This window comes from Sceloporus occidentalis, unplaced genomic scaffold (genome assembly GCF_023333645.1).
Source record: "Sceloporus occidentalis isolate IW3139 unplaced genomic scaffold, rSceOcc1.0.p SCAF_1, whole genome shotgun sequence".
In the NCBI taxonomy this organism is placed as follows: domain Eukaryota; kingdom Metazoa; phylum Chordata; class Lepidosauria; order Squamata; family Phrynosomatidae; genus Sceloporus; species Sceloporus occidentalis.
Window position 1 is genome coordinate 183497836 of NW_028316981.1, and position 54229 is coordinate 183552064.

At 44.4% G+C, this 54229-nt stretch overlaps 1 protein-coding gene across 3 annotated transcripts; it reads left to right on the plus strand.

The window, feature by feature from the left end:
• The first annotated feature begins 541 nt into the window (after positions 1 to 541).
• On the plus strand, positions 542 to 45581 carry LOC149323000 (sodium- and chloride-dependent creatine transporter 1-like). Of its 3 annotated transcripts, none has more exons than XM_089486004.1 (13): positions 542 to 1469; positions 11137 to 11268; positions 12959 to 13211; positions 13371 to 13503; positions 20944 to 21078; positions 22066 to 22169; positions 26489 to 26613; positions 31325 to 31437; positions 31582 to 31719; positions 36416 to 36518; positions 38973 to 39073; positions 40758 to 40983; positions 42829 to 45581. In XM_089486004.1, exons 1-13 carry the CDS (start codon positions 1091 to 1093, stop codon positions 43095 to 43097), a joined length of 2211 nt encoding a protein of 736 aa, XP_089342130.1. In that variant the 5' UTR covers positions 542 to 1090; the 3' UTR covers positions 43098 to 45581. The 3 variants fall into 3 exon arrangements, with proteins under 3 accessions (XP_089342130.1, XP_089342136.1, XP_089342143.1); XM_089486010.1 differs by having other exon boundaries at positions 543 to 1469; positions 40758 to 40928; positions 42829 to 43067; XM_089486017.1 differs by having other exon boundaries at positions 1386 to 1469; positions 11217 to 11268.
• The last annotated feature ends 8648 nt before the right edge of the window (positions 45582 to 54229 follow it).

A 54229-nucleotide genomic window follows, 5' to 3' on the forward strand; every position in this document is an offset into this window, starting at 1 on the left:
TCATACATACACAGGGCTCCATGGGTCCAGGAGGTGGACTCAAAGGAAAGCGGACAAAAGCAAGAACATTTTCTTCTCATTTGTATTGATGCATTTTAATATTTTTATAAGGAAGGAAAGAAGGATGGCAGGAAAGAGAGTGAGAAGGAAGGAAGGAAAGAGAGAGGGGGAAGGGACGGAGGGAGGAGGGAAATAAAGATGGAGGGAAAGAAGGAAGGAAGCAGAGGGAAGGAGAGGAGGGAAAGAAAGGGAAGGAAGGAAAGGAAGGAGGGAAGAAGGAAAGACGGAAAGAAAGAGGAAGAGAGAGAAGGAAGGAGGGGGGAAGGAAGGAAAGAGGGAGGGGGAAGGGAGGGAGGGAGGAAGGGAACAGGTGCAGTGGGGGGCGGAGGAGCGTGAGCGCCCTCCCCTTCTCTTTGGGGCGGGAGGAGGGAGGAGGGGGCGTCGGCGTGACGTCAGTCGGGCTCCTCCTCCGAGGGGCGTGGCCTGAGCATCCCCTGCTGCTGCTGCTGCTGCTGCTGCTGCCTGTCTCCTTCTTCTTCCCTTTCTGCCAGACCTCGAGGAGAGGCGCTGCGATCTGGGCGGCGGAGGAGGAGGAGGAGGAGGAGGGTGGTCTTCGGGGGCTGCGCTGCGGAGGGCCAGGCGAAGGAGGGCCCCTTCTCCTTCTGCTTCTTCTTCTCCGGGGGATCCTCCAGCGCCTGCCTCCAGGGGCCTGCGGGGGTCTCCCCCTCCCCTGCAGCCTCCCTCCCTCCTGGGCTTCTGCTGCTGCTGAGCCCCTTCCCCCCTCAGAGCCCCCTTCTTTTCCCCCTCCTGGGCCCCCATTGACCCCATGAGGTTTTTCAGGCTGACCTTCAAGTGCTTCGTGGATTGCTTCTGATTCCCCCCCCCCAGAAAAAGCCCACCCCACTCTCGACCCCCCTAGACGCCCCCTTCCCCTCCCACCCACCCCACCGAAAAGACTCCTTGGTCCCCTTTGGGGGGCTCCCACCTCCCTCCCTGCCCCCCATATTTCCCTCCCCCTCTCCCTCCCAGAAGCATCGCCCCGATCCACTGAGAGGGGGGTGGTCCAGATCTAGGGGTGCCCCCCAGCTTCATGGCCAAGGGGGCTTCTGCTTCCTCTTCTTCATCCTCCTCCTCCTCTTCATCTTCCTCGGAGGGAGGAGGCCACACTGGGAGCATCATCTACAGCGTCTCCTCTTTGGGGGACCCTCCAGAGAAAAAGAGGGGGTGCCCCACCGATCCCCCCACAGCAGCCATCCTCATGTGCCAAGGGCCCCCCAATACGAAAGGAGGAGGAGGAGGGGAGGCCCCGGGGGTGATGATGGACCCCCCAGGCCCGGCCCTGGCTTTGCCTCCCCCGCAGAGGGAGACCTGGACCCGGCAGATGGACTTCATCATGTCCTGCGTGGGCTTCGCCGTGGGGCTGGGCAACGTCTGGCGCTTCCCTTACCTCTGCTACAAGAACGGAGGAGGTGAGCAGCAGCAGGAGGAGGAGGACCACCCCCCCACAGTGAGGGAGGGGGCTGGTCTTGGGGGAAGGGGATCCACGCGAGAAAGTGGGGGGTGCAAGGCAGGGGATCGGGCCACTGGGGAGCTGGGCTTGCAAGCAGGACCAAGGGGGGAGAGGGGCTTTGGGGGGAGAGAGTGGTATTTGGGGGGCCTCACCTCCTTGGAAGAGGGATCCAGGGGTCAACCTTGTCCTGACCAGAGCAGATGGAGAGGGAGATCTGGAGGGGGCACTTGGGGGAGGATAAAGTGATATTGGGGGTCTTCCCTTCCTTGGAAGAGGGATCCAGGGTTCAGCCTGTTCCTGCCCAGACCAGGTGGAGAGGGAGAACTGGGGAGGGGGGACTTCAGGGTCAGAGAGTGGTATTTGGGGGGTCTTCCCCTCCTTGGAATAGGGATACAGAGTTCAGCCTGTTCCTGCCCAGACCAGGTGGGGGATAGAGTGAGATTTGGGGGTCTTCCCTTCCTTAGAAGAACAATCTAGAGTTCAACCTAGTCCTGCCCAGAGCAGATGAAGAGGGAGATCTGTGGAGTGGGGGGACTTTGGGGGGTGTCCTTCCCTCCTTGGAAGAGAGATCCAGGGTTCAGCCTGTTCCTTCCCAGACTGAGGAAAGGGTCTGTCAATGCCTCAACTTTGGGACCAGATGGGTAGGGTGACCCAGGTAGGGGGGCTTTGGGGATGGAGAGATACTTGGGGATCCCCTCCTTAGAAGAAAGATCCAGGGTTCAACCTGTTCCTGCCCAGGGGGAGGAAAGGGTTTGCCATGGCCTTCAGCTTTGAGACCAGATGGGTAGGGTGACACAAGTAGGGGGGATTGCAGATCCCCTCCTTGGAGAGAGTTCCAGGGATCTGCCCAGTGGGAGGGAAAGGCCTACCAGAGTGTTCAGCCTTCAGACCAGATGCTTGATAGCCCCCCTATTCAGATCACCTACCCTACTGTCATCTGGGTAGGGGGGCTTTGGGGGGATAGAGTGGCATTTGCGGGTGTTCCTCTCCTTGGAAGAACAATCCAATGTTCAACCTGTTCCTGCCCATTGGGAGGAAAAAGTCTGTCAAAGTGTTCAGCCTTGAGACCAGAGTGTTTTCTCAAAGATCTCTTCCTTTGAGATACCAACTCCTCAGCAATCCTGTTCTACTGTTCAGGGACTCAATAGGAAAAAAGGCAATTCAAGATGCCTTGGAAGGGCTGAGACTCATCAGTTCCTATAAAACAGTGATTCTCAACCTTCCTAATGCCACAACCCCTTAATACAGTTCCTCATGTTGTGGTGACCTCCAACCATAAAATTGTGGTGTCTCAGTTCCTAAGACCATCGGAAATATGTGTTTTCCTATGGTCTTAGGCAACCCCTGTGAAAGGGTCATTCAACCCCCAAAGGGGTCACGCGACCCACAGGTTGGGATCCGCCGCTATAAAAGGAGCAGCAAACAAAGAGCAGAGTCAAGGCATTGCACTACAGAATCCCTTTCAAAAAATGAAACCCTTACGTGGAATGTGCGCAAAAAGGCATGCTTCTGAACATGTACATAGGTGCTTTAATAACAGCACATCCCGGCGCCATATGCCTCTGGGATTGAGGGAACAACTCAGTCTGTAGAGGCTGTGTGGGATTCCTGGGCAATGTTGACAGGACCTTACATTTGGGGAACAAAAGATGAGTGAGTCGAACCTCAAAGGAGGTATTTTTGCCAGGTTGATCATCCTGGAGGCAGCAGATGGAATCCCAAAAGTGAGATGCCGGGAAGACAGGAGTGCAAGTGTGTGTTGGATATTGCCATGTCTAAAACTGCCTTAGGGTAAGGAAGATAGATGACAGAGACCTCAGTTGCCGCTTCCAGAGGGGAGGGTTAAGAAGTGATTCTGTTTTAGAAGATCCACAAAATGCGCCTGGCCCTGGAATGAGATCTTGGTTTGCCCTGGTTGAAATCCAAGTGAGGGTGGAAGACAGAGTTGCAATTAGATACGGAAGATGAATCTTGCCTCAGCTGGAAATGCCCAAGGCCAGGGAAGGATACGACTTGTTGGCACGGTGCTGTCCTGAGTGTGTCGCCACCCCACACATCTGTTTGCTAGGCAAGGTACAAAGTGCAGCCTCTCCGCCTTGCAGAACTTGCTGGTTGCTTACAGCAGCAAAAGAAGAAAGAGAAAGAATTGTAGCTTAAGCCATCAGTGGTAGTATAAAGCAACTGAGGCATGTGCCCAGTTAGGCATGGGCAGGAATGCCATCAGGGGGCAGTACTACAGTATCTCCAACAGCACTACTGGGCAAGACAGCAAGGAGTCAGCAGATGTTTCTTTTTGCCCAACATGATCACGAGTCCCCACCCTATCCCTATTCCGTCAGTATGCCCTTCCCCTTCTGGCACACCAATTTGTGCCATCCAGCCTTGGCCTATCCTTATCCTAGATGAGTGACAGTGTTTAGGACTTGTTTGCCTATCCCAGTGACTTCCACAGTTTGACTGATATGTGAGACTGTAGCTGTGGACATATCTGTACTAGGCGTACTTAAGCTATGTTTGTGCCTGAGATTAGTAATAATAATAATAATATGGTTTTTCTATATATTGGTGTATACATACACATTCACTTTCACTGATAAATATAAGAGGCAGGGAAATTCTCTTGTGCTGCCAATCCTGTTGAATGGAGGTGGGCAAGCCTGTGGTCTTGTCCATAGTGAGCCAGAGCTGCAACCTGTGCCAGATCCCACCTGGCACCTCTTTTAAGGGCACCCAGAATCTCCTGTCTCCCCTTGACTCGCAGTAGGGCTGCCGGCCGAGGCAAATCTAGCTGTGAGGCAAATATAGGGTTGATTCCTCCAAAACAATAGGGTAGAAATGGCCAGGGGTCTTTGCTCTTCTCCTGCCTCCTAATTTTCTGTGTCAAATCCTGCCTTCTCCATTATTGTTTAAAGTGGCGGTTGCCCTCAAACAAGCGCTGGATGGAAACTAAGCTCACTGGGAGAAGAATGACCTCTATGGGGACCTTTGCAGGAGAGAATTGGCAGACACAGGAAGGGCTAAGCACTGCTTTCACCCACTCTCCATTCCTCCCATGTTAAAAAAAAGAGCAATCCTGTCCTCACATTCCCTGTTATATTGACAAATGGGGGGAAGGAATACATGCTTCTGGAGGTAATGCCTTGCTTTGTGTCTTGGGGGTGGGAGCAGGGATTTGTTTACTTATTGCATTTATATCTCTCCTTTTCTTCAAAGAATTCAGGGCCGCATACATTGTAGATGCCTCTGACTCCTCTCCATTTTATCCTTACGGCACTCCTGTGCAGTAACCAGCCCAAGGTCACCCAAGGAGCTCCATAGTTAAATGGAGATATGACGCCAAGCCTCTCAAGGCCTCGTTTGACACTGCCACATTCCCCTGCTAACTTCTCCAGGACAGAGGTGCTTTTTATCTCTGAGTTTCATAGAAGCACAAACTTACTGATAAGCCCCCGCCACCACTAACACCGAAAACCCCCCATCATTTAAGCTAATCATCTCCCAAACTGATGCCCTCGGGATATCTTGGGCTACTGCTTTCATCATTCCCAGCCAACATGGCCAATGGCCAGAGATGATGGTGTATCCCCAAACATCTAGAGAGCATCAGGTTGTGGGAAAGCTAATTTGGGCTCCTTGAGGGGCTCTACAGACCTCCCCAAAGGGACAGCGGGATGCTGCCCCTTTCCTAGCCGGATCAGAGCTGCAGCAAACTCCAGCCCAGCCCTGATGCAGCCTTTTCAGGCTGCAAAAAGGAGCCACAACAAGCGGCTTCTTTTTGCACCCTCAAAAGGGCAGCATGACTATATGGCACTCCTTCAGCGCTGTGTCAACTGGACACAGCGCTGAAGGTGCACCATGATGCCACATGCCATGTGGAGCGGCGTGCAGCATCATGGCACCCTGGGGACAGAGTCAGGGCGTGTGTTATCTGGACCCAATGCCCTGACTCCATGCCCAGGCCAGCCTATAAAGGGCCTAAGTCATTTAATTGTATATATGAAAGCAAACATCCCCTGGTGAGAGCCAAAAGTGTAATAGATGCAGCGACAGCTCCCTGAATCTGAAGAAAGCCTGAATAGACAAGAGCTGTCTGGCAGGCTGGCTTTCCTTAGCTAAATCTCAGTGGAGCTCCAATTGGTCATCCCACAGGCCTTGAGCTGATACAAAATACTTTGTGAGTCATCCACTAAATTAAAAAACAGTGGAAGGGAAAGGGAAATAAGTCATCAAGGCTTAAGCTGAGGTCCAGGACCTGTTTCTCCAAGCAGGGCTCAGCACCAAAGCAAAGGAAGTAGTTATGCTTATGGTACACTCTTTGCATGTCCAGGGGCACTGCCCACATGAAGCCTGATAGTTAGCCATCTCCCACCTTCACATGTATGTATATTTCTTGACTCCCAGACCAGAAGTCAAAGCTTTTCAGGCTACCTTGAATTTCCTCTTGGCACATCTTCACTTAGAAATGAGGAGTGGGAAGCTAGCTCTGGAGTCACCTGCATCTCTGTGTTACAATGTGTGACGCTGTCGGGATCTCGCTGTGCCTCATGTTCCCACCATTGCTCCAGTCTTGATTCAGTGCCAATTGACTACGTAGGACAATGCCAATTTTGCCATCTCATTCTCCCTAAGGATTTCATGCTTTTCTCCTTATTGCCTTTTGGAGGTGAGAAGGACAATCAGAACTCAGACTGCAAGGTGAGGGTACTCTTCTGATTGCGACAATATGATTACACACACACACCACCTGGGAGGCTGGTAAATGGAGCAAGCCCTGCTGAGACCTCTATGAGACCTTTCCCCCGCCAAGTACTATCTGCAATATTTTTTACAGAGCCAATGAAGTGTAGGATTTGAACTAGGAAAATTTGGGAATACATCTGCACTCAAACAGATGAAAAGTTACTTGGTGACCTTTTGCTAGTCACAATCATTTTGTGTATATTTAGACAAGATGCTGCTTATGGGTTGGCAGTTTTCAGCAGAAAGTCTAAACCTTCATTTGTGTTTGTGAAGTCAGTGTTCCATAAGATATTTTCATGGGATTAATTTTAATAGCATGAACAGATTCCAGTCCTGGCTTTTACTTCTGAGAAAGAGAGAAGGGAGGAAGGAAACAAGGGGAAATATTGGGGTGTTGTTTTTTCTTCAAACTCGGTTATGAAAAGGCAGTAGATTTTGGTTAACAGAATTAGGAAACATAAGGTTTCAGCTTTCAGCTATTTTGTGCAAGCACCTTCTGGGTAGGATGAATTATTTCCCTTTTTACTGGAAGGATCTGGGATTTGTCCTTCTGGGATGTTTTGACACAACTTGTAGATCTTGTTATGCTAATAAAGTCTCATTAAATGGACTGAAGTTGAGCTAACACCCAAGGATTTGCCAAAACGTTGAATTTGGCAAGTGGCCTAGAGGCAGTGTGTGTTTGTCTAAGTGTACGAGAAGGGCACATGACCTATGCCATTAGATGCTTCGTTTTTGCTTTTTCCCCCCTGCTACTGTCCTAGACCCTGGGAAAAGAATGCATTTCTCTAGGCCCGTAAAGAAGAGAAAGAGAGCAAGAGCAAGAAATGGCACAAACAACCCTTAGCGTGGCCAATATATCTCTCTCAGTTCTCAGCCCTGACAGTGTGAGAGTTTAAACTGCTCTAATAACATTTTGAGGCTTATAGGAGCTCAGGAGGAGGGGAAAAATATGATCCAGGCAATCAAAAGAGCTGGATAGCAGCAGCAGTTAGGAAGGGAACCATAACTGTGTGGAAGGATGCAGAGAGTTCAGAAAAGGAGTGAGTTGGAATGATGGGTGTTGTCAGTGTTGGTTGGGGGTAGGTTAGAGCTGAAATGGGAGATAAAGAGGCATTCATTGAAAGACCTCACTGGTCTGGAATAACTTTTTTTCTCCCAACTTGGCTGTACTTCCTAGAGAAAGTGGCTCGAAGCAAGAGGGTGTTGGCTTATGCCAAGGCACTACACGTTAAAACTAACCTGTTGTGATGTGTAGTCAGCCAGCACAAATGTTGATAAATTGCCACAGAATGGTGTAGGCCCAGGCTACAGCTTCTGGGGGCTAATCCAAAGGTGGAAGGTGCCTTTTATGCTGACTATGCTGATGTTCAGTTGGGCTGTGGGCTGGAGATTCCCTCTTTATGGCAACGAGGACAGAGAATCTGATGTGTGCAACAGTCTCTGTGTGGGCTCATTCATACGTGCCAAAAAAAGGAAAAAATGTTGCCACAATTTTCCAGCCACTGATTTGTATGCCTGAGCTCACTCATCCCCAGAACCAGAACTGGAGGACAGATTCTGCAGCGAGTCTATCACGAGGGGCCTGATGACGTCTGAGGGAATGGGTGACTCAGCCTCCCGCTGATTCTGATCCCCCAAAGGTACATCACTGACACACCACCAGCCCAGTCTGGCAAACCGGTGGTCTTTTAGGTGCAGCCATGTCCTTGAATAGGAAGTAAGAAATCAGCACTGGTTTTTCAGTTGGTAATATAGGGTCTTATGAGACTCCCCTGCCCACTTTCCTGGCTATTGATTTCCATTTCTAGCTCACAAAGAGGACTAGGAAGTCTCTTCTTCCAGCTCTGGGCCACCTGGCAGATTTATTAGAGCATAAGTGTTTGTACACTGCAGTCCGCTTCCATGACAATTGTGAGATGCAATCAAAAATCTCAGGTGTAGACAGTGGGGAGATTGTGGATAGTGATATTTGGAGGGAGATTCAGTACAGAAAGTACTGACAGTGGCAGTTACAGCATGAATGCTGTCCATTCACAAAACCTTTGTTATGGATAGTGCAAACATTCTGGCACTAGGCAACCAGCCTTCTGAAGTTGTCCCCATGCAAATAGTTGTCACTTAGTGAAAACTCTTTGCATACAGAAGTGGATTTCTATCTCCTACTCTCATTCTTGTCTTTAATAGGTCACAGATCTGGTATGTAGAGGCAACACATGACATGTATTTATACTTGACACATATATTGGTGTCATAACTTTAATTGTCATTGCTTTCGCCAAAGAATCCTGGGACTTATTGCTTCAAGAGCAGGCTGAAAATGTCATTGGTTCTCCTTCACAAAACTACAGTTCCCAGAGTTCCCTGCAAAGGGAAGGGAAAGGAGAGAGATTAAGAATCATACTTCTGAACTACTTAACACTACCACCTATAAAGTAAACATACCCATTATATTAGAACTGATAATTAAGAGAACCAGCAGCCAGATTGCTGAGGATTAAATCTCATTAGAATCCAGATTTTCTATTCTGGAAGCCCTGCTCACTAATCCCAAGAGTGCAGAATTAGTTATGGTTATTCTTTGCAGTGAGCTCTACAGAGAGTTTGGAAAAGCTCCTTTTTTGGTTTATTGCTCTCAGAACTGCCACTGACCATGCTGGCTAGGGGATCCTGGTGTGTGTGTGTGTCTTCTTAGTTAACTTTTCCAAAGTCTTGAAAAAACACTTTGAATATGCTCAGAGTCATCTTTGTCTTTCATTATTTCTTCACATATTTCAATAGTTGCTTCTGGCTAGGAAAGTGGGTTGGGAATTAACCACAAGAGACAGTGGACATCACTAAAGATAGCCAAGTGGGAGACGGCTCGATATGACTCATGGGGCACAATTGTGAACCTAAATAGCTCCTGTTTGTTTTTCCGATTTTTTTCTATCTTGGTGACAAAATGCTTGGACTTTTGAAAATACATGCCAGCGTAGATTAATTCCGACTTAGGCTTAGTACTCGTGGAGGTGGTACAATGAAACTGCACAACTGAAGAGGGGGGTTGTTGTGGTCATTTCAAAGAACAAATTTGTTCATATTAAAACTCTGCATGTTGGGGAGAAAGCTAAGGCCCAGAACAGATGGGCCAAATGCGCCGTGATTGCGCTGATACTAGGGTTAGGGACTGGGTACTAACCGCACGGTCCCTATCCCTAGCACGGTGCGATGGTGGAGTAATGGTGCCATCATTTTGACGTAAGCGATGCACAGCATCCACATGTCACTTATGTCGTGTGTGCGCCAGTGGCACACTCGTGACATCACTCCAGCGCCACAAAAAGAACTCAGAAACGCCATCCCTCCAGAGTTTAAATGGGTGCCTGTGGACCACCGTTTTGTGGTGATCTCTACTGCCCCAAGCTAGGACAATTCCCCCAACATGCTAGCTTTCTATGTGCAAACACTGAAAAGAAAGAAAAGTATTTCACCATGTGATGCCATACCTGTGGTCTGAAATGGTCCTAACCAGAGTTTTCCCACTGTAGTAAATACTAGGCTGCAGATAAAGCCCTGCACCCTGTTTGCACTCACCAGGTCCCATTGCATTCACTGGGTCCATCTCCCAAAGATGAACAGGTTCCCCAATCGCTGCTCTGTTAATCCCCATGGGAAAGATCTTACATCCCCAAGATTATCCTCTTAACCAGGGATTTGCAGGAAGAAGAGCAGGGCTCAGGCCTTCCCATAGTCCAGGGAGCTGTGATATTAATAGCATCCCTTGAGGTGATTCACACTAAGATCCACGTGCACACTGGGAACACACAGGGTTGTCAGTCATAGCCTCAGGGCTGGCGTGTCAGTGTGACAACGGTAACAAGAAAAGCTAAGGGCTGTTTAGGGAAGGAGGGGTTTAATATTGACAGAGGATGCCAGCCAAGCTGCAGATATTGTAGCCAATATGGCTAATGCCAAATACTGAGGGAATCTTTCTGGTCCTGGGAACAGAAAAGAGACTTAACAGAGATAAAGTTCAGAAGGACCTAGGCATATTTTTTTCTCTTAAATGCAGGGAAAACATTATGTTTTCTGCTTCTCCCCTTTCTAGCTCCCTAGCAGCTATCTCATACATCTGTCCTTGCTCTCCGTGTTTCACAGAGGTTTGCCTTGGAAACACTGTATCTCCAAACAGAGCCACCAGGATTCATCTCTGTTAAACAGAAAGGGTTTGGAGGAGAGGGATTAAGAGGTGCGGCTTGTGCATATATTTTTATTCACCAAAAAAACCCCAGGTATTAATATTGGCTGCATAATACAGTTTCTAGAGACTTTCAGGTTTCTGTATATAGAGGTATAGAATGATTGTAGGCCAAGGGTAATGAAGAATGTATTTCAAGGTGTGCTGGCCAAGGTGGTATCTCAGGGCCTGAACAGACAGGCCAAAATGAAGCTGCTTCGGGTCATTTTGGAGGTATGCTGTTTAAATGACACACACATTTTAAAAAGCCAGAAGCTGTGCCAAAGCTGCGCTCCAGTCCTTAGGACTGGAGGGTGGCTTTGGACAGCTTCCAGCCTCTTAGGACACATACATCTTTTAAACAGCATGCCTCCAAAGTGACTCGAAGCAGCTTTATTTTGGCCTCTCTGTTCCGGCCCTTAGTCTTCTAGTGCATTTGCTTCCAGTGGCCTGTACAGAATCTTACATCCTTTTCAGTGAACAAAACAGGGACAAATTAAGAGAATTTGTGTGAATCTCTGTATTTCCTACATGACATACAAGTCAGGAGTTCTTATGGCAGAATTCTGATCACTTTGGCAATTTAGTTATTTTTTTTTTAATATTGGGGCTGGTATAGAAGTATAATGGGGCTCTTGCTTACTTTGTACTGCTCACCTGGCCACAGGTGTGTTCCTCATCCCTTACCTTCTTATTGCCCTCATTGGCGGGATTCCCATCTTCTTCCTGGAAATTTCCTTGGGGCAGTTCATGAAGGCCGGGAGCATCAACGTATGGAACATCGCACCGCTCTTTAAAGGTAAGAGACTCCCTTCCCTTGGGCCAAGTAGTTCCTTCTTTTTACACCCTCCTCTAGGAATGATTCCCAACAGGTTGCTGCCTGTGGCAAAAGTTTCGGCTTGTCTTCTAAACTCCCTCTTCCCCTCCCTTAAAGTGACCTCCTTGGCATTTACCTCATTTTTGCAAAATTCTGTGCACTGAGTAGCAACACAAGCTGCCATTTTAATGTCTCATGACGCTCCAGAGCAGTACCTTTTGGCAAATTGTTACAGATCTAGATGCCAACTGTTACTCACAGCACAAGGCTAAGAGCTGGCTTGTTTTGTTTTCAATGAAATCTTGGGGTAGATGTTGGCATCAGGCCCTATTAAATCACTGGGGCACCAGTTGCTGCACAAAATTTGCTGGATCCTGGCAGTGGTTCTGGTAGAAATTCCTGTTCACACTGGCATGGATGATTACGATTGATGGATATTGAAATGAATTTAGTATGCTTCCTCCCTTCCCCTCACTCATATCTCCCCATTCACCTCTATATTTGAAAGGTCCTTCCATGAGTGTTACCTGGAGAACAGAAACTGAGCATCTTCTTCCTTTAGCTGTTGTTCACAGAATTCCTATTGAGAAGGGATGCAGAGCTGTGGTCTTTCAGATATTGATAGACTTCAGCTTTCATCATCCTTTACCATTGGCTGTGCTGGCTAGGGCTGATGGGACTTGCAGTACAACAGGGACTGTCCAATTCCTTTCCCTACTGTTGAGGGCCAAAGATAGATTACATGCAGATGAAGTTGCTGTGGAGCAACTTCACTCCCAAAGTCTCTTTAAAATATTAGGCTGCAGCCCAGGGCTGGGAATTGTGGACCCTCCAGATATTGCTGAACTACAGCTGCTAGGAGTCCTGGCCAACATAGCCAGTGGTGAAGAATGCTGGGAGTTATAGTTCAACAACATCTGGGAGGGCATAGGATTCCCACCCCTGATGTACAGTATCTGATTCCCTCTAGTCAAGTGATTCTAAATGTTTGGCCATGCAGTTTTTTGTTATTTGTTCCGGAAGCTACAGTCTGTATGGACAATGGTGTGGGTATGGGAATTGAAATCCAGAACATCTGGAGGGCCAGGGGTTCAAAACTACTGCTCTCAGTGAGCTATTTGCTGTTCAACAGGCAGATAACCCTGCCTGTTACTGCTACTGGTAAATACTAGACTGCCATCCTCACTGCAAATTGATGCACAACATATAATTCTGATTTATAGACCGTGGGTTGGACAAGAATGAGTTCAAGGACTGATCACTATTATTATCAAGGTAGTAGCAAAAGAATAAATTAAGCTGAGGCTACAATGTTAAAGAGAGATGCCAGGTAGTGAGGGTGGAGTACAATGATATCCGGAGAAGAAGAGGAGTAGGTTAAAGGCAGACACCATGATTCTTGAGGAGCACAGCATGTCCGAATAGCTTTTGGAATTCCTTCCCAAAAATAATATAATTATCCAAATTTTCTTAATTTACATAATTTATACATTTGGAGTAGCCTAGTTTGGCCAGTGCAGAATTTACATTTTTGCAGAGAGTTTCTCAGGTATATAAAATTACTTTGCTCACTGAAATATCTGGTAGCTGGGGCAGTACTGCACACTTTTCAAGAAAGGGCCTCTCATTATTCCTGGCTTCTCTCCTCATGTAATGCATATTCTCCAAACAGGACTGGGGTTTGCCTCCATGGTGATCGTCTTCTACTGCAACACCTACTACATCATGGTGCTTGCTTGGGGTTTCTATTACCTGGTGAAGTCTTTCACGGCCACCCTACCCTGGGCAACCTGCGGGAACGTGTGGAACTCCCCTGAGTGCGTCGAGATCTTCCGTCATGAAGACTGTGCCAACGGCACTGCCAATGGCAACCTGACCTGTGATGAACTCTCCGACAAGAGATCACCTGTCATCGAATTTTGGGAGTGAGTCTTGGCACATTATATCATCCTGCCCTGCTCTAGCCATCTGAGTCTTTTAAGATGGATTGGGTTTTGGTGCCGTCTTGACCAGCAAGATGGTTGAAAATGCCTTCTCCCACTTCCCTTCCACTCTGTGCTCACATTTCTTCTTCCGGATTGTAGGAATAAAGTACTGCGTCTGTCAGGAGGCCTGGAGTTCCCTGGAGCTATCAACTGGGAGGTGACCCTCTGCCTCATCGCCTGCTGGGTCCTTGTCTATTTCTGTGTCTGGAAGGGTGTCAAGTCCACAGGAAAGGTAGGAAGTTTGGGGGAGATAGCCTGGCTGGGCTAGGGAAGGGGAAATTTATTAGAATCTGAGGGAGAAACAATGAGTGAATTCTGGTGGAGAACATGTAGGATGCCTAGGAAAGTGACTAATTCCTCAAAGTATTCCCTGTTCTCTTGAAAACTGCCTCCTTCCTGAAAACCCATTGCTCCTGGTTCCATGAAGGCTCTCACATCCATGGAGATGGTGTGATGCTTAAAGGATGGATGGAAAGATTTGCATGAATGTACTTGTTTGCTCCTGTTTTCCTCCAAGGAATTGGTCCTTCTCCCCATTGCCATCTTCACAATAACCCTGTGATTTAGGTTAGGCTGAGAGGGATGGGCCAAAGTTCAGTCAAGTGAGATTGATGGCCATGTAGATCTTATCCCATCTTAGTCCCGTGGTTCTAACTGTTACACTGGATAGTTTTAAAGAATGAATAGAGATAGGAGCACAGATACAACTTAGGATAAAGGAGGAATAGAGATTGTGTGAGACGCGGATATGCAGACAAAACTGCATTTTAAAAATGAAAGCAAAGAGATGGTGCAGGTGATTGTGTGTAGATAATGTCTCTCTGGGGCTTGGAGGAATTGATGGAGATTTGTGGAAGGCCATGAGAAGCATATAGAGATGAACAAACCTTGGGCAAATCTCTAAAGTTGAGATAAAGCTGAGTAAAGGCTCAGGTGATGATTTGTGAGAGTGGAGTGACCATCACCCTGGCATCACTATGGAGCACCCTCAAGCCATCACTGTAGAGAACCGTCAAGCCTATGAACACAATGGTCTAGTAGCATGTTCAGTCCTAAGTATAAATTTGTATCATTTCAGTTAGGTCTGGTAGTGAGAAGGTAGGATGAAGACCAGTCATAGCTTTTTGTAGCTGGTATCAGCATTGTATAGCTCCATGCCCCCGAAAAACCTGCAACTGAGGTTATAATTTATATAAGAGAAGACAGTTGGTGAAGTCCCATGTTGCTGAGAATGTTAAAGTTTAACACTGGTACATTGAGTTGGGTCTGGAAGTACATAATTCTCATTGGTATCCCTAATCTCACCCAAATGGTTTTAATAGGGAGGCCATTCATATCAAGAGAGCCAGTGTGGTGTAGTGGTTTGAGTGCTGGATTACAATTCTGGGGGACCAGGGTTTGATCACTGCTCAGCCATGGAAACCAGCTTTTTGACCCTGAACAAGTCACATTCTCTCAGCCTCAGAGAGCCTCTGAACAAATCTTGCTAAGAAACCCATTGATAAAGTTTTCACCTTAGGGTCACCTTAAGTCAGAAATGACTTGAAAACACACGGCAACAATAAGAAGTAAACTGAAGTCTACGAAAGCTCATGCTGCCAACTTCTTTCTTTCAGTTCGTCTCAAAGGTGCTACACGATCTCTCTGCATACTGATTCTACAGACTAACATGGCTGCATTTTTGAATTCAATAACTACAGCCAGTCATTTCAAAGACACCAGTGTGTACAAATGTTGTCACAGTACACAGTACCTGGACATCCCTTGAATGCATTGGCCAGGGAATGGGCAAAGATGAGACAGGGCAGGCCCCAAACATGTTAGTGCCGGAGACAGAAAATCCAAAAGGACATTCAAAAGAATGATGACACACTGGTGAGTTGGACAGGAGTGTGTGCTGTCTTTATGTCAGTCTGGATTCCATAGGAAAAATGTCTGAGTTTCAAATGAGACATGACACTCATAACCGCAACTGAAGTCTTGCCTTATCTATATTAATCAGAGAAGAATCACAAAATACAGATAGAGCCTGTGGAAGGGTAGGCTGAATTCTTCCCCTGCCTGCATATTTTGCCCAAAACACAGTGTGCCCCAGCTGTCTTTTCCCCTCACCCTTCTTGTAGCAGGGCTTGCTTCCATTCTGGGAGCTCCATTGGGAGAAAACGCCAGCTGGGATTTAGCAGTTGTGAGGCAAAAATTTGTGGGCTGAATTGATTTTGGTTCTTTTCTTTCAACTGGTCATGCCCAATTTTATTTCACATGTATCCTAGTCTTCACTTGTAATAGAGATTTGAGAGAAATCCCACTTTTGGCACATAGATCTTCAGCCTTTTGGGGGCTTTAGTAAATTGTCATGTAATTCCTTTTTCCAAATTTGTTCCTGTTAATAGAAGTTCAGATCCACATCCTGAGGTAGATGCCTCGTGTTGCTTCAGTTGTTATTCCCACCTCACTCCTGTCTTAGCAAAGGGTGGCCACTTTCCCAAGTAAGGGTTTCACAGATAGAGGATCCCAAGTTCTTGTTAGATGAAGCCAAGCCAACCCTTTCTCTGGCTGCATCCACACTGCAGAAATAATCCAGTCTGACACCATTTTAACTGCCATGGCTTAGTGCTATGGAATACTTGTCATTGTCAGAGAGCTCTAGTGCTACTACAAACTACAGTTTCCAGAATTCTATCACACTGAGCATGGCAGTTAAAGTGATTTCAAACTGGATTATTTTTGCAGTGCAGATGCAGCCTTTGCCGGCAAAGATGGTTCTGGGTAAAGACACTGCCATATTTGCCTAAGGCAAATCCTGAAGTTCTTTATCAAATAAAAATCTCCAAGGAATGTTTGAGAGCAGTTTTAATAAGACTAGGCACAGTCCTCCTCGGTGTAGTGGGTAAGAGTGAAGGAAAGTTTCTTCACAATCCTGACACAAAACACACAGGCAACACGAATATAGTTTTTTAATCATGCTATTCTGTGGGTGTCATCTAGGGCTATTGAAGCAGCTTCCCACATAGTGAGTAAGATTTTGTACTTAGGCAGTGCTTCTTAATTTTCCCTGAAGAAAAATTCTGAAGATGTACATGTAAGGATTCTTCCCTGTAAAGATTATAAAACAACCCAATAACACTAACCAAGTTTATCAATAGGGATTCAGCACACACATGTCTGTAGCTCTGAAACTGTATACCCACCGAAAACTGCTTTAACCCAACTCTGACCGCTAGCCTGAATCCTGTGTACCCTGACTATTACTTTTTCTCCAGCATTGTCAGACTCAAAAATGACATTGTGGTGGATTGACTATGAAGCAGAGAGCTTCCCTTTCACAGCCTTGCTGCCTGAGATCTTCCTAAATGGGGGTAGCAGGGATCGGACTTACATGTCCAAAACGTGTCCCATTTTCTGCTGTGTGTTAAAGATCCTCCTTTGGCCACACAGTGAGGATATAAAATATTTCTTCCTACTCCTCCACCCCATCCCTTTCTCTGTTTTACACACACACACACACACACACACACACACACACACTTCATTCCCCCCTCCAGACACCCAGCGCCTGCTTCTCTGTTTCCTGTGCATGGCAAATGGATTTGAAATCCCACCCGTCAGCAAGTTCCATGCCTGAGAGAGTCTGACATTTCTCGCCAGACAGCAGCTGGAGGTGGGGGGCAGGAGCCTCAGGGCCTCAGCAGGCAGACACACACGTGGCTCCGCTTTTGCTTCCCACACTTGGCCACTTGTGTTCACGTGGCTTGGGTGAGGAGAGGTTGCCAAGATCAGGCCGTTTGATGGACAGATGCCTCTCCAGACCTGTGCTCTTATTTATTTATTTATTTATTTTCCTTGGGAGTGGAGACTCAGAGGTAGGGTATCCTTATGGAAGAGAGGATAGGACGTCTGCATGACAAGCTATGTCAGCTGAAATTCTGAAACTATGCAAGGTACAGGATCTCTGTCCTCTTATTAGGCAACCCCAAGAGGTTCTCAAAGATCTCAAATAAGATCCAGAGGGAAGGCAGAGCATTCAGAGCCTTGGTCCCTTTGTTGTTGTTGTTAGCTGCCTTTGAATCAATCTCGACTCATGGTGACACTGTGAATGAGATGTCTCCAAGCCCCCTATCCTCTACCTCTCTCCTCAAGTCCTGTAAATTCATTCCTGAGACCTCCTTAATAGAGTACATCCATCTAGCATGGGTTCTTCCTCTCTTTCACCTTCCCTCTACCTTCTCCAGCATCATTGTCTTTTCTAATGAGTCCTGTCTTCTCGTGATGTAGCCAAAGTACAACAGCCTCAGTTTAGCCATTTTGGCTTCCAGGGAGAGTTCAGGCTTGATCTGGTCAAAAACCCATTTGTTTCTCTTTTTGGCCATCCACAGTATCCTCAGCACTCTTCTCCAGCACCACATCTCAAATGATATTCTTCCTATCTGCTTTCTTCGCTGTCCAACTCTCACATCCATTCATGGTAATAGGGAATACAATGGCTTGTCCCTTTAAGTGATTCTTATAATGCCAATTGGGAGAAAGCTGTTCAAAAGTGATGTCTAAGCACTTTGGCAGAGAAGAAAATATTGATCATCTGCAGGCTTATTAATCTATTGGAAGCAAATGAGAGGAAAGCCAGCTCCTTGAAGTGTGTGTGTCTGTGTGTTATGTATGTGTGTATACACAGAGAGAAAGAGAGCATTTCCATCTATAACAGAGGCTGCTTTGTAAACCTGATTTCAGTCAGTGCCCCAACAGTCCACTGAGGTCATGAATATTTAGGACCGCCAAGTTGGCATCTCAGAGAGGGCATCTGTAGCTTTAAATTCTGTGGTGCAGCAGGAGATGAGTCAGCTGCTCTTTGTCAAGTGCCACCTTATCTGCCCCCCTCCAATTCTGCTATAATGAACTGAATTACAGGTATGCCATGCAGCAGATGCAGGACAGAGGACCCAGGTTGATGCTGACTGTGGAACAAAATGGAGAGGGGTGGTACAAGGGTGCCGGGGCTTCCTTCCCTTGCACATCCTAGAGCATGTAAGATTTTTTGACAAGTAGACCCTTTCATTCCATATTGGTGTGCATGTGTCTTCATCTCAGGGCTGGAGCATGACATTTTGCTGCCTGAGGCAGAACAGCAAATGGTGCCACCCACCCCTTGCCAAAGTCATTGTGCATAGTTCCTTAGGCCAGCCAAGTTATTCTGACACCAAGGGGGGGAAATCACCCTCCTCCTTATATGTTTCCTCAGCAATAAAATAATAACAGTTATAAGGATAAGAAGTTAAAACAGCAGCTACTGTTCTTTCATGGCACCTGGAATCAAGGTGTCGATGTTGATCACATCACTTTGCCTAGCTCTGCTTTCCCATCCGTTCTGCTCTGTGATTTTTATTTTTATTTTTTTAACTTCTCTTCAGGCTTTAATGTCAACGAATCAATGTTTCTCAAACAATTTAATGTGAAATGCGCTAACACTGACATTTTCAAGCTCCGACCAGGATCCAAAGCTAATGAATTTTTGAGGCAGCACATGTAGTTCAATGGTAGTTGGCGGTTTCCATGGTGTGTGTGTGTGTGTGTGTGTGTGTGTGTGTGTAAGAGAGACACGCAGAGAGAAGAATATGACCTGGGTTTTATTCCGGACATTAAAGGACTTATCCAAAGTGTGAGGGGACAGATAGGATCCAGAACTTTCAATTGCTCCGTTAAAGTGTGGAATAAAACCCTGAGCAGAGCCACTGCACTGCTGGCTGCTCTTGGAGAGGACTTAGTGGGAACTTCCAGGGATCCCAATGCACAAACATCCAGAAGTCACCCAACATAGCATCAGTTGCTCTCTCCTTGCAGAACTGAGAAATTCCACACTAAAGTATGCAACAATTTCCTGCTTTGTAGTCAATGACTGCACTGTTTGTCCCTTGCTTTCCTAAAAGTTGCAACCTAGTTCCCTGACCCCTAATGAAGGTCACCACTCCCCCCTCCACTTAATTTTTTTATTGGCCTTTCTTCTGAACTTTTCACATCAGTGACTTTCCTGACAGGTGGAAATTCTGCTGGTGAGATTTTCCCCGGCACAGATGGTGGGGTGGGGTGGGGATTTCATATTTTTTGCATGTCTGCATATCACATTGTTGCTCAAGATGTGGAAATGTAGAAGTCCTCTCCAAAGAAGGGCATTGATATGATATCCCTGTTTAAATAGTTGAAGAGGTGTCATATTGAGGATGGAGCAAGTTTGTTTTCTGCGGCTCCAGAGAACAGGACACGGAGCAATGGATGCAAACTATGAAGTTTATTGCACTGTTCCTGCGTGGTCCGTTCTGAGAATGGAACGGAAGGAGCAGGAATGAGTGCGGAATGAGTGGGGGACAGATTTTACCACACACTCCAGTCCCTTACTCGTTCCGTTCCCCCTCTCTTCCGTTCTCAATCCGTTCCAGAGGGGGCAATTTTTGAGAACTGTTCTCAAAAAGCATTCCCTCTGGAATGGAATGGGAACAGAAGAGAGGGGGAACAGAACAAGTAAGGGACTGGAGTGTGCGGTAAAATCCATCCCCCACTCGTTCCGTTTCCTGCCGGGTCGTTCTCAGAACGGCCTACAAGCCCGATGAGATATAGAGAAGAGATTCCACCTAAACATTAGGAAGACCTTCCTGACATTCAGAGCTGTTCAACAGTGGAACACGGTCCCTCTGAGTGTGGCGGAGTATCCTTCTTTGGGGTTCTTTAAACAGAGGCTGGATGGCCATCTCTTGGGAATGCTTTGGTTGTGAGTTCCTGCATGGCGGGGGAGGAGGTTGAACTGGATCGCCCTTCTAATTCTATGATTATGTTATTTCACTTGGCTATTGTTTTTAAAAGAAAAGTTGGAAGATGCATTTATTCTTTTCTGCATATGCATATGAGCAATGGCTGGCTTTAAATCGGTGTTCTAGATTGATGGTTCAATTTGTAATGGCTGTGTTTAAGGTGTTTTAAAATTTTATGTATGCTGCTTTGTGAAGGTGGTGTGCCTAGGAAGATAGATGGTTAATATTTAGAAAAATAAATAATGCCTGCCCCCCTCTCAACCAATAATAATTTGTGCACCTTTTCTTTCCCATTCCTGGAAGTGATGGATTGTATACACTTTCCTAAACATTGCCTAGCTTTTGATTACTCTTCTTGAGAATAAATTTCCACTCCACTGCCCTCCCCCTTGGCACTGCTTCTGCTTTTCCAAAACTGAGCAGAGAGAATATTAACCAGGTCTTTCCCACACAATCTGAGGAAGTAGACGCCATCAGTAACAGAGTTGCTTGCAATAAGTTAGTTTTTGTGGTGGGAACAAGGCCACAACAAAGGCACCTTTCAAAAAGAAGTGTAACAAGTGAGAACAAAATCGCAGCCTTGGTGGTGTGGTGAGGCCCATGTTCCATTTTCTGGAGTTACTTTGAAGGCTGTTTTAGAGATAGGGACATTTCAACTGTTATGTCAATGTATTTATCCATCTTAAGGTGCCCACTGCCAGCTCAAAAGGCAAAAACAATAAAGAGTACAATGAGCAAAAAATCCTACTTCAAAAATACAAATAAATGAGTAATGATTATGAATTAAATGGCTAAACATTAGGACAAATAGTGATGACAAATTGCATCTCCAAAGGAACTCTTTATCACCCTTTTCCCTTTTCCCTCTTTCAACACAGATTGTCTACTTCACTGCTACATTCCCTTACGTGGTGCTCATCATACTGCTTATTCGAGGGGTGATGCTGCCTGGAGCTCTGGATGGGATCATCTACTATCTCAAACCAGACTGGTCCAAACTGGCCACCCCTCAGGTAAGTGGCAGGCCTGGCAGAGAGCGGGGCCGGGTGGAGCTGAAGTAGGGTTGCCAACTTAGTAACTGTCTTCTGAAGCTGTAACAGCACTTTGGTATGTAGAAATCAATAGAGCACACCAACAATGCAGTGCCATAAATATATTTTTAGCCTCACCTCTCAAAAAAGTCCCAAAAGAAACAGACCTAGATTCAGAAACAAAGATGCTGATGATATGAATCCTACAATGTGAGGAGTGCATAGTTCAGTGTTATTAGGGGAAAATTGTTAACTAGCTTGTTCCAAAGGCACCACTCACTTTATCAGAAAACCCTTTCTTTATTCATGGCTGTCCTGAAGATTTTTAGTGTCTGAAAATCTAATATGACAGGGCTTTGTGGATCTCTTTTAAGAATGCTGGGTTTTATGTTTGTCCTAGTAATAATAGAGGTTCTTTTCAGAGCTTAGCAGCATTACTTAGAAAGGGGGTCCACAACTGCTTTGACCAGGTGCTGTGCTGGTTAGGGGCTTATGGACAGTGTTGCCAACAAGCCTTGAATATTCCCCAGAATGTTTTACCAAAATCCAAAATCCCCAGAATTCCCCAATATTTATCGGAATATTCAGTCAAAATCCCTGGAAAGAAATTTATTAAATTCCCCGGATTCCAGGGAATTCCCTGGAAATTGGCAGCGCTGCTTATGGGTCCAAAAAAAAGATAAAACATTCAAGCTGTTGTTTATTGTTTGTGTTTCACCCTGTGATAATTGCATGTCCTGAAAGGTGCATGTCCTGAAATAACAACATGCTGTAAGCAGCACCTGAAGCTTTTCACAGTGGGGACATATATCTCCCCCAACCTTAATTGATGCAGTGCTGAGTAATCCAGGTTGAAAAGTTGGCAACTCTGTTCAGGAGGGGCTTGGAGCCAGGACTCTGGGTTTTCTCCTCGATCCATACCTCAATCTCTCTCTCTTTCTCTCTTTCTCTTTCTTTTTCCCCTCTCAGGTGTGGATCGATGCCGGGACCCAAATCTTTTTCTCGTATGCCATAGGACTGGGGGCACTCACTGCCCTGGGCAGCTATAACCGGTTCAACAACAATTGCTATAAGTGAGAGCCCATTTCCTATGCAGCCATCAGAGGGCAAACCAACAGGGCATAGGAGGACTGATGCCATGCCCTGAAGGATTGCCATCATTCCCCCCACTTTTTGGTCCTGCAGGGCTCCTGTCCATTTGAAAGCAGCATGGCACTTAGAAATTCAACAGGCAAAGCATCATCACTCGTTGACTCCAAGCTAGGAAGAGCTGGGCCTGTTGAACTGTGATGGGTCCTTCAGACATTAGCAAGAGTGGAGTTTCTCCGTGCCATGCACAAGGTGTCACCTGCTGTTTTCTGCACATCAAAGCGCTGTTAAAAGCAGAAGAACCAGCTCTTGTTTATTACTTGGTTGTTTTCTGTCCAGTTGGCAATCCAAGTTGACCGACTTGTCCAGTGTGCAGGACGGCTTTCTTCAGGAACCCATAAAGAAGGGCAGGGCAGAGTAGGGCAGGGAGAGGAAAACAATCACTTTCACATTCCCCTCCTTCTTGCTGCCTGTTTTCTCACACCCTGTTGAAACCTTAGCTATGAGTTAAAAGAGAAGATGACCAAAGAGTATCAAAGCAGGGAGTAAGCAGAAAGTAGATCTGCATCTACTGGCGGTTATCTGGAGGATTAGTAAAAGTAGACCAAGGACTTCTGACTCCCGCTGTTTTTAACAGTAGTGGCAACTAAATAATTATTTTTCTTGGATCCAGAAAACATACCCAGTGGTAGTTGTGTTGGCTGTGTAACAAATTATGATAACAGCAATTCCACAAAAGAGCAAAATCCACAAAACAGCAGTTTTTAACATTTTTGCCTGTTGAAGAAGCTAGTGAAGTTTTGAAAGGTTGCAACATGTATTTTTTGCTTTTCGTTTGGCCCAAAAAGCTATCACTGTTTTGTGAATTTTGGATGTTATTGTCTTTTCCTTGAAATTATAATTCTGGCATAAATAAAACTTAGAGTAACCAGAATTTTGAAGTGAAAAACTGCGAGTTCCATTCAGTTCTGTTACTCAAAGTGCTGGGCTCAGCGTTTTAAAATTCTTAATATAAATGTTTTTGCACTATGTTGGTAGTTTTGGAGATTCTGTTACAAAAAAGTGGATTTCACTGGAACCTATCCACCGGTGATCTGAAGGAGGGCCACATATTCAGTTGTAAAATTTCAGTATTTATTCATTTTTAGTAGTTTTTAGTCATTTTTATAGTCAATTTTAAGAACTGAAGAAGTCCCAATGTGTTCAAGAACAACTAGTACATGGAAATTGGAGAGAAAAGGCAATTTCCGCCTGATGTCTTCTCCCCCCAACTGAATAAATTGAGTACAAACTAATTTTGCACTTTGAACTCAGTTTGCAGTAGCTGAAAATGCATCCTAGACTGATTACAAAGACCAGAAATTGCAGTGTTTCATTTGTGTTCTTTCTGATTTTATTTTGGAGTTTCATACGTTTTTTCTTTATCCGTGAATATTTTCTGTCAGCTCCCAGTATCATCAGAGACTTTTTATACCAGCTCCCCATGTCAGTTTATTTTAACCCAGTAAAAGATCAAAAATAAAAGCAACAAAGTCTGAGACTTTTCAGTCCATCTGGATGAGCCTAGAGTTTATATTTCAACTACTGCAAAGGTCCACAATCTGTGCTGAATTTAGTAGTCAACTTTTACTTTTTTTACTAGTAGCACACCTGTACATTTCAGTTCCAGCACAATCCCATAGTATCTGTAACAGTAAGATCATGCTTAGACCAGTTGGATCCTATAATAAAAAGAATAAGTTTTTTTAAAACAAAATAATTTTATTTGTTTGTTTGTCAATAGAATTATGGAATGATTGTTGTGTGCAGTGACAAGCATAGAAATGTCTCACAGGGTTTACCACAGTGGGGTGCTTTAAGAGCAAAGATGGAAACCTACTGGGCACAAGGCTTCCAGAGTGGACCCTTTGCCACCGACTACATGACTATTAAACTTCGTGTCATGGCTGAACTTTGGTGACAGCTGCTGAATTTACCAATATCACAGTTGCTACCAAAATCCAGCAGAAACTGTGGCAGCTCTCTATGATGCAGGAGTGGACAGAGCTACACTACTGAATCCTGCAATTTTGCAGGCAGCTGAGCCATTTTCCATCCTGAAGCAACACTAACAGAAGGAAAGAGAGAAGTCTGTGGCATAGATGGTGAGGATAAGGGCAGTGAGGGCTACAAAAGAGAGAAATGGGTTGCCGAACTCCCCATAGCTGTGTGTTTCCCTCTCATGCTCTGGAGTGATCCTGGCAGTAAATCAGTTTGGGGCCAGTAGAATTTTTTTCAATCCCAAAGAAATTTGAGACAGAGAGACATCCTTGGTGTTAAATGGTAGGAAAGCTTTGTCTGCTCACCCAGATATGTTGAGTTACTATCCCCAGCACTTCATACCTTTGGCCTTTTGGCTGAGGCTTCTGGAATTTAATATATTCAACAAGGATAAAGGATCTACTCTCTTGATTTACTTGGTTTTACTGAGGTAGATTAAGACTACCCACCAGCTGAACCAATATCTCCATTGAACCAAAAACAGTTTACTCAGATGTAGGATACTGACCAATTATTATTCACTACTATGAAATATTCCAACCGATGGAAGATATAGGCAGTATCCCTGTGCATGTTTAAATGCTGAGTGAGCATATGTAGGACCAAACTGATAGTGAAAAGGAAACAGAAGGAAAGATGCTTGAATAAAAAATCTTTTGACCATACCAGGACTGAATGATTACACTCCCAAGCTTCATCACGTGTTTTATGGATTCAATAAAGAGGAGATGCTACAAATCCATTAACTATTTTCTCAGTTCTCTTGTAAAAGGAATTATGGGCAAGCAACTTGTTCCATTTTCAAGGTCCATTCTGCCTCTGGACTTCCTCCGGCCAGGCTGGGCTAGGCAATACAGCTCCAAACTCTATAACATGGACACACTGAACACTTGCGGGTCCCTCTGCCTGAGCTTTCCTGCACTTCCACTTGTAGCTCAGTGCACAACATATTCATCCTTCTAGATGGTGTTGGACTGCAGATCCCAGCAGCCCTAGCCAGCACAGCATATAGGGTTGCAGCTGGAAAACATTTAAAGCCCCACAAGTTACCCACATCTGTCCTAATGAGACTTCTGCTTGCACATGCTTGCATGCATGCAGTATGAAATGTTCTACACACCTTTCCAGATCTCAGGCTTTCTTGTGCTGAGCTCAATAGCAAAACTTTTCTTTCGGCCCACACTAAGACTTACAAGCACAATGCAAAATACACATGGCAAAAGTCCCAATCCTCTTGCCTTCATCTCCCTGCTTCCTCTTTCTGTTGATGGTTCTTCCGCTTGCCACCAAGCCATGCCAATGCATGTGTGCCCAGAGCAAAATGCCTCCACTTCTTGTCTCTTCATTAGCAGCCTGATCCCATGCAGTATTAGGCATGCTTAATCCTGATTATGCCCAGGGTCACCTGCTTTTGTACAATGTTGAACTGCAGACTGCATAATACACTGTCATCAGGTTCTAGCATTGTCGTCATACCTGCCAGTGTAAAATGGATGCCCTCAGCTGGCAAGATGCCAAATACATGGGCTGGTGTCAGTCCATTGGGTGAGCAATGCATTACTTGTGTAATCTGCATTTCCTCTCCATTGTTGACCAAATAAGAAGCTTAAAAAATAACTAGTTACCATCATAGCACCAAGGTCCTTCTAAAGTAGTTAGGTGCATTTTAACTGTGGTTTTTGAACACTAGGTCTTTACCATGCCTCAAATTAAATAGAATAGCTACTATTTAGTTACTGTCTTAAAAATCTGAATCAGAGAATAGAATCATGCAGCATGCCAGGTGTTGGACTGCAAGTCCCAGCAGCCCTAGGCAGTATAGCCGAAGGTGAGAAATGCTGATCTGAATGCTACGGTGCAGAACACATTATCATCACTTTCACTTTTATTACCTCTGAAGCAGCACAAGGCAGCAATCTGAACCAGCCCTTCAAACAAGTTTTATTCCTCTTCTACCATTTAGTGAGGCTACAAATGCCTGTTGCTGAAAAAGTAACTAAAACATGCAATTAGCAATGCAAAAGGGATATTTTCCCACAGTAAGCTGCAATTGTAATGAGACTTATCAGTTTACAAGTAACTAGTTATTTGTAAGTGGTTATTTCTGAGCTGTGTTCCAGCCAGCTTAATATTGCCTACACTGATGGCTAGTCACTCTGGTCCAGTGTTTCGGGCAGCTATAATAAAACCCACTTCCTTCTCCTCCACGCTCCATAGTGCTGACTTTGCTTGATACCCATCTCTCTTTGCCTTCCCTCCCCAGAGATGCCATCATCCTGGCACTGATCAATAGTGGGACCAGCTTCTTCTCCGGCTTCGTAGTCTTCTCCATTTTGGGCTTCATGGCGACAGAGCAGGGAGTTGACATCTCCAAAGTGGCCGAGTCAGGTGAGTGCACTGCGGCTGCCAGTCAGAAAGCCATAGAATCGTAGAGTTGGAAGAGCTTGCTCCCTCCTCAATATGACATTCCCTCAAATATTTAAACAAGGGCCATCCAGTCCAACCCCATTCTGCCATGCAGGAACTCTCAATCAAAGCATCCTTGACAGATGGCCATCCAGCCTCTGTTTAAAGACTTCCAAGGAAGGAGACTCCACCACTCTCCAAGGAAGAGTGTTCCACTGTCAAACAGTCCTTACTGTCAGGAAGTTCCTCCTAATGTTGAGGTGGAATCTCTTTTCCTGCAGCTTGCATCCATTGTTCCGGATCCTGTTCTCTGGAGCAGCAGAAAACAAGCTTGCTCCCTCCTCAATATGACATCCCTTCAAGTATTTAAACAGGGCTATCATATCACCCCATAACCTTCTCTTCTCCAGGCTAAACATCCCCAGCTCCCTAAGTCATTCCTCATAGGGCATGGTTACCAGACCCTTCACCATTTTAGTCGCCCTCCTTTGGACACGCTCCAGTCACTTTACCTGAGTGTGTGGGATGTTTGTGGAGTCTCTGGTGGCTCTGCAAGACTTACTGGATGGGGTTTAGGGTGGATCAGCAAATTGGAAGCCATTTGCAGAATCTGACAGACCTGTATCTCCCTATATGATCCTTCTCAGACCCTGAGATCCACTGAAGAGGTCCTTCTTTCAGTCCTACCACCATCACTGGTGGGGCTGGTGAGGATACAAGATAGGGACTTTTTTATTCAGATAGGCTTTTAGAACTGAACGCTTTTATGAAAAGGACTGGTAAGAGGGTGCTATAGTGTTCTAAACTCTACTTTTTAAACTCCTTTTATCAACAAGATTATGGCTTAAATTTTAATAATGATCCTGAAGTATTATTCTAAATGCATGTTGTTTTTCTGTGCCTAATAAAGGTTGACTGACTGAACTGTTTTTATCCTTTTTAAAAGAGTGTTTTGGATTGTTTTAATGTTGTTCATACTGTATATAAGTCTAGAAATTTTAGTCAGGTCACATTGAAACCCATAAATGTGGCCCCCAAACCTGCCCTCAGTTTATATATGAGGTCGACTTATAGTCAAGTATATATGGTAGTTTAATTCTATAGCAATTGTTGTATTGTTGTATATTTTTAGCTATATTGTAATCATTTGAATTTGTAAGCTGCTTTGATTCCCATTCTTGGGAAGAGAATGGGATATCAATGAAATTAATAATAACAGTAATAATTACTGCCAGCACAACCTGGGTTGCTACAGCTTGGGGCATAGATGGCACTTCTCCCATGAAGCAGCCAATATAGGCACCAGAAGTAGAACTGTGCAGGCAGGTTCATTTGCAAACAAGCAGATTGATTTCTGGACAATGTAGGAGTAAGTGGGAAGGATGTACACAATCAGTGGTTACCTGTGTTATCCCAGTATTCTGGTCCTCCATACAATACAGCGGGGTTTCATTGTAAGAATGCAGTTTATCATCGGGCCCATCTTGTCTCATAAAAATAGTCTTCTGTCTGGAGTGGAGTGAGACAACCTCAGCTTTCATTTTAAAAGAGAAAACAGTGCAAGTTCCTAATCCTCATGGTTCTAAAGGGGAGCCTCAGAATGCCTGTCTCTGCTTCAGCACAATTTAAAGATAAAAATCCACCCAGTACGAAAGAAAGCAAATATTAATGTAAATCCAGGGTTTGGCTTAAGGGCACACAATGCAGCCACTTTGCTGAAAATAAGCTGTGCTGGAAAATCTGTAGTACCGCTAGTTCCATGTAACAAATCCACCAAATATATTCACACATTTTGAATGATATTTTCTGCAGCATTGGGAATGCAGATGGGTCTGATTGGCAGCAGCAAGTGTCCGTTTCCTGTACATTATAGAACCAGCAATCTTTCCAGTGCATTCTGAATCCCATTCTGCTCTTTGTGTTGGCTCATCTATATGTTTTTGAGATCTCTCTGTAACTGGGAACTTGTTCCTTTGTCAGTCAGTTAGAGAGCAGTTAACTTGAACCATCTAACCAGGGTAGATGGAAGTGGTAGCTAAACATATCTGGAAGGAAAGCTCTGTAAAGCAGAGGTAGACAACTACAGCACTCCAGATGTTTCTACATTGCAGCTCATATCAGGCCTCACTATTGGCTATGCTGGCTAAGGGCTCAAACAGACAGGTCAAAATAAAGCTGCTTCAGGTCACTTTGGAGGTATGCTGTTTAAATGACACACGCATCTTAAGAGACTCAAAGCTGCACCAAAGATGTGCTCCAATCTTTAGACATGGAGCATGGCTTTGACACGTTTTCCAGCCTCTTAAGACGCATGTATCATTTAAACAGCATACCTCCAAAGTGACCTAAAGCAGCTTTATTTTGGCCTGTCTGTTTGGGCCCTATGTTTGCTAGGAATTGTAAGCCCAGACACCCTCCCACCAAAAAATCCTCTGGAGAGACACACTTGCCCACTCATGATGGAGAGATTTGTTAGATAGGCTTGCATATTGAACAACAGTTTCCACAAAACAAGAAGGAACCTGTTTATAGCATGGCGTAGTGGTTTGAGTGTTGGACTACAACTCTGGAGACCAGGATTCGACTCACTGCTTGGCCAGGAAACCCACTGGATGACCTTAGACAAGTCACACTCTCCCAACCTCAGGGGAAGGTAATGGCAAGCCTCCTCTGAACAAATCTTGCCAAGAAAACCCCATGATAGAATTGACTTAGGGTCGCCATAAGACAGAAACAGCTTGAAGGCACACAACAGCAACAACAGATAATTCATGTTCTTTACCATGGATGCACAAATGTATTTTCCCCCCTTTTAGCTAACAGTCTAAACATGTTCACAGTTGTTGTTTTAAAACTGGTCTTGTGTTAAAAATGAAACATTTCAACTTTAATGTGACTTGATAAGAGTTACAGAACTCCAATTACAGGGAACCTTTCCATCTCTACAGCTGGAGATGTAAATGCATTTAATGAGGTGAGGAGATAAGTCAACCAAGACTCCATGTCAGGAGAGGAAATGAGATAGAAGATTATCCTTATTACCTCTTTAAAGGTCCAATTAATGACCAGATATGGAAAGAATATCTCAAGTATTTGTTGCATAAGACTCATAATTGGTCATCTATTTTAAATATCTTTATGCCCTGAGTGGGATTCATATTTCATCCATGATTAAGATGACTTTAAAAAAAATTGTTCTGTTTCAAGACTGAAGCTAGTTCTGAATGTATATAATTTTACAGCTGGGGGAAGCAAACATGTGGCCTTCCAAATGTTGGACTGCAGCTCCTGTGAGTTCTTGCCAGCATAGCTTGCAGTGAAGAATAATGGAATTGCAGTGATAGTCCAACATCAACAGAAGGACCACACATTCCCCACATGGTTTACATTGAGGGTGGAGAAAGTATGGCCTACAAGCCACATGTGGCCTCTACGGACCTATTTGTAGTTCGCAACACCCCCATGAACTATTTTAGCCAACAAAAACCCAGTCCAAAACCTTTTTAAATCACTTAAACTGCCACAAAAATGTGTTTATTTGATTCACGCACACCCCTTATGCCCACCCAAACTGCAGGAGTCAACCATATTTCAGCTGATTCCTAGAATCAGAAATGATGTCACATCCCTTCAAGTTGTGTCACAAATGGCCATATGGGGTGGGAGTGTGACTTTTTAAAAAACAAATGTATGAACCTGTTTCCTCCCCTTACTTCTGCTGTTCTACATGCTCAGCTTTGTTTTGATATTTAAGGAACGTTGCTTAAGCCTTGTATATTTTGTTTCATTAGTGATAAAATGTCATCCATTGTTAGCACATTTACTTAATAAAATAAAGTTTGGATAACATGTTCTTCTGTGCCAAGAAAAACTGCCTCGGAGAGTGGTGGAGTCTCCTTCTTTGGAGGTTTTTAAACAGCGGCTGGATAGCCATCTGTCAGGGTTGCTTTGATTGTGTATTCCAGCATGATAGGAGGTTAGATTGGATAGCCCTTGTGGTTTCTTCCAACTCTGTGATTCTGTCATTTCTGAGATCTAGATCATGCAGATCATATTTGCCTAATTTGCTGAAGTGAGTTGCTAATGGTTATGAGAAAAGCAAAGAATTACATGGAGCACTCAGGACCTGCCAAGGTGACAGCACTCCTCCTTTGCTCTTCCTCCTGACCATATCCTGCAGACGCACAGATCAAAGCCATGACAGCGAGAAACCTCTTTTTGCGTTGAAATGGGAAAAGAAAAAGCTGAGATTCTGTGGATGTCAGATCTGAAAGTCAACACCAGTTTCAGGATTTCACAATACTGAAACGTTGAGAATAGCTAATATGGTGTGAAATCTACTGTAACAGGATCCAGATTCCATGCCAGTATAAACCCAGCTTTCCCCCTTGGTTTTGCAGGTCAAACATACCTAGTTTATTCCACTTGCTCATAGGCAAGGGCAGAAACAGTACTGAGCCCCTAATCCTTGACAACTGGAATTACACACTTCTTTCCACAGCCCCGAGGAGTAGAAGCCTGTGTTGTTGTTCTTAAATGAATGCTGAGCTGAATTCTATGCTAGGTACCAACTTCTGCATTTGTATGGTGTGTGCATGAGGAGGTGGGATGACAATGATTTTGTCTATCCCTGATTCTGGGATCAGTGTGTTTTCGGTTTCTACTGTTCTCTCTCCCTTCCCTCTCTACACAGGGCCTGGACTGGCATTCATTGCATATCCACGAGCTGTTACCTTGATGCCAATTGCTCCACTCTGGGCTGCCCTCTTTTTCTTCATGTTGCTGCTCCTGGGCTTAGATAGCCAGGTGAGATTTGTGGATGGGTGGAGAGGTACAGGAAAGGTTCCCTGTTGCTCTTGTGATGCAAGGAAGGACAACAGGTCATTTGTCCAGTGTCTCATTTTCTTCCTTGCTACTTTCTTCTGTCTCCAAATCTCTCCAACTCGGCAGTTTGTGGGTGTTGAAGGCTTTATCACCGGCATTCTGGATTTCTTCCCAGCCTCTTACGCCTTCCGATTCCAGAGAGAGGTCACTGTGGCTGTCTGCTGCATTGTCTGCTTCTTCATTGAGTTGTCTATGGTGACTGAGGTAGGACAGCCTAAAATGGTGCTGCGTGATGGTTAGATGGATGGGTGAGGTGAAGCGGGGGGGACTAAACTGGGAACTTCGGACAAAATAAGCCAAAAACATTTTGGTAGTGAATGAAACAGAGAATCCAAGGGACAAATGCTAATTAGCACAGGGAAGTTGTCCTGCACAGGAATCAACTATGAATGGGGAAGTTGTTTTCAAGGGCTTGGCACACAGAAGATTTTCCCAGTAAGGTGTTTTTTTTTGTTTTTTGTTTTTTTTGGGGGGGGGGGTTTGCCTTACAGTAACAGCATGACATATTTTTAAAAAAAATCTCAGCAAATTACAACCCTCAGATCAACTGTGTTTCTGATCAATTTCAAAAAGCTTTGAAACCTTTGTTTGCTGATGAGCTCTGTGGAGCTCAAAAGCTTGCATACAATTTTTATCCCATTTTGGTTGGCCTAATGACCACAATTAATACAATATAGGTTTTAGAAAATCTGTCACCCTTAATTAGTGGCACCAAAAAACTCAGTCTGTGGCAACCATTTAGTAGCTTGTAGTAGCTCCAATGTCTCCACCTTACATTAAGTCAAGGAGTTCCTATTTCTAAATGCCTGCTTAGAACAAAGTGTGGATTAAGATGGTTTATGTTTCAGGCTTCAGATGCTTTCAAGCTGTCTCCCCCCTCCCCCCCTTCTCTTCTGCTTGGTCAGTTTCAGTCTAGGCATGTCCATTTTCACTTTCTGGTAAATCAGACACAATTTACTTGCAAAACCTTAGGACATAGTTGGATAACAGCTCAGAACTAATGACGTTTGTTTTGCCAAAACCATCTCAGGATTTAGCAGATGCAACCTTACAGAGGTCTTGGTGTGGAGAGCTTTGGCTGGATCTAACATCACATGATCTTTTAAGTGCAGGCTGCAATTCCATACCCACTTACCTGGCATAAGATCCACCAAAAACGGCGAAACCTCTGAGTATGCAAGCCTAAAATTGCTGTGATCATTTATCTAAAGAGAGATGCAAACTTCAACCTATCTAGAAAACTGCACCCATTGCTTCCAAAGACTTCTTCCATTAATCTTAGGTGTGTAGCAGCTAACTGTAAATTACTCATGTCTACTTCTCATTTTACAAAATTGTCTATGCTGACTGGTCATTTTGGGAACGGTATTCCCCTGGAAAGGTATCCTTTCCAGGCTCTAACACCAGAGGTGAGTATGGTGTGAAAAATGAAGCTGTCAAGCTGGATGAAGCAACTGTTTTCCTGAGGGCAGGGAGGCCTCTTGCATGGCAAACACTGGCGGGATACAGTCGGGCAGGGGAAGACGTCTTGGAGGTGTATTCTGCTGAATACGGAGCCTCCAGACCGCCCGCCCCGGGGGCGTGGCTCAGGAGATGGGGCTTCCACATGGGGGGCAGTGAAGACGCCTCACCTGGGGCCGTTTCAGACCCGGAGTTTCCAAACCGCCGCCTCGGAGGACGCTGCAAAGAGAGAGGCAGCTTCCTCACGGGCGGCCAAAAACGGGGCTTTTTTTTTCTTTTGCCGGCTGGCGGATGCGCAGCTGCGCAGCTGCAGCGCTAAGCAGCGGCGGCAGAAAGCCTATGGGCACATTTAAAGTGCCCAAGCCCCTTTAAAACTTTCCCCCCCGCTCTGCCCCAGAACAATGGTGGTCTCCTGCCAGCTGGTGATCAGCTGGTGTTGGCATCCTTGTCTGCTTGCACTTTGCCAGTGTCACCAGCATCATAGATGCCTCCTCTCCTTTGGTCCCCGCACTCTTGCTGAATCTGCAATGCACAGCCACAGCTGTCACCGCTGCCACCGCTGTCCCCCTGCCATCCCCCATCACCTCCCTTGTATATATGTAAATATTTACAGTTTTAGCGTTTTTTATTGTTAGGTGAAAATGGCACAGGAATGTGTGTAGGGGCTCACTTTAAAGTCCAAATTTTCCAAGCAGCGCATGCGTACATGTTGCTCTAGGGTTAGGGTTAGGGTTAGGGTTAGGGTTACGAGTCTTAAAATGCGCTGCAGCTGTGCTGCAGCTTCCACACCTGCATGGCAGCTGACGCTGCAATTAAAGCCTGACTGCAAACTGCGCATGTTCCAGGACCCCGACTCATTATGCGACGCAGCAGACACGGAGCTTTTAAATGGGCAACTTAAATTAGCGGCGTAGCAATTCTGGCGTACCGGTGCAGCAGCTTACAGACGGAGCTGCGCAGCTGTGCATCAAACAGAAAAGAAGCGGAGAAAAGCAGCACCTTTTTAATGCCGCTTCTTCCCGCTTGGGGCGTGCGGGGGGCGTGTTCATGGCGGCATTCAGGTAAGGGCCGTCTGAAGGCTCTACCTTCATGACGTCATGAATATACCCCTTTTTGCCCGTCTGTATCCCGCCACTCTTTCTTTTTTGTTATTATTCAGGCAATAAAGAAGTAGAAAAGGGGCACAACAGGGATTCCCAGAGGCAGCCTGCTCTGTAGCAATTGATAAGTGCAGGGAAATCCCTGAAGGATCTCCATTGCCCACAAAGTACTGTTCCATCCACAAACCTATTGACTGGCTAAGCAAAGGAAATGAATAAAGCTGGGAGGCTGCAGAGGAGTAAGGTTTCCAGATCTCAGGAAACCTCATCTATTATTCTTCAAGGAGGAAGAATCTCAGGCCAAGAGCAGTATCTTGAAAAATGAAACAGCGACGATAACAGGGTTATCCACCATGGGTGATGGCAGAACCTTTGCACCTTCCTCTCCAGAGCTTGGAAGAGTAATGTTTTAATAATAACAATAATAACAACAACAACAATAATAATAATAATAATAATAGGTTTTATTTATAGACCGCTATTCCGTGTTGATCATAGCGGTGTACAGTAAAAATTGCAATGACAAATACAAAATACAGGATAAAAATTGCAATACATAAATAAAACTTATAACAACATTCCAAAAATACACATTAAAACCATACATCAAAACCAGGCCAGCTGATACGCTTGATAATGTTGTACATATAGGGGGGGAGTCCCAATATCAAGGGACATCGGGGAAGGCTTGGTGAAACAGGAAGGTCTTAAGTCTCTTTTTGAAGAGGTCCAGGGAGGTAGTGGTGCGGTGCTCCTCAGGAAGGGTGTTCCAGATCCCAGGGGCCGAGATGGAAAAGGCCCTTTGTGAGGTTGACACATATCTCGTTGTTGGGATCCTCAAAAAACTCTTCCCAGATGACCTGAGTGTGCAGGACGGATTATATGGGGAGAGGCGGTCCTCCAAGTACCCTGGGCCCAAGCCATTTAGGGCTTTATAGGTTATTACAGTTTTGGACTGTAACTCCCAGAATCCTTTAGGAAACAGGGGCAGCCCAAAGACCTAGCAGTCCCTCCTCACCATGCTGTCTGCAGAGCCTAGAAAATTTACATTTTTGTGTGATAGTTCCTAAAATTCCCCCAACCAGCATGGCCAGTGGCTAAGGGCTTTTGAGAACAGTAATCTTAAATAGTTCCTTTCTGAAGTTTTCCCTGTGTGTAATGGACCCTTCTCTTTGCCCATTGTAGGGAAGTCCACAATTTCCTGGTGTCCCCAGGAGACCCTCCCACAAATCATAAAATCATGTTTTTATTTGCCATTAAGGCAACTTCAGCCTATGGAGATCCTATGAATGAGAGGTCTCCATAAGTGCCAGTCATCAACAGCCCTGATCAGGTCTTGCCATGGCTTTCTTGATTGACTCCATCCATCTGGAATGTGATCTTACCCTTTTCCTCCTGCCACCCACTTTATTGAGCACTATTGCCTTTACCAATGAGTCTTGTCATCCCATAATGTGTCCAAAGTACATTAGCCTCATTTTAGTCCAATGAGATTTCAGGCTTCATTTACTCTTTGGACTCACCCTCATGTGTCATCACATGCAGAAAAACTGCTGTGCTTCCTTTTTTCATGTTATACTGAAAATGTTTTCATGAGAGGTGGCTAACTCTCATCTGGGCTATTTATTATAATGGTGAAAACATATAAAACCATTACTTCCAAGCCATTACAAAAAAAAAAAAAAAAAAAAAGCCTGGTATCAAAAGTTTGATGTATATCTGCCTACAGAATTGGTTTACAAACTTCTCTCAGCACCCCAGCCAAGCCCTGAATGGCTGCTATTGCTCACTTACTAACTTCCCATACCATCCCTTGATAGCAGAATATAAATGTTAGGCATCAATAAATGCAACTCTTAAACTTATCTGCCAGCCAACTTCTATGATTGGACCAACAATGAGGGAGCAGCTTTTGAGTAACATTAAAATTACTCAAGCTACCTGTTAAAGTTTGATAAACTTTTATTTATCCCTATTTGATATTTGAGGTATGTGGGAGGGCATGCCACTTGAATTGACCAACTTTCCCCTTTTGCATCAGGCTTCCTCTTGTCTTTCCTTCACCCTTTGCTGTTCCATAGGGGGAAGAAGTGGGTACACACATACATTCCTCAGAAAAGGAATGTCGCTCCCACTGGTTTTTGTGGGCAAATGTGCTGGCCTTAGCAGCTGCCCTGTGAAAAGACTCCCTCTGCATAGAACAACTGATGTGTTTCAAGAATTCAGGAGGTTGGGTGGGGGGAAGAAGTGGGTGCGAGATAACAGGAATTGACAGGGAACCATTTTTGAAAAGTTTCTGTTGTGTCACGCCAGCCTCACCCTCAGGTCCTTCTCCCCAGGGGGGCATGTATGTCTTCCAGCTCTTCGATTACTATTCAGCAAGTGGCACAACCCTTCTGTGGCAGGCCTTCTGGGAGTGCGTGGCGATTGCCTGGGTTTACGGTAAGTGGGAGTTTCATAGTTGAAATTAAGTTGAAAAAGAAGGTTTGTTGTTGTTGTTGCTGTTGTTGTTGTGTGCCTTCAAGTCATTTCCAATTTATGGATACCCTAAGGTGAACTTATCATGGCAAGATTTGTTCAGAGGAGGATTACCCTTGCCATGAAAGAGCATGACTTGCCCAAGGTCACCCAGTGATTTGCATGGCTGAGCTAGGAATCCAACCCTGGACTCCAGAGTTGTAGTCCAACACTCAAACCATTATGCTACACCGGCTCTGTAAAAACAAGGTATATAGTCCCAAATATTGATACTGTACACCAGGGTGGGTACCCACATGGGTCCTGGGGTCAATTTTCTTCCTGCCTCCCCTTGTAGGCCACAAAGCCCAACATTATTGCCAAATGCCCTATCAAATATCTTTATCCCCATCTTGAGTCCTTCCCAAAATTCTGACCAAAAGTGATGTCCTTCACTTCCTATCACCATTTTGAGAAGGACTCCAATGGTATTTGGAGGTGCTGTAAGGTTCTGAAGGGGTTTCTATATGAGGGTGTGGCATTTTTGCCCATTGTAGGGGATCTCTGTCTAGTTTTGGGGCCAGAAAATACCTAAAAACTGTGACCAATTAAAAAAAAATTGAGGGCCTTTGGGGGTGTGGTAAGGGCCTTCAAGGACTATAAAAGGTCATACTTTGTTCATCCCTGCTGTTCACAGATCCACCAGAATATCAGTCATTTCATACAAATGTATACAAGACAATGACATTTTTATTCCTCAGGAGTGCAAAGGAAGAAAAATATGAAACACGCAGCATTGTGCAGTTATGCCATTGCCTCTTACACAAACATATAGAGTTACTTGCAGTCTAAATTCATATAGTCCAGAGATCTATTGTTCACATAGGTCAGCACTAAAGCACCCTAAAATTCCCTTCCACATTCAAAATCCAAGTAGCTAGCCTTTCCTCCATTATATACTCCAGGGTGTTGAACATTAATTGGCATTACATTGCATATACAAAGCCTCATATTTCAATAGCACCTCCTGATTCTAAGTTCACAGTCACTAATGTAGATTACAATTGACTGGTAAACATTCACTGACGAGCTTAGAGAAGCATTCTTTTCTTGTTGCATTTGTTTAGCCATCTTAATGGGAAGTATGGAATTTGCAAGGAGCAGTTAAAGGGCACTGGATAGTAACTAATTCACATGAACTTGCCCAATTAGGGATGGTGTGTTCAGGGAGCCAAGGTTAGGAAGTTATTCCAGTGTAAAGTTGTTGGGAGCAAAAGGAGGTGTGATTTTGTACGCATAGCAAATATGGTCAAAGGTTGGACTCGGTGCATGTTCCTTTCTGCACCATCCCCAGTCAAGGGCATCTCTGTTTCCCATTTCTATATGGGCTGCCTAGGCAGAAATTTGTCCTTGTATGGTCCCCAACTAATCTCCAACAAGCAGGAGTGGAGGAGCTAGTTTGCTCAGGTTGGGGGAGAGCAATCCAGGATGCCAGGAAGTAGCAAGTTGGATCAGATAAAAGAGCACAAAAGAGGCAGAAACATTTGCCTTGCAGAGAGAGCCTGCCTGTGAATACCAGCTTCTGGGGAGCGTGAACAGGTGGATGCTATTTGTGTCCTACCTGTGGTTTTTCCCAAAGACGTTTGTCTGGCCACTGTGGGGAAACAGGATAATGGATAAGATACAGTGGCGTAGGGACAAATGACTGAGTGATAAGTGTTCAAGTGCAGGACCATTCCCATTGCCACACCCCCAAGAAGAGTCCAAACATGCAGGTAGCTATGCTGATTTATATCAGCAAACCTGTTCTAATACTAACTTTTCATCTCTACCAAGAGCTGGTCTTCTTTAAAGGTTTTGGCTGGAATATCCTGTTGAGACATTACGTCAGTGTTATTCCAAGTCACGCTGCTGCTGGTACTTCCTACACGCTTAAGTAAGAAGACATCCAGTACCCTCTTACACAAGCAGTTCCCCATTTAGCAGCAGTACAGGGAGAGAGTTCAAAGGCCAAAATGGCATGTGAGCACTGTACTGCCCTTCCATGAGTTGCAGATGCCACTGGAACCTCATAAGAATGCCAGCAGAGTGCAAAGCATTGAAGAGGATCTTGGTGATTGTGGGTTTTCATTGCTCTTTCAAAACTGAGATGCTCTATTTTCATTACATCTTGCATTACATACATACTAAGCCATCTTTGCATTACAGTTGGATAATTGGCCATGCATACATACGTACATACATACATACGCACACTTTTCTCTCCACCAGCACCACTGCCACTACTGTCAAGATTGCAGATAGAAGAGGGAAGCCCAAGGAAGATGGAAGATGAAGTTATTGTCCCTGTTAATCCAAAAGCCTCATGTGCTTTAACCTTGCAGGCCCTCCTTTTGGTCTTATTCTTTATGCCTGAACATTCCTTCCACATTGTTCTAGGTGCCGACCGTTTCATGGATGACATTGCCTGCATGATTGGCTACCGGCCCTCCTCATGGATGAAGTGGTGCTGGATGTTCCTGACCCCTTTCATCTGCCTGGTAAGTGTGTTGTTATTGTTGTTGATGATGATGACAGAGAAAGACAACACAGTGCAGACCATGGGAGAGGAAACGAGAGAAACTGAGAGTGACTTCTAACCTGTCCACACAAAAGCTTTCCATAGTCTAGGCTCCTCGCTTGTTGCTTTCCCTTGGCAAAACTCTTGAGTCAAACCTGAAATACTCCTAAATTGTCCACATAGGTGACTGTGATAGCAATACCTTTGCTTTCTGATGGTTCATTGTACACAAACTTTATTTCACACACAAAATTATTAAAAATATTATGTATAACATTACCTTCAGGCTATTTGCATAAGACAGCGACGTCCAAACTCTGGTCCTCCAGGTGTTTTGGACTTCAGCTCCCAGAAGCCTGAGCCACCTTGGCTAATAGTTTGGGATTCTGGGAGCTGAAGTCCAAAACACCTAGAGAGCCAGAGTTTGGACATCACTGACATAAGGTATATACAAAATATACATTAATTTAATGTTTAGCCCTGGATCTCATCTCTAAAATATCTTTTTATGAATATGCAAATATTCCAAAATCTGAACAAAAAATCTGAAACCCAAGACACTTCTGGTCTGAAGCATTTCAGATAAGGGAGATTCAACCTGTAGTTTGCTAGCATTGCATTTTTATTGCTAGGGAGAGGTGAAATATACTTGTTCTGGTTCACAGAGATGAGGCAAATATTTCAGCTGAACTGATTGTGCCCATAAGCAACCACTGTAGCAGAGCTGGGCAAAGTACAGAAGGATGGGCATACCAAGCCCCCAGGAAAGTTTTAATGGCCCTTGACATCTCTAGAATCCCCAGACTGCCTTTTTTCTACCAAACAAATAGAGGAAGTTGCTTCTCCCAGAAGAGAGAGACACAGTTCATATTCCAGCTCTGGTGTAACTTTTAACAAGAGTCACTTGACCTTCTTCATCTCCTTGTCAAATAAGAATAATACAATCTGGCCCAAGACACTTTGCCTCCCACAGATGGCAAACCTACACATTGAGGCCCAGTGGCACCCATAAGAGCAGTGTTTATAGCATGGATGATCTAGATAGAGCTTTGAATGCTCCCTCTCAACCTTCCATACTCATATCAGGTTAACATTTTTGCAGGCAGAAAAGCTGTATACATTGCAATAGCATGCTGTCAACAGCAGCAAGTAGGATTGTAGAAAGCAGCAAAAAAAAAAATAAAGACACTGATAACTGTTCAAGCTGTCCCCTAGAGACCTATTAACATGAGTGCTGCCATCTCGGATTGTTTCATATATGAAACGTTGTTGGATTGTTTCATGGGTGTACAGGCCCATATGATCCAGGATAGCAGCACTTGTAGTGTAGACTTCCTAAGGAATTCTTTGAATATTCCATAGAGATTGTGCCATTCATCAGAATCCAAGCCTGAAAATTAATTTCTTGAATTATATGTCACAGTGAACATTGTGGCTTGGAGATTCTAGAAGCTGTAGGACAAAGAAGTAAATTGTTAAATTTACAAAATGTTAAAGAGTGGTACTAAAAAGGTAGCATTTCCCTTCCCCCCAGTCCAAACAAGCAAAAGTATAATCTTGTATATAGTGTATTTGAAGACATAAAGTGCGACTGCTGTAGGAATGGATGTAAACTGGGAACAAGTGTCAGACAAGTTTTTCATCTATCCATAATCCACTTCCAGGGCATCTTTCTTTTCAACGTTGCCTACTACAAGCCATTGATCTACAACAACAGCTATATCTACCCCTGGTGGGGAGAAGCCATCGGCTGGGGCTTTGCACTATCCTCCATGCTGTGTGTCCCTCTTACCGCCCTCTACAAACTCATCCGTGCCAAGGGGACGCTGGCTGAGGTGAGACGAGTTTCCAAATTGCTCGAATTGAAAGGAAAAGATTCAGAACTCCTGAGCAAGTGTGGGTCTGGAGGCATGCGCTGCTATAATTTACCACATAACCTCCAGGATAAAACAGCAAAAAACTAGACTTCGTATATTGGCAATAATCTGTCATCCGCAGATATGTGGATGCATGCTGAAGCCACATATGTGATACTGAGCCTTCTCTTTCTTGCTGGCCTAAGAGCAGAGCTAAGAGCAGTGAAGTACAATATCAGAAGAGCCAGTGAGATTGGTCAACTGCCACTGTTGAGCAATGACTGAGTTAGGATGGTGTGGAATTTGTTTGTTGCACAGAGATAAAGTGTGTTTATGTTGTAAAGCAGTAGTTCTCCAACTATGGTCCCCTAGGTAGTTAGACTTAAACTCCCAGAAATTTCAGTCAATATGGCCAATTCCCAGGAATTCTGGGTCCTGAACTTCCAAACATCAGGATGATGAGATTTGGAGAACAAGCATAGCAATTTGCCTTTAGATAGTCTGCAGCAAAAGCAGAGTGTTTTTTCTCTTTTAGTCTCTCCTTATTCCCTCAGGTTCTTTTTGGCAGTTTTGGCCACAGCTTTGAAAAGCTGCCTTTTTTTGGCTGGCAGCTCCTCAAACCCATCAGCTAGCAAGGCTTTGCTGCAGACTATCTAAGGGTTTAAATTGAAGCATGCATTGGTTGGACATGGACTGGTACTGATCTGATTCTGTCAGTCAGGCCTCACTGAAGGTGCTTGCCTTTTATTCATGCTGGAAATGGGGAACATTCATTCATGGCCTCTGCGAGTAGTAAGGCTGTGTATGTATATATGTGCCTCAAGTCACCGGTTAACCTATAGCAACCCCATGCATTTCAGAGGGTTTTCTTAGGCAAGGAGTGCTCAGAGGGGTTTTTGCCATCTCCTTCCTCTGAAATATAGCCTACAGCACCTGGTATTTGTTGGCAGTCTCCCATCAAAGTAATAACCAGAGCTGACTGCTAGGGCTTCCAAGATCAGATGGAACCTGTTGCCTTTAGAGTATGCTTTTAAATGCTTCTGCAGTCTTAGAAATGTAACATCCATGTGTTTAAAATGTAAATTTATGAGGAGTACAAACCTGAAGAACATCCTATTACCTGCTCTCTATGTATCTAGCCAGTCTTAGGCTACAGCTAAACAAATTATATATTAAAGTCCAAAGCACAAACCAATTACTGAAAAAACAGAAGCATTATTATTATTATTATTATTATTATTATTATTATTTATATTCCGCTTAATCCCAGGGAATCCAAGCAGATTACAGCAATAAAATAACATACAATTAAAAGAGAAATGCATTAAAAATTCCAAAATCCCCAACCCTCCCCCCTAACATAAAAACAAAATCAAGTCCTAAAAAGACCAAAAAAGAAAAATTAAAAACATTAATATACAAATACACTAAAATGAGATTAAAATTTTCAAGCGGAGTCCAGGTAGGGTAAAAGATAAAAATATAAAAGATGGAGGATGAAGGGAAGGGGGGAGGCAGGTCAGCAAGGGTGTTCTAGTCTGGAAAGGCCTGCCAGAAGAGATCCATCTTAATAGCCTTCTTGAAGGTTTCCAAGGTGGTAGTCTGATGGATCTCGTCCAGCAGATCATTCCAGAGTCTAGGAGTGGCTGATGAAAAGGATCTCTGGGTCACTGCTGAAAGTCTAGTCCCCTTAGGTTGTAGCAGATTCTTGCCATGTAAACAGTGTGTTTGTTTGTAGTGCTCCTTGTGCATGTGAATATGTTTGGGGGAGTAAATGAGGACTCAGCATAGAGAAGGTATTATACACCAAGATATGTGTGTGTCGAGTTTATGTAGGCTTCCATTTGTAAAACATCTGCTCACTGTCTCTCCCCTACAGCGCTGGCACCACCTGACCCAACCAATCTGGGGGTTACACCATTTGGAATACAAGGTGCCCGAATCAGACATTGGTGTTCTGACCACCTTGACCCCGGTCTCAGACGGGAGCTCCAAAGTTGTCATCTTGGAAAGCGTCATGTGAACAGCGGCCACCCGCTGTACCCTAACAACAAGAGGCACCATTTCTCCATGCCACTCAACCCCCAGCTGTCAGTTGAGAGGGGAGTAGGGGTGGGAGAGGGATGTACTTCATCTGTCATGAGTTGAGTTGGGGGGCAGTGCTCCCTACTAGTTGGGAAAAGGTATTATTGGTTCTTTATCCACTTCCCACCGTTACCTCTCAGGACCCAGAATAGGTTTGGCTGAGGGGAAGGGATAACCAACCCCTCAGATCTCTGAACAGAAGGTGGGAATACTAAAGGCCATAGGGGTGGTGGGAGGGGAAGAGGGGAAAGAGAGCCTTAGATTTACATTTTTTTAAAAGAAGAAAACATTATTTTTTAAAGATAAAGTATTTTAAATTTCTATATATATATATACATTATATAAAAATAAATATATATATATAAGTATTTAGCCAAACGCAGGGGAGACAGCATAGCCTCCCACCAAATGGGTTGCAGTTTTGGGATTGAAAATTCCTGAATTTTTATTCCCCCAGTTCTCTGCAATCTGCATCACTGGCTAGAGATGGGAATCCCTAGGTTCCATCTCCAACCAGCGTGTGGGCAGCAGAGTCACAGAGGCAATCGGAAGAAGCAAGAAGGGATCAGAAAGAGCACTGGGGACAAGGACACCTGGGTGCTAATGTCTGTCATTCTGGATAGAGAGTCATAGTCATCAGCAAGTGGCTGGGACTCTCTCCTCAGCTCCTTCCTTCCCAGTTGGGTTGAGGTGGTAAATGTGTGTATTCCTCCTGCATGCCCATGCCCACAAACATTTGGGTCCATGAAGTGACCCTGCGACCCCTTTGCAAGGTGGCTGAATGTGACAGCAGCCCTTTTTGGCCTCACTTGATCAACCAACCACAGTATTACTGGAAGCTCCTTCTCCCACATGGACACACTGTCTGGAAAGTGGCCATAGTGGCTGACTTTTATTTCCCTAGCTGACCTTTATAATCATGTGGAAAGAAATTAGGTTATCCATATAACCTGGGGGCTGCCAAAGCTTGGAAAAGATACCTCTTTGGACGTTAAGTCCCAGAATCCCCCAAGTAGCATATTGGGGTCATATTGGGATCATAAAATTTGCTATTACCTCAAATAGTGGGGAGTGGGGAATGTCTGTTTTAGAGCTTTCTCCATCCACACGGCTGTTGGAGGAAAGAGCAGGGATGGCTTGGTTCAAGATGGAAAGGTTCCTTTGGGACAACTTTGTTTCCTTTTCACCTCCCTTCTATAGTGAGCACCAGTACCGAGAGAGGAACACAACTAGCCACCCCATTGCATCCTAAATGGTCTTTTTACACACTTTGATGGGGCTGTGCATTAGAAAATAAACAACCCATTGGGCTGCCTCACTAACCTGTGACATTTAAGGCAGCACAAGACCATTTTGTGCAGTGGCTGGCTGATACACTTTCTGTTGTTCCCTGCCACCATTTCAAAGCATTGTGTCCCAGATTTGGTGAAGGAAGAGAAATGTGAAATTCTCCCTTAACTGAGCCAGTTTGCTTCCAGACAGAGGGCTCAAAGTGTTAGGAGATCAGAACCTGTTCCATCTTTTGATCTTTATTTTTTGCATTTAAAAAAAAAGCCAAAAGAAGTGGTGGAAAAACACAGGAGGGCTAAAAGTAAGAAGATGGTGTCATTTGGAAACATCCCCTTCCCCCAAAAAAATAACCTGAACAAGACAACAGTGCAATAAAATCTTCACCTAGAAATACCCCGGACAGAAAACCCAGATGTTCTGTGTCTCCCAAGCCAAGATTATATCCCAGACTTTTTACCTGTGGGAGAGATAAAACTTCATCTTCTACCTGAATATCAGGGCTGGGGAACCTGAAGCCTTGCAGGTGTTGGACCACAATTTCCATAATCCCTTTCACTGTTACCCATGTGAGGTGAGGTTGATGGGAGTTGGGGTCCATCAACAGCCAAGATCCTATTCAGTGCCAGCAGATACGTATACAGTAGCAATGCTCTAGCCAACATTTGGTGGCTGTTGCAGTTGGTCTGCAGTAATTCCTCGAGTAGCCATTCTGGGTGATAGGAGACTGTGGGTAATGGGGTACTGGATACATCCTTATCCAAAAAGAATAATTTCCACCATAATCTGGCCACAGGTTTCCCATCCCTGCTCTTCATTCAGTATCAGATGTCCCTCTGTGCTCCACTGCCCCTCCTGGGAGGTGGGGGACAACCTATTTTAATTTGCACATTTTCTAAGAGAGAGAGAGAGAGACTGTGTACGTGTATATATGTGTGTGTGCGTGTATTTGGTACATGCACACAAGCATCACAAGCAAACCGAACGTTAACTGTGTGAAAAGCTACCCGCTTCTCTATTTTTAAAGGACACATTTATGCAAGAAAGATGAATGTCTAATTTTCTTAATATTTCTTAATATTTTCTGTTGGTAAAGATCTATACATAATATGTATATATATGTGTGCGCGTGTGTGCATGTGTGTATGTATATGTACTGTATATATAGATACACACACACGCACGTACATGAGATAACATAACAAGCCAACCTCATGATACAGGGTTTGGGATATTTGGGGTTTTAGGGATTAGTGGGGTGGGGGGTGGGGGGGCGGGGGAATCTTTTCAGTATAGCAGGTAGTGATGGTGGAGGGGAAGTGGACAGGATCAACAAGGGATGGGTAGGTGGGTGAGTTATGCTAAGCTAGCCAACAGTTGTATAATTTGTTCCATCCTCTGCTTTGTCAATATCTGATATTGTCTTCTGCCCTGGTTGCTTTCAAGGCTTTTAATATTTAAATAGCAGCTACTTCACATAATGTGAGGCACTTCAGGCATGACAAAAGTTCCTGCACCAAAAGCGGAGTGTAGCTTCCACATTCAGATTCTGTTTCTAGCTATGAATAATACTGGCCTGCTAGAAAATGAACAGAAAAGGGTTATCACCATGCAAAGTGATCTTGTGGCAACTTTGAGAGTAAACGGAAAGAGAGAAGCTGGTGGCATGAGGTTTCAGAAACTTGAGTCTACAAAACCTCATACTACCAGCTTCATCTTTCAGTTAGTCTCAAAGGTGCTACAAGATCCCTTTGTATACTGATTTTCCAGACTAACATGGCTATGTTTTAGAAGAAGGTTATGTCCTCTATGAGCTTTATCACACTTGCGAGATCCCACGGGCAAACAGGAGTTAAACACAATTTAAATTAAATTTGAATTAAATTTGGATGTTCCAAAAGTAAAAAGCTGCCGGTTTTCTCCACTTTAATTGCAGTTTAACTTCACATTATTTCATGTTAACTGCAATGTCGTGTGATAAACTTCAGGCATTTCCAGGTTTTCTTCGTGTTAAATTGTGTTTAACTCCCGTTTGCCTGTGGGAACTCGCTAGTGTGATAATGCTCTATGCTCTTCCGATGACCCTGTCTAAAGGCAGAGTTTGGGAAATTTGGATTTGTTTGGACTACAAGTCTCAGACTCTCCCAGCCAGCTGGCCCCTATCCAACTGTCTGGTGGATTCTGGAAGTTGTAACCCTTCTCTCAAAAGCAATGTCCTCAAGCTCTGCTCAAAGGCCTCTGGGCTGTCTTCTTTTGCAAATAGGACATTGAGCCAGATGAAACTGTCATTTTATCCTGCAGGACTGCTCTGTAAGGCTTCCTGTTTAATGTTTGTTTTCAGTGGGAAATGGCATGAGACGTTCCTGTATCACAATGTGTTGGGTAGTCACACCTGTTTCATTTTACTGTGCCCACAAATGCACCTATATTAAGCAAGATATTCTACATGCAGATTGTACGTAATTTCTTGCACAATATGTATGGGAAATTTGTCACGTCTGAACTGTTAACTATGATGACGTTCAGCACTTGTTTGGGCAATGAGTTTAGATTCCTTTCCATTCTGGCCCTTCTCCTCCTCCATCAGTTTGTTTACTGGTCACACGCTGGCTAATTATGGAATACTTAGTTGATCAGTCACCTGCCTTTTGATCAATTTAATATAAATATATTTGCATAGTACCAAAATTTCAATATGGGTGCCTTTCTGAGATGTTTATTATATTATAAGCCTAAGATTTGTGACTCAGTGTTAGAATGAAAAGGCCATCTCTTCACATTTTTCTCCGTCATTTCTCTTTACGGTAGAATGGTAGAATGTCAGAGCCAAAATAGCCTCAAAAGATATGTGCTCTTTATTCTCAGCTGCAGAAGTCAAAGCTGACCTTCCCTGCTTCTCGTTGTGTAACTAAAATTGAATTTTGCAGCCCTTTTTCTCAGCCTCATATCCGCTCAGGTTCGACAAGGTTCATTAACAGAGGCACCTTTTCAGCATTTTGCATTGGGCCACTTATCTATCGGCATATTCTTAACAATCATCTTTTCAGTATTTCTAAGTGATTTGTGTACACACTCACACATGTCACGCTGAGCAACACATAATAGGGGTGCGGAGAAAACTGCAGATAGATTTGATGCAATTTTGCTTTGCTTTTAAAACAATTCCTACCCCCCAAATGGAAAGAACAGTTGTTTTTCTGCCTCCAGTATGAGAGAGGGGAGCCCTTCTATATTGTAAACTGGATACAAACAGCAAAAAAGGCAGACCATATGAGAATGATACGAAAGAGTGCATTACGAAACACATTAGGGGTACTATAACAGAGAGCAGAGGTAGAGTCAGCTTTGATGCAGAACTGGGTGGATTCCAGATTTCCTTTGACATTTCAGGGAAGTAATTAGAAGTACACCTGCCCACCCTCCCCCATCTGAGATTGTGCTACTAACACGTGTTCTTCCTTCCAGAAACATCTGTCCCAATGCCCTGTAGCCCTCCATAAAATAACCTATTCCCTCCATAAAGTTGAAAAGACTTTGCCATGCACTATTGTGGGTAATAGGTACCTATCTCTCGCTGCAGCCTACAGAGTCTTTTACTTTGAGAAGCCATTCTGTTGCTGCCACTCACATAGGGTTTCAGGAGCAGAAGTGACGCCAGTACCATGGAGAAGTAACTGGTGGTAACTGAGGTTGGCCAGGGCTCAGACGGATAACTAGTTAAGAGGTACTATAACAGTTCTGTGCTGTAGTAATTCCTTCCTGGCTGCACTCTTCATGCTGCCTTTTCAAGAATGGGGATGGGGGACAACCTCTTTCCCCAGATGGGTAGGCAATCGCATTGTAGGTTTGTCTCAGAGCCTGGAAAAGTTACTTTTTGGGACATAAACTCTGAGAATCCCCCTGCCAGCATGGCCAATGGCTGTTCTGGTGAGAAGATTCAAGGAGTCATATAATCCAAACTTTTGTGAGCTCTGGTTTTTGGTTCTGCTTGAGCTGAGAGGAGGTGTTTCTGGCACAGAAGCCACCATCCTTTGCCAGACATACACTTCTCTCAAGGCTCTTGTCCTTCCCCAGTTTTGCTTTCCTGGGTAGCCTTGCCAGTCCCGTTCTCGGCCTGGCACAGGCTCTGTGCCACCCCACACTGCCAAGCAACAACAAGGCCTTTGATACAGCCGCGTGAAGTCCCAGGACTTCAGACTGAGGAAGAGCTGAAATTCAGCCAGATTTTGCTTTAGGTGTTTTATTTCTAAAAGCCATTAGCCACTGGCATAGATTGCCAAAAAACGAGGCCATCAATTTCCTCTCTCTCCCGAACTGAAACAAACCCCTAAGAGATGATGAATTTAACTGCCTTACTCATATAATGATTGGAGAGGAATTTGAGCCCCCTTGCCAATTATCTGTACTCTTTTGTTCTTGCTCTCAGTCAGACCACACTTTCTTTGCATTTGGAACTACTGCACTAGTTTATTTATCTATTTTTACACTCCTTTATGTTTCTTGTACTAAACTGCATCCAAGAGTTGACAACATGGATGGCCATATTACTTTGACTCTATAGTAATATGGCTGTCCATGTTGTCAACTCCTGGATCTGCGGTGAAGTGAGTTGACACAATGTAGATGGTGCAGGTGAAATTTATTTATTCTGTGTTTAAAGTAACAGCTGTGCTCTGTGACCTGAGAATTTCCAACCAGGCCAACTAGTTAATATTTCCACAAGAACTGTGGGAATTTCCCCATCGCTTCCCCTCACCCCATCCCATGCAATTGGGCCCATTGCTAGGGTTTTTCCAAGCACCTGTTGCTGCTGCTAAAATGGTTGCAACTTTGTGAAAGTGCCAAGTCTTAGACTGCATCTGCACTGTAGAAATAGTTTGGTTTGATGTGATGTTAACTGCCATGGCTAAACATTATGGAATTCTGGGAACTGTAGTTTCAGTATTTCATAGCATTGAGCCGTGGCAGTTTAAGCCACAGCAAACCGGATTATTTCTGCAGTGTGGATGTAGCCTTAGTCTCCTTTTAAATGGAGAGACAAGGGGCTATCAGATGTTTCATTTGCTCAGAGCCAGGTTTCTAGTGGAAGAGCAAATCCATGTCTTCTAACATGCACGCACACACTCACACTCACGCCTGCATCCGCAGCACCGTGGGAGAAACTAAACTGCAGTCTTCCAGGGTTTCAGCTTTAAATCCACTAGTGTTGTTGTCTCAATGCCAAGTGTTGTTCCTAAACCTTCCCCTTCACACCCCATCCCTTTCAAGTCCTGCCTTGTGCAGGTTATGTACTATCTGTGATTTTTATTTTTCGTGCGCTAACTTTATCATGGAACATAGCAATAAAAGGAACCACCCTGACCTTCCATCCAGCTGAACGTGTGTGTTTGTCTTTATTGAGGATGAAAAGGGGAGGAAGGGAGGGAAATACTGTTCATAACCCACTAGATCCTATGTAGATTATGAACAAAGTGCTTGCACAAGCTTATATACACATTAGGGAAGAAGTAGTTTCAAACATTTCTGAAATGACAAATGTATAGAATGGTTGCCTCATTGTCATTCTGTTCCTTCTGGTCATTTCCAACTTCCAACCCTAAGACGACCCTATCAAACGGTTTTATTGGCAAGATTTGTTCAGAGAGGGTTTGCCTTTGCCTTCCTCTGAGGTGGAAAGAGTGTGACTAGACCAGGGTCACCTACTGGGTTTCTATGGCTATTCAAACCCTGGTCTCCGGAGTCATACTCCAATGCTCAAACCACTACACCACAACTGATTTCTAATTGCCTCATGCCCTCCAACATTTCACATATGGAAACCAGTACACAAATGGCCAAGCAGCATTAGAAGGTGGTCTAGGGAACAAAAGAGATTAATAAGGAAGAACAGACAAACGAAAGGGCTGTACAGATGGGCAGCGGTGTCCCCAAGCGGCTCCTTATTTGCATCCTGAAAGGGGCGTTGTAAGCGCTGCAGCACGGTGCTATGATTCCTCTTCCGCGCTGTGCCATTTGAGTGCTGTGCCAGAGGTGTGTCATCATGGCGCACACTGTCTAGAAGGGCACACGCCAAAGTAGCACCCAGGTGGTGGCATAAGGGTTTGAAGCATGCGGATGCTCAGCCCTTACCCTGCCCACAGGCCAGCACAAAGTGCCAATCTGTATAGCCCCTTAGACAGACTGCACCAGTTTGCTTTTGTCTTAACCTACTGGAAAGGGAAAAAATATTCCCCTCCTTTCCTCTCCTGAACACAAACTCCTTTTGCTCTTGCAGCAACTGAAGTTACTTAGCTTTGGAGGAAGGGCAGAAGTGGGAGGAAGATGGAGAAACTAGCACATTTTAAAACCAGATGAAAAGGTGGGATGACAAAAGGTTAATTGAGACTGTCCCTGCCAAATGGGCCAGTTGGAAGCAATGCTGCCTCTGCCTATAACAAGCAGCTATGACTTTCTGGGGATTTCAGTCCAGGTGCCCCCATTGTCTTAATCCATCAGAACATGGGAAAGTTACTCCTTTTGGACCAGAACCCACAGAAATCCCCAGCTGGAGTCTTCAATAGGTTGTAGTCCAAAAAATTATATCTTTTCCAAACTAGCACTGTCTCTCAAGGGCCTGCATCTGTTTGGTAGTCCCAATCTGATCCCAGTGTTTCTATAGATATTTGGTTAAACAATTGATTCAATTGATCTACTTTAGCTGGGACTACCAGCAGGATTCAGGCAAATGCCTACAAGGTGGGATGTTAGAAGCAAACTGGCAACTGGCCTTTTCAGGTTGGGATTGGGGAGAGCATTCCCAGTTTTCTCTCCTTCAGAAAGATTAAACCAATCTTCCCCAGCCATAGGGTCTTCTATATGTGTTGGAATATAATTTGCATGATCTGCAGGCTTGAAAGATGGTTGCTGTAACATGACATATTTTAGGTCTCCATGGCTGGGGAAGGCTAGTTTAAACCAATTACACTTTTCCAACAACCTTCTGTGATAAGGAATAATGGAGGTCTCTTTCATCCTGATCAGTTATAGCACTATGATTCCACTTAATGGTGATTTTTAAGAGTCAATAGCAGCACTGCGAGAGAGGGGGCAAAGTTATCCCTTCTTGTTACAATTGCAATGAAATGTTATTATACCTTCATTAATGAAAAAATAATGATCAGTAACTCATTATTTATAATTCATTATATCATCATATGGAATTCTGGGATTTTCATGTTAGGGAAGGGTACTTAACATTCTCAGCTGGAGTCTGTAGTGCAGGGGTAGGCAAACTTTTTGAGCCGGGGGCCGGGTTGCTGTCCCTCAGACAACTGGGGGGCTGAAGCCAAAAAAATAATAATAATTAAATATTTTTTAAAAAAAATTAAATAAATAAATAAACCGGGACAAATGTAGGACAGAATTTTCAAATGGAGGACACTTTTACAAAAATGGAGGACACGCAAAAAAATGCTGATTTTTAAAAAATGTTAATATAAATGCGTGTTTCGGAGGCTTCTATAGACAATTGCCCCCCTTGCCCGCCACTTGCCTCCCCTTGCCCGCCTCCTCCTGATAGGCCAAAGGCCCCACACCCTCACACGAGAGGCCAAAGGCTCCGGCAGCAATCGGCAGCAGGACCGGGCTGGGGCCGGTCCCAAGGCCTTGCCAGGCCGCATCCGGCCCACGGGCCGTAGGTTGCCTACCCCTGCTCTAGTGTCTCATCAAACTGCAAATTCCAGGATTCCATACAATGCAACCATAGCAGTTAAAGGGAAATCATAGCACTATAATGCTATAGTGTGAAAAAGAGCTGAGACTCAGCAGATCTTGGTGGAGGTAATCAAAACTCTTCATTGGAGACTGCTTAAGTGGTGCTTTAGGCAGGGGGAAATAGCTTACTGACTAGGCTCTGCCCTTGAAAGGACAGTGGGCCCTCAGTATCCACTGGGGTTCCAGGACCCCCTGTGGATACCAAAATCCATGGATGCTCAATTCCCATTAAATACAATGGCATAGTGAAATGGTGTCCCATATATAAAATAGCAAAATCAAGACTTGCCTTCTGGAGTTTATATCTTTTTGGAATATTTTCAAGCCATGGATGGTTAAATCTGTGGATAAAGAATCCATGGATATGAAGTAAATATGTAAAGTCCGAGCCATGAGACCAAAGGACACTACTAGGAAAAATACAGAAGTACCACACAAGCCAGTCAACCGCAGACAGGGGCCCCATTATTTGTAAGACATTACTGTAAGCTTTTCTTAGTGGTTTCCCACTGATCACACTTTCAGACTGAACCCAGGAAAATGCAGAACTTGAGAAGTTATTGTGAAAAAGCAGTACCTGCTGATATACAGTTCCACTGGGCTTTGGATCCAGGACCTCCTGTGGATACCGAAATCTGTGGGTGCTCAAGTCCCATTGTATACAGTGGCATAGTAAAATGCCCTTATATAAAACAGAAAAATCAAGGTTTGCTTTTTGAAGTGTGTTTTTGTGTGTGAATATTTTCACTGTTAGTTGAATCCCTGTATGCAGAATGCAGAGGGCCGATTGCAATACCGAGAAAACCCACAGCAGTTACCACTATGGTAGCTATTTCTTAAAGTATTGCTTTACTTTCCTGTTCCTCAAAAGTAACACACTTTTTAGTTTCCTACTTTCAAAGTCTGAATGCTGCAAGCCTCTGACCTATGGTACACGTTCAACCTCCCATCCACCATGTTATGTCTCAACACTAATTAACAAAGCACAAGGCAGCAGCAACACCATGTCAGCAGTTGAACTATGTGGTATTTCTTCTCTACCATTTAGAGAACAGCATCTCCAAAACTATAAAAGTAATCGTGGGCCCAAACAGACAGACCAAAATAAAGCTACTTCAGGTCACTTTGGAGGTATGCTGTTTAAATAATACATTCATCTTAAGAGGCCAGAAGCTGCGCCAAAGCTGGGCTCCAGTCCTTTGGATTGGAGCGTGGCTTTGGTGCGGCTTCTGGCTTCTTAGGACGCATGCATCATTTAAACCGCATACCTCCAAAGTGACCCAAAGCAGCTTTATTTTGCCCTGTCTGTTTGGGCCCATAGTTGCACTGTGAGAGAGGGAGCAAAGTTATCCTTTCTTGTTACATTTGCAATGAAAAGTAATTGTACTTTCATTAGTGGAAAAAGTATTAATGATCATTATTTATAATTCATTCTACCCCTATGAATATATATATATTAGCAGCGTTAAAACTTGACTATTTTGCTACCAACAGCCAGCATGTTGTAGTGGTTTGAACACTGGACTACAACTCTGGAGACCAGGGTTTGAATCCTTGGTCAGCCATGAAAACCCACTAGGTGACTTTGGATGCCCTCAGCCATAGAAAACCCCAAGGTAGGGTCTCCTTAGGGTCATCACAAGTCAGAAATGGATTGAAGACACACAACAACAACATTTTGTTCCTGTAAGTGTAGATGAATTACTTCCACAGTTTTTTTCCTGGTGTGGAAACAACAAAAAAATTCTTCACAGTTCTCTCCTGGTGTTCTACAAATTATTCTGCACAGATTCACATATGGGTTTTTTATTATTATTATTATTATTATTATTTCATAAGAATTGTGGAGATTAGTGCAAAATTTTTTCCAGGCAGCCACATGTGATTTTTGTGCATAATTACTGCTCTCCATGCAAGTTTTTCGTCATGCAATTTTGCTGGGTTTTGCATAGAAAGCAACAATCTTGCACAACCAAGCTATGTGGTTATTTTTTGTGCAAGGCTGCAGTCTTTCATACAAGTGCTCTTTGTGGTTTTTATTATGCAAGCTTTCTGGAAATTTTGTGCAAGATTTGTATTGTGAAACATCTTTTTGTGTAAAATTTTCTGTTGTGCAAGATTTTATGTTGTGGGCTTTCCATAGAGAAACAGCAATC

What these genes read in the sequence shown, in the direction of transcription:
- LOC149323000 (XM_089486004.1), top strand. Translation starts at nt 1,091, where the DNA reads ATGGCCAAGGGGGCTTCTGCTTCCTCTTCTTCATCCTCCTCCTCCTCT. An exon ending in CATCGCACCGCTCTTTAAAG is followed by an intron (nt 11,269 to 12,958) that starts GTAAGAGACTCC and finishes TTCTCCAAACAG; the next exon opens with GACTGGGGTTTGCCTCCATG. An exon ending in CCAAACTGGCCACCCCTCAG is followed by an intron (nt 21,079 to 22,065) that starts GTAAGTGGCAGG and finishes TTCCCCTCTCAG; the next exon opens with GTGTGGATCGATGCCGGGAC.